This window comes from Microtus oregoni, unplaced genomic scaffold, assembly GCF_018167655.1.
Source record: "Microtus oregoni isolate MIOR12 unplaced genomic scaffold, Mior012 000003F_ref0000135, whole genome shotgun sequence".
In the NCBI taxonomy this organism is placed as follows: domain Eukaryota; kingdom Metazoa; phylum Chordata; class Mammalia; order Rodentia; family Cricetidae; genus Microtus; species Microtus oregoni.
In genome coordinates this window covers 66,535,263-66,596,210 of record NW_024543062.1, presented here as the reverse complement: position 1 = coordinate 66,596,210, position 60,948 = coordinate 66,535,263, and the positions used below count along the sequence as shown (strand labels likewise).

Genomic DNA, 60,948 nt, shown 5'->3' with positions numbered 1-60,948 from the left:
GATGTTCTAATAAGGTGCAGTAATGTCCTTTATATCAGAGGTGTTGAAGAAGAGGAAGACGTGGAAAGTGAGAATAGCATCTTTGGGTATATCCATATATGTGTATGCATTTCTATACAATAAAATTTGTTTTTTTTCAAAAAAATTTATTAAACCCACAGTTCTGTTTTCATAATTTCCATTTTACACTTGATGATTTGAGATGAAATTATGATGAAATAGAATTTCCCCACCATGGTTGGAATGTTACTTTATCAGCATTGTTCAGAAACAGTCATACACATATGCTTACAGGGAGTCTCAGGTGAGGGAGGTCTGACTTCAGGGACACCCAACAAACCAAGCCTGGCCACCGGACTCCAAAAGAAAATGGCAAGAGAGACAATGAAGAGACAGGGAAATTGATTCATTATGGTCCTATGTGGAAGCCAAGGGGTCAACATGTGGAGCTCTGTCTCTAGGAAATACTGACCATGGCCTTCAGGTGAGGTAGGGAAGATCTGGAGCCGGGAGCAAAAGTCTTGGCCAGTGTGGTGCCTGAGTCCTATCTCCAGCTGCCTCTGCAAGGCTCCTGGGAACCCTTATCACTTAAACAGCCTGTTTGGTCTCCAGCGTGAGATGAGATGATTTCTCCTGTCTTTGGGCAGGTACCTTGTCTCTTTCACGAGCTTAAGGGACCAGTCTTATCATGGGTTAATCTGCCTGCAAGGCTCCACTATTCCTGGAACCCAAATTGACTGCAGGAATGGTGCCATTTGGTGGCCTAGAATAGGATGTTGTAAAAGCCAGTACCATAATTATGATGTCCCTGCAAGTCTTGAAAGTGCCTCAGTTCTTCTTATCTTGGTGTCTTCATCCCTGAAGGTGAAGATTACCAGCTTCAGAAGAACACTCCTAAAATGATTGGCATGATTGGCGTGCTTACCTTTGGAGCTGAGGAACAGTCTGACCCAGTTTTAAGGTAGGACAGGAGGCAGAAGATGAAGGCAGAGAAACCAAGCTCTCTGCTGCTTTAAATCGCCCACTGGGCATCTGCACACCAAAGTGAAACAGCTTCTACTCAAAAAGGACTTAAAGAAGACTGAGTAACCATTTATTGGTTAGCCAGTAAGAAATCTGTCCAGTGTTTTAAGACGGCGTCCTGAAAGCCTCTCAGCTCCCTCCTCCCTTAACCTCACCTTTCTTACTATCCTCCTAAGAATACTTTCTTTGGGGGAAGAAAAGGGATGTTGAGACAGGGTGTGGCTATGTAGTCCTGACCTGACAGGCCTGACAACCATGCTGACCTTGAACTTGACTGTGCTGCCTCAGCCTTCTGAGTGCTGGCCTCACAGGTCAGAGCCTAGTCAAGCACACTTTATGTAAGACATTATTTCCACTTAGAAATTTTCTGCATACAATATACTTGTGCATTAAAGTGATAAATGACTCCAATTATGTAAAATGTCTTAAAAATTGTAACCTTTATCCACCACCTAGCTTCCTTTTCCCAGAGTGCTTTAAGCAAACACACTGTAAGTGCTCCCTATGGCCTAACTCATCCATCATAGTGGCGCCGTAGGCTGTACCACGCTTCTCCAGCTTCAGAACTTGCTCTGCTACCAGTTCCTGATTCCCACCAGCACTCAGGAGCATCTCTAACTCCAAGGTAAATATCCCCAGATCCAGAACGGGAGAAGGGTGTGCAGCGTTTCCTCTGTAACTATAACAGGCCTTCCCTGAGCAGATTCTCCACTTCCCTTAGCTGGGCGAGGGCTCGTCAATGACACATCAGTTCTCTCCGCCAGCAGTCAATTATTCCTATTGTGTTCTCAGAAGTTCTGATGAACTGCCCGGACCCCGAGCGGTGGTGCTCAGGACTGTTGGAGCATGCCGTCAGCCATGACAGATGGTTGGAGCTGGGGAACAGAGAGCAGAAAGCTGGAGGGTGGACTCGGACAGCAGCCAGAGGAGCTCAGACTCCTGTCAGCAGGGAGCAGCTGAAGCCTTCTGAGCAAGGAGACACCAGAGAAGGCGTTGGAGTCACCCTGTGAACACACTGTGCTGCTCTGGTTGGACAGACATGGAGAAGCAGAGCGGTCAGTTCGAACACCACTAGAATCATTTAGTTGGGGGCAGTGGAGTCCAGGGCTTCAGTAACAATGTGACAGTGTGGCCGTTCTGAAAGCAAACCAGACAGGACTTGGTGACTAAACTGATGTGGAGATCAGAGGGAAGGTGAGTCCCTGATGACGGCATGGTTTGAGCATGTCCCAGGGAGTGGTGGCACCCCCAGTAACAGGGATGTCAGGAAGAGAATCAGATTCCATGGAAGGAAGAGGGTGAATGTGGCTTCAGACATGCTGGAGGTGAGCCCCTAGGCTAAGGTGGTAAGTTGAAGATTTAGTCAGGGCACAAGTAGAAGGATGGGGTTGGAAACAGTGTGTACAACATGAGCATCCTCGTCTGAAACACTTCGGAACTTTAAGCTGACGTGACGCCACAAATGGAAAATTCTATACTTGACCTCCTGTGATGAATCTCAGTCAAAACATAAGTACTCTAAAGATATACAAGATCAAGTCGGGTAAGGCATGCATGAAACATAAATGAATTGGTGTCTCAACCTGGGCTCCATCCTCAAGAGAGCATGTATATGTGTAAATATCCAAAATCAAACAGTCTGAACCCCGGCAGGTAAGGGACACCCAAACACGGTGAATGCACCCCAAATCCAACGGCCTTTTCTATGCCCATCACCTAGTACTAGTGAGGAGCCCTTCTTGGCCAATCTGCTTCGTCTATATTTTATACTCTAAGAATTCTCTTTTTTTTTTTTTTTTTTTTTGGTTTTTCGAGACAGGGTTTCTCTATGGTTTTGGAGCCTGTCCTGGAACTAGCTCTTGTAGACCAGGCTGGTCTCGAAATATACTCTAAGAATTCTGAAGCAAGTTTGAGATGTGGATATAGGAAGGGAAACATGAACCACAGAAAAAGGAGATTTGAAAAGATTTCTGAGAATCATAAAGCAAACCTCATTTTACAGGCGAGGAAAGCTAAGAATTGGGAAAGTAATTAATTTATACTAGTTGAAAAACTTGGTGAAGTTCTATAATTGGAAGCTAATTATTCACAAGCAGTTTTACTAAGTTTCTTCTTCTAAGGTGGAAAGAGAAAAATAAAGACAGGTGAAATCGTCATAAACTCAAATTCACTTTAAAGGCTGCTTTTTGTCTCACTTCTTATTTGTGATCTGGTCCAAAAATACCACAAATACTGCATTTTATAAAATAACTCTTGGCACCAACAACTGAATTGGAGAAGTGTGTTTACTTAATTATCATTGGCTGGTTTTCACACTGTGACCTTGGGCCTCTGGGGTCACTGTAAGTGAGGCTGGGAGACAACAAAAGAGGGCTATCTGTGTGGAGTCGGTTTACTTCAGGTTGCCAGGAAAGTCACCTCGTGTGACTTGTTACCCCTGGCACCATACCTATGCTAACGGAGGAAATTTTGTGTAGTCTGTGGAAAACAGAAGGGGGGGGGATATAAAATATTCTAATAGGAACCCAGAACAGAGCCTCCCCCCCTCCCCGCACAGTGTTTGTCCCCACCAGAAACAATGAGGCCTCTTTGGAACACTTTGGAAGTTAGTAAGTTTAGCTTAACTTACTGCATTCCGTGGATAGTGTGGGTTGTAGGTGAAAGATATAGCGATCTTTTCTATAAGGTGTTCTGAAGCCACACATTAGAAAGGCCCTTCATCTTTCTGATTTGGGGAGTGCGCTTGGCTTCAGGAACACTAGTCGAATGATCTACAGCATCTGATAAAGAGGCTCCTGAGTAACTCACAGTCTAAAAGTCACTTACAGCTACGCTGTTTACAACGGAAAAGCTGTTTGCTTCAACTCTGCAATAAAACAACCAAGGAATCGGTTCTGCACCTTTGTCGGATAATTATTAGAAAAGAAATTGCTTCATATATGTTAGTTATTTCAGCTAATTCATATTTTGAGCAGTACAATAATTTTTACAAAACTATTGAAATATTTATAATGTTGTTCCTTCTTGCCATTTCTGAGCAAGATCTGTCCCTGTACACTCACTCTTCCTTCTTGTTTTGCTTGGCGTGTTCTTTCTTGCATGGAATAATGTCAGTAGATGGTAACTAAAAATACCTGCCCTACCCTGCCCTGGCTACTGATGGATTCTGAAAGAGGGGGGGTCATCGTCTTGAGCTGTGTCCCAATGCTGAGTTCACCAAGCTCCGACGGGTAGTTGCAAACCCACAACCCCACAGATGGCCTGGGTAAACTCAGTGGGACACAAAACAGACCTAAAGTTGAGACTGTGGGAAGGAGACTGGTAGGGAGGGGGTGAGGGTAAGAGTAACCAGAAAGCACTGTATGTGTGTATGTGTAAAGCTGTCACAGAACAACGTAACTAAAATAAATACCAGCAAAGCTCTGACCAGCTTCCTTTGTAAAGTTTAATGTTCTGGCCTATATAAGAAGAACCATAGCACTGCCGCACCTAAAGACAATGGAGTAAAAAAGGAGTAGAAGCTATGGAAAAATGGGAAGCAGAGGCCAAGATTTGAGATTTGGAACAGGAAGAGCTTCCAGGTCTCACTGTGAGGAGGACCAGCAGGGGATGCACCAACAGTGGGCTCCCTCTACAGGGACTCAGGACAGGGGAACTGCACCAACAGTGGGCTCCCCCTCCAGGGACTCAGGACAGGGAATGCACTAACATGGGCTCCCCCTCCAGGGACTCAGGACAGGGAATGCACTAACATGGGCTCCCCCTCCAGGGACTCAGGACAGGGAATGCACCAACAGTGGGCTCCCCCTCCAGGGACTCAGGACAGGGAATGCACCAACAGTGGGCTCCCCCTCCAGGGACTCAGGACAGGGGATGCACTAACATGGGCTCCCCCTCCAGGGACTCAGGCCCTGAATTCAGTTCTCATCTGGGATGTGAGCTCTTTTCCTCCTCCACTGCACCTCTTAGTTACCTCCACACAACAAAGTATTAAGCTTACAGCGGGTCCTAAGGAGATCAACAGCCAGCTGAAAGGCCGCTGGAACACAGCAGTGGGACAGAAGCAACTGAGTTTAAATTACCAGTGAAGTCACCTTACTACTTGTGGTATTGTTTGTTCAAATATATTTTCATCATTTGCTGTTGCTTTATTTGATTTTTAAAAAAGGGTCTCACTTTGTAGGCCAAGCTGGCCTTAAACTGGCAGTGATCCTCCTGCCTCAGACTGCTAATTCCTGGGATGACAGGCATGAATGAGCTACTTACTACACCTGACTTGCCGAGAAGGGTTGATTCAGAAAGCCATTTTACTTTTTTGGCTACCCCAATTTTCCTTAAAACAACTTTGAATCTAGTTTAAAACAAACAAACAAACAAACAAGCAAGCAAACACGACTCAGCTGTCCCACTGCCCAGAAATTATCGGCACTTAGCTCACTCTTTCAGCATCCTTGCTGTCGGTAGCTCTTGGGACTCTGAATCCTTGGCTTCCCAGGCTCCCTTGAGGTTATGCATACATACATATGCATACAGACACAGAGTCCAAGGGACGCACATTGGGTCAGGCACTCGTTTGTGACAGCTCAGGGAAAATGCTTTAGCTCAAAGTTCCACCTCAACGCCTGTATGACTACTCCTAAATTTCCCCAACAAAAGCTACTGGTTTTTAATGAAAAGAAAGCCAATGGCCCCAGAGGTTCATACATTCGACTGCTTGATCTCCTGTTGGTAGAACCATTTGGGGAGGAAGTTTTAAAAGTTGCTAACCAAGCCAAAGGGAAAGCAACTGGGAACAAAACTAGACATTTGTACTTCTTTTCAAAACACTTCGGAGTTTCAAGTTGTAATCATTCACTTTCTTCCTAACCATCCAACAAGGACTCAAGCCTCAGTGTGCTTCCAGTGCAGGAGAGGGTGCTGGGGAGGGAGGGTCCTGCCCTGACAGCAATAGCTCTGGGAACGACCTATTCAACAACAGAGAACGCTGGGCAGAGGACACAAACTGCATTTTTTTTTAAGCAATGATTATCTTCTGATTTTATTTCTAATAACAAAGTTGTGAATTGAAATAAATACACTAGGGGGCTGGAGGGATGGCTCAGTGGTTAAGAGCATTGCCTGCTCTTCCAAAGGTCCTGAGTTCAATTCCCGGCAACCACATGGTGGCTCACAACCATCTGGAATGAGGTCTGGTGCCCTCTTCTGGACTGCAGACATACACACAGACAGAATATTGCATACATAATAAATAAATAAATATTTTAAAAAAGAAATAAATACACTATTGCTGTACAAATTTTTTTTTGGCTGTTCTCCAACTTTATTTGAGATTCAGTAGGTTAGTTCTCATCCACATTGACTGTCTGTAGATTTTTGAATGTGGTAACAGGCACGTAAATTACCAATGTGTAGAGTTTGTTTGGTGAGTCCTCATCCTCAATACGTTCTCTGGACAAATGCACCCGGATACGATATGGAACATTCCTTATTCCTTTGGCCCAGACGGCTATATTGAGCCTGGTATCAATCCGCACATCTGGAGTCCCCATTTCCTTCATGGCAAATTTCCGGATTTCTTTGAGTGCCCTAGGAGCACGCTTCTTAAAGCCCACGCCATGGATGTGCTTGTGAATGTTGATGGTGTATTCTCGGGTCACCACCTCGTTGATGGCAGAACGGCCCTTCTTCTTCTCGCCACCCTTCTTTGCGGGAGCCATTCTGCCGGGCCCAAGCTGGAAAGGACGGGCGTGAGGGATTGTGGGAAGCTGCTGTACAAATTTTATTAAATTTAAAAAGATCTTAAAGATTCTTCTGTTCCTTGTAGTTTTTTTATTTTTTTAACCTTTTATCCCCCTAAGAAAAACTAACAATCCTGGCTGTCCTGGAACTCACGCAATAGACCAGACTGGCCTTGAGATCATAGAAATCTGCCTGCCTCCACCTCTGAATATTAGAATTAAAGTCGTGTGCGACCACTGTCCAGTTCCTTGTACATTTTTTGTTGTTGTTGTTGTTTTTTGAGACAGGGTTTCACTGTAGCTTTGAAGCCTGTCCTGGACCTAGCTCTTGTAGACCAGGCTGGCCTCAAACTCAAGAGATCCACCTGCCTCTGCCTCCTGAGTGCTGTGATTAGAGGCGTGCGCTACCGCCCGGCTTGTTCTTGCACATTTTTATTTACTCAATCATACAGCAGTTATTAGAAATTTTACTGATAATACATAGTAAAGCCTGCTGGAAGTGGCATACCAGGTTATTTTTGTGAATTGCTCCTTTCATGTTTCCTGATAATGTCCATGAGGTTAGCCCCCGTGACCAGGTTGCTCTGTGTCCGTGTGTCTTTCTGTTGCTCCTTTCTCTTCTGCTCATGAAGATAAGGGGAATTTAGCAGTTGTGGGGGGAGAATGGATCCCGTGGGCTTCACTCTTTTGGCAACATCCCAGAAGAGCCGTTTAGAGTTGTTATTGATAAAAGTAATTGCGGTTCCATCTTGACCGAGTCTCCCTACCCTGCCGACCTGAAACAAAGCAAAAAGACGCTTTCAGGTGTCACTTTTATTTCCAGAGAAATGAAGACTATCATTAAAGGTGTTTACACAGCTTACCATTCATTCAGGTGCATGTTTTCTTCTGTGGGAGTGCATGCATACGTGTGTGCGTGCGTGCATGTGTGTGTGTGTGCACATATGTGTGCACAAGTGTATGCTCGGTATTGCACCCAGCCTCAGGTGTGCCAAGCATTGAGCAGTACCCCTGGGCAACAATCCTAATGGTGCTCTCTGGACTGTATGTCTTAATGTATTTATGAAATCAAGATAGAGGGTTGATGGCAGCATATGTATTTTTTTGCTATGTTAATTTTAATGAAACAGCACAAGACTATTTGGTCTAGTTTTTGTGCCATGAAATGTTAGATTTAAGCTATTTCATTTTTACAGAGTTCTCAGTTTGACAGAATGGACACAAATTTGTGATTCAAATACTGAAATCTATAGCTGGCACAAAATCTTGTTTCTAAATACAAAATAAAAATATTCTGAGAAAGTTTTCAGAAGAGGGGAAACAGAGTCATTGTAAACTTCTGTTCATCAACTGAAATGTAAAATCTAAAGTCTATACTTAGAAATATTTAAGTGAGCCAGGTGTGGTGGCACATGCTTTGGATACCAGCACTCAGGAGGCAGAGGCAGGCAGATCTCTGTGAGCTTGCGGCTAGCCTGGTCTATATAGCAGCTCTAGGACAGCCAGGGATAGAGAGACCCTGTCATAAAAAACTAAAAAACAAAGAAATATTGAAGAGAACTGATGGTTCCTATAAAATGTAGCTTTAAGGTTACTAAAGACAAAAAAGCTCTGAAAAAGTGAAAAGGGCTGAAGGCCTCTAGGGAAGGAGACTGGCAAAGCGAGGAAGCAGACGCCGAGGTGTGTGTCAGCTCCCTGCTTTAGCTGATCTGATGAATTATATTGCTGGATTTTTTTTAATATGGATTGTTCAAATAAAATACAAACTGACATAGAAATAACTACAACCCACAAAAGAGGAGAAAGTATTAACAATCATGTATTTGATGCAAGTTTTCTAGAATATGCAAAAAATATTTAAGGCTTAATAATAATGATAACCTAATTTAAAGACTGAACAAAGGATGTGAACCTTACCAAAGAAGATATACAAATATATTTGTATTGAAAATACAAGTATTGAAAAGATATTCCTACAGCTACATTCACCATTGAGAAAACGCAACCCAAAGCCATAACAAAACACCATTTCATCCTTGCTAAGGGGGGCTATAATCAAGAAGGCGGGTTAGAATGTAGCTCAGTTGATAGAGTGCTTGCCTGGCAAGGAGGAGCCCTGGGTTAGATCCCCAGCAGGGCATAAACAGGGTGCAGTAATGTGTGTATGTAATTCTAGCAATAGGAAGTTCAAGGTTATCCTCAGTTACTTTGAGATTCAAGGTCAGCATGGAATATGAGAATTCATGAAACCTTGACTTTAAAATCATTCACTTACTTACTCAATCATCAATCAAGGAATAACAAGACTTGGCAGATGTAGAGAAACTGGAACTCACATATTGTTGAAGAATATGTAAAAGTTACTTTGAAAAACAGTCTGGTAGATCCTGAAAATGTTAAACACAAAGTCACCATTGAATCGGACAACTCTGATCCTAGGTTCTAGCCAAGAGGAATAAAAATGTGTGGCCAGAAAGACCTGTATATGAGTATTCACAGCAGGGCAGCTGATATTAACAGTAGCCAAAAATATAAAGTACAATTAGCGAATGGGCTCAGAAAGGTGGTGTATCATAATTGGAATATTTTTGGCGATAAAAGATAAAACAAAATTTAAATATACATGCTATAAAATGCGTAAATGTTGAAGACAGTAAGAAAAAAAGAAAAAAGTTATAGAAGACCACACATGACATGATTCTTTTTACACGAAATGACCACAAGAGTCAAATCTACAGAGGCAGAGCGGAGGGTGAGTGGTTGCTCAGGTGTGGGGGTGCCTGCTGGTGATATGGGGCGTCTGTTCTAGGGTGGTAGACATTTTCTAGACCTGACTGCAGTTATGTTTATACAACTGTACAGATACATACTTAACTGTTTGGATTCTCTCTAAATAAGTGGGTTGTACAGTTTCGGAACTGTATCTACTGATGATTACTATGAGAGACAGAGTGTAGCAGGGAGTGGGAGCATACCCCTGTAATCCCAGCTACTTGGGAGGCTGAGGCAAGAGAACCCTAAGTTTGAAGTTAGCTTGATCAACTTGAAAAGACACAATCTCAAAATTAAAGAGGGGGGGCAGGGATGGGGAATGTGGCTTAGTAGTTAAGTGTTTGCCCAGCATGCATGTAGCCCTCGGTCTAAAACTCCGCATAAAACAAAAACACCTCCAATACTTTCTAAACTCTAAGGTAGCTGATGCTATCTAATATCAAATTACTTTTCCCAGAAACTTTCTACCATTAAAAATAAAAACCGGCCACATGGGAATTCCTATTATACTTATCTTTGGCTTAGCAGTTCAACTCAAAAAAAAAAAATTTTTTTTTTTTTTAATCTAGATAGGGTCTTGCTATACTGCTCAGGTCATCCACAAACTTCTGGGCTCAAACAATCCTTCTGATCCAGCCTCTCCCATAGCTGCAAATACTGGTTTGACTACCGTGCCCATGGACAGAGGAACTCGGTGTATACTAGCTCTCATAAAAAGACAAGTACATGAGTGCTACTGCGGCATTCTTTAAAGCATAACAATCAATAGAGGGTTTGTTAACTCATAGTACATTCACACAGTGTATCATCTTGTAGCAGTCAAAATGGGACAAGCCAAGTAAGTTAGTGAAAACATTTAAAGAGCCTGGATATACCTATTAACATCTAAATGGTACTTATTATGTATCCAGATGAGAAAAGACATCTGAGATATATTTAATAAAGCAAGGCATGGAACAATAGTTATGATGTGGTCCAATTTACATGTATGTAATAAATTTGTGTACCTTATATGTATGTATGTTTATAATTTTTAAACTATTACCTGCCAAAACTCAAAGATAGAAGGAAATGGTAAAGAAGACCTGTTGCCAGGTGTGATGGTGCACTCTTTTAATACCAGCGTTCAGGAGGCAGCAGCAGGCAGATCTCTGTGAGGTCTGCGGCAGGCAGGGCTATGTAGAGATCCTGTCTCAAAACAAAAAAGAAGGCTTACTTCTCATTCTATGCCTTTTGTTATGTGTGATGCTTATGTGCTTTAAGAACTGAATGTGTGCTTTAAGAACTGAAATAATCTAAGACACAGACAGAGCTGGAAAAGCAGCCAGCTCTAGAGTTATCTAAACAGAGTTAAGAAACCTCACACATTCTCCAAGCCCAGAGGCCACCACTATGTTGTAGTGGGGATATGGAAAGCCAGAGTCAGCCTTGGGATGTCCTGAAAGGTTAAATGACGAATTAGCATATTCTAAGAGGCAAAGAAGCATCTCAATATTGTAACATTTTAGAGAGATTTCTATCTAAAATTATGAAACACTTGGAAGGAAACATTTCATTTGTTCTAACACTACCTCCTGAGGATATTTGATTCCCGATGAAGCCAAAGTAAAAGTCAAGCTGCACTGCAGTGTAGACACTGCAAAGTCAATGCGGCCATTGGGAGGTGAGCCCCAGAGCATCAGAGGAAGGCTGCGCTTGAGGGACTGTAAGTGATGCCGCAGAAGGAAGACGGGGCAGTCAGAGAGATAACAGCACTAAAGGCTCTGTTTCTGCCAGAAAGAGGGGCCATTGTTACTTCTGGCAGCAAAGGAAACCAATGAAACTTTAACAGGCGAAAGACTAGGACAAGTAAGGATATGAAGAGAAGACAAGATTCCTAAAACAAGCATTTTAGAGGATCACGTTTACTCTGGCCAGCACAGCAACTTAAAGCAATCTTTTAAACAAGTTTCTTTTCTAAATATAAAAGCTACCAGTGGACTTGATGAAGGGAAAAAAAGAAAGCATCAAAAATGAAGCAATAATTTGGTGCCTAAAATGTTTTCTAAAGATTTAATTTATGCACGTGTGTGTTTTGCCTCTTATGGCTTTGTATCATGTGCAGGCCCAGTGCCAGCAGAGCCAGAAGAGGAGCTACAGATGCTTGTGAGCTGCTCTGGGGGTGCTGGGAAGTGAACCAGGTCCCCTGCAAGAGCAACAAGTACCCTTAGCCACTGAGCTATCTCTCCTACCCTTAACATTAAAACAAATAAACAGAATTTTAGGTTTCTCACTTTTAGTTTTTAACATAGTTTAGGTATAAAGTTTTTAGAAACAAAATTTTGTTTCTAAGTGCACATGTACATGCACGGACACACACACATTTTTTTAATTTAAAAAAAATTTAAAATAATTTTATGTGTATGAACGAATGTTTTGTCTGTATGTACGTATGAACACTATGTGTATGTACCCAAGGAGGTCAGAAGAGGGTGTCAGCTCCCCTGGGACCACGGTTACATATGGTTGTTGACCACCATGTAGGCTCTGAGAACTGGCCAAGGGTCTTCTAGAGTAGACAGTGTTCTTAACTGCTGAGTTAACTCTCCAGTCCTAAGCATATATATATATATATATATATATATATATATATATATATATATATTTTTTTTTTTTTTTGGTTTTTTGAGACAGGGTTTCTCTGTGGTTTTGGAGCTCGAACTCACAGAGATCCGCCTGCCTCTGCCTCCCGAGTGCTGGGATTAAAGGCGTGCGCCACCACTGCCAGGCAGTATATACATTTTTGAAGACTAAAATTATGCAAAGTTTTATGTCCTGCTTTTTTAAAAAGTGTTTGCTCGACCTGACAATGCCTTATCCAATCAAACTCATCAACAAACTGGCAGGACAGGAAGCGCCTTACCTGATGAATATACTCATCCATGCTTGAAGGCATATCAAAATTCACAACCAGCTTGACGTTGACCAAGTCCAGTCCTCGACCCAGAACTCCTGTGCTCACCACCACCTCATAGTCTCCTTCCAGTAATCCCTTTCCAATAAATCAAAAAAGTTCATTATTCAGGCCAGGAGTGGTAAGGCATATCTATAATTTCAGCCCCCAGAAGACAGAGGCCAGTAGATCTCTGAGTTCAAGGCCAGCATGGTCTAGATAGAGTTCTAGGCCAGCTAGTGGTACATAATAAAATTCTGTGCAAAAAACAATAAACAGTAAAAAAAAATCATTATCTAGAACTTATTTTATATGGCTTTGTGTAATTCTGACGTTTTTAAATGCTCACCTCAGTATTTTGTTGTAGCAGCTTTTCAATAAACAGAAGTCTTACACTTGAAAACTGATTTACTTTAAACTCCCCCTAGCCTCTGTGGAATTTATTTTACTAATTTACTCAAGTGAATCTCTTCCTAAGGTGAGCTTCTGCTCTGTCCCAGACCAAACTGACCTGATTTCTGAAATAGTGAATTGTGAATTAGCTATCCATTTAGCACACACCCTCCAGAGAGCTGGCTTATTGCTCCCCACACAGAGAGGCCTGAGCAAGAGGAACAGTGAACTTCAGTCACTGCTTCCTCATGCTCCTCTCACTGCGCACACCTGCCTTAGAACCAGTTGGCAGTAGGTCGTCTCTTGAAAATGCAGCAAAATAGATTCTGAAGACGGAGAATACAGAGCGCTATGAGCCAACCTTCAGTATGTCTCTCCTTTCCATCTGAGACTTCTCTGAGTGGATGGACGTGCTGTTTAGACCTGTGATTTTCTGAACTGCTTCACTCAACAGATCTGCACCTAGTTTGCAGTCCACAAATACCAACACTGGAGGTTTAAAGAGCTTCTTATCCTGAGGAAACAAGACAAGAAATTAAATTCTTCATAGAGCATAATTTATGTGGAAAACTATGAAATCATTAGCAAGAGCTAACTATTGAAAGGTTTATAAATATTGCTAAAAAGAAATTATAATATTTTATAATATAAAATAAAAGCATATCTTCTAAATGGTCTCATTTAAGGATGCACAAACTCATCATTTCACTTTTCAACATTAATATTACAAATATATTTAAAAAATTTAAGGCCCATTACATAGTTCTAAACCCTGCTCACTAGTCAATGCAAGTTGTTTTTAACTTAATACCATATTTGTAAGTATTTTTTTCATATATCAGCCACTCTAACAAGTTTGCTTAAATTAGTTCAAAGATTCTCAAGGACAGAATAGACAAGAAACACATTGAAAAATATATATAATTTTTGAAAGTTAAAATATTAAAGGTATTTTATGTGTATGTGTATGTGTGCATGTGTATGTTTGAGAAAGGATCATATTCTGTAGTCTAGGCTCAATTTGAGTCTGGAGCTCAATTTGTAGCCCTAGTCTGGTATAGGAGTTCCTTGTTTGTGTGTTGCTGTCATTGGGTAATGAACAAAGAAACTGCCTTGGTCTAGTTGATAGAACAGAACTTAGGTAGGTGGAGTAGATAGAACTGAATGCTGGGAAGAAGGGCAGAGGGGCAGACGCCATGGATCTCCTGCCTGAGACAGACGCTGGATAGAATCATGCCGGTAAACCACAGTCACGTGGCAATACACAGATTAACAAAAGTGGGTTAAATTAAGATCTAAGAATTAGCCAATAAGAAGTTCGAGCTAATGGGCCAGGCAGTGTTTAAATGAATACCGTTTCTGTGTGATTATTTCGGGTGTAAGCTAGCCAGGCGACTGAGATGACAAGCAGCCCCACTCCTCCTGTTACACTAGCTAGTTTCAAATACAAGGCTATTCTGCCTCGGCCCTTCCAAATACTGGGATTATAGGCATGAATCACTATGCCCAACTCGTGAGAAATAATCTTCAAAATGAAATACTTTTTATAATAAGGAAAAGAAAACAGATTCTGAGTCAAAAGGGATGGCACAAACACTGAAAACTACAAACTCCACGAGCTGAAGGAGGATTATAAATTCCAAGCCAGCTTGGCCTATAAAGTGAGACCTCAAAAGCAAAATAAAATGTGTACCCTAACAAAGCAGCAACTAGGCATCTACACTACATATTTCCAGAATAAAAACTCTGAATTGGGCATGGTAGCAAATGCCTTTAACCCCAATACTAAGGAGAGGGAGGTGGGAGTGTTGTGAGCCTGGGCTACATGGTACCAGGCAAGTCAGGGATACATAGAAAAAGTCTGCCTCAAATGAACATCAGAAGCAAAATTCAATTTGATCCTTACAGAATTCTGATGCACATAAAAGGATTTACTATTAAATATAGGCACCAAAATTCTTCCAAAGCTACCCTTAAATATCACTCTGGAGCTGAGGAAATACAAACACAGGCCACAAACATGGCTGCCTGCTTAAATACTCACATTTAAGATTTCAAATAACTTCTTCTTTTTGCCTGGGTCTTCTACCCATAGGATGATCTGCCGCACGCTGGGGCAGGGCAGGTTCTTGTCCCCAGTGATAATCCTCACAGGGTTGTGCAGAAGCTGCTCTGCAAGCTGCTCTATGCTGCCTGGGATCGTGGCAGAAACCAAGATGGTCTGACAATCAGCAGGAGTGGTTTCCAAAACGTCAAGCACTTGCTGTTGAAAGCCCATCTTCAACATGGTGTCGGCCTAAAAGGAAGGCATTCTAAGTTCAGGCGTAGTCAGCGCTACAACCCAGAGCCACTCAGGATAAGACTGAATAATTAAGAACAGAAAAAAAAAAACCAGAAAAATACAGAAGTACAGTGCCAAAAGACCAACAGGGAAATGTTTATGCAAAATTATAAATTATATAACTTAATGATATGGATTATTAATAGCTACAAAAGAGACATTCTGTATACTTATCCATAAGGCACCTGTTAAATTATGGCAACATAGAACACTGTGTCATCCTGAAAAACAAAGAGAAAGCTCTTTGCTGGGCAATGAACGATTGCATGGAGAAAAGACGTGAACACTGTGAAATACAATACTGCTTATATGACACAACAGAATGGAAGTATATATAGTCAAGAAATTAATTAGGCTGGGGGAATGGTTTACACTGTAATCCAACCACTCAGGAGGCCAAGGCAAGAGGACTGAGTTCAAGAACAGACTGAACTATGGAGTGAAACCCTGAAATCTAAACTGCTACCGTGGAGAAGCCTAGAGAGCTGCTGTGTGTAAGGGGAAGGTCTGCTCACTGCACTTTGTCTTCCGGCGGTGAGAATCTAACCCAGGTCTGTGAGCGTGCTAGTGTCCCACTACTGAAGTGCATCTGTCAGCCTTGGACTTTGGAAATGGAGTCTTGGTAGGTAGGCTGGGCTGGCTTTGAATTCAGGATCTTTCTGAGATAGCTTCCCAAGTGTTAGGTTTATAGGCATGAGCCACCATGCCTATCAGGGCTCACTTTTTGCTTTTCAAAATTTTATTTCCTTCTAGCCATGGATATGTCCTATATAATAAAATTATTTTATTAAGAAAATTCATGTTGAGATAGCTATGGCTTATATGTTGGTATTTCTCCCCAATTCACACTGAAGCCTTCCCTACCACTGGTTGCCCATGATGTGCACTGGCTGTCCGCTGAAGTGCACTGGCTGTCCGCTGATGTGCACTGGCTGTGCGCTGAAGTGCACTGGCTGTGCGCTGATGTGCACTGGCTGTCCGCTGAAGTGCATTGGCTGTGCGCTGATGTGTACTGGCTGTGTGCTGATGTATACTGGCTGTGCGCTGAAGTGCACTGGCTGTGCGCTGATGTGCACTGGCTGTGCGCTGAAGTGCACTGGCTGTCCGCTGATGTGCACTGGCTGTCCGCTGAAGTGCATTGGCTGTGCGCTGATGTGTACTGGCTGTGCGCTGAAGTGCACTGGGTGTGCGCTGATGTGCACTGGGTGTGCGCTGATGTGCACTGGCTGTGCGCTGATGTGTACTGGCTGTCCGCTGATGTGCACTGGCTGTGCGCTGATGTGCACTGGCTGTCTTCTGTCTTCCCTCCAGAAGTGTCTCCATCAAATCTCAGTATATATTATACATCACCTTCCCAGAGAGCCTCTGGTTACCAATCTAAGAAAATACGTCCCTGCCATATTGCCATGGACAGGTACACTCGCCACAGCTCCACGGGGCAGAGCTTATCAGCATTCCTTTCCATACATCCACTAACCAACAGTATCTGGCATGATGAAAGTCCCTTTTGTAGTTATAGGGACATCCTTAATTCTAAGTACTAAATAAGACTTAATTTTGTAAAAGGCCACATGCCAGTATCCCAAACCTCTTAAAATCCAGGAATTACCTGGGGTGAGTTTTTCAAGATGCCCGGGCTGCTGAATCAGTCCCAGTGAGAAAGCCAGTCTAGATTGTAGTCATGGGCACACCACGCAGTTGTTTTTAAATGTTTGCCACTTCCTTTTATTTGGAGACATGGTTTCCTGGTATCCCAGGCTGGCTTTGGATTCACTAATTTTATGTGTTTGAGCATTTTCCTGGCAGGCAAGTCTGTGCTCCACGCATGTGCCTGGACTTGCAGAGGTCAGAAAAGGGTGTTGGATCCCCTGGAACTAGGACTAGAGCCACCAGGTGAGTGCTGGGAACTGAACTCCGGTCCTCTGTAAGAGTAGCAAGTGCTCTTAATTACTGAGCCATCTCTCTAGTGTCCTCAGACTGGCTTTGAACTCACCCTCTAGCATCTGCCTACTCAGTGCTGGGGTTACAGGCCAGCACATACTATCTGGACCCCAGGTGATTTTTATCATTAGGCCAAGTTGAACAGATCAATGCTTATCCACTGCAACACGGTGTAAATAAGACAGTACAGTCTGTGCATAGTCCCACAGAGCGGAGGAAGAAGGCCTCAACCCTCCTCCTGAGGGACAGGGAAGTTTCAGAGTCTCTCATTCTGAAGCAGTGAGGAAGGAACAGGATGGGGGTGGCGGAGAATTCTAGGCCAAAGGGAAGATCTGACAAGAGACCGGATGGTGACACTGAGCAGAGGTCATTGCAGGAAATGGCCTGAGTCCTGGCCCTCCCTCCTTGAGAGCCATCGCTTGCTCTCAGCTCCTGTCCCAGGCTACTGTGCTGACTCAGCTGCCAACGCCAACGCCAGGCCCTCCATCCTCTCTGCTCACTACTTCCCTTCAGCCTTCTCTTGGAGAAACCAGACGGCACACAGACTCCAATGCACGCTTCCTGCACGGAGAGAAACGTTTCCCTTCGTCTACTGTTCAGAGAAGGGCGAACTCAGACAGCGTAAGCAGGACCCGGCATTTACTCACTTACCCTTGGCTAAAATTAAAAGCACACTATAATTTATGGAGTCACTCTCCAGCTGCCTCCTTCCTTCCCACATGCAGTCTTCAGCAGGCTCATAAATGATGACTTTACGCGGCTCTCAGACTTAACCCTTCAGTCGCGGGGCCTCCACCCTGCCCCTTGACCCCTTCACTCCTTGGCTGGTTTGTGGATGGCTCGGTCTCTGAGTCCTTCTCCTTTAACGTCTCTTGTACTGAGCAGGGGAACGGCTTCCCTAAACCACCAGTTTTACCAGCTACACCCAACTCGTAATTTAGAGAGCCTCACTGTCTCCCACATCAAATCCAGAAGCTTCTGCCTCCCTTTCAGGGCCTCCATAATTTGACCCCACCCGAGCTGCCCCACCCTACTTCCTATTATTCCTCAGGAAGGGTTCTTCAAGCTGGTTGGTCTCCTTCCTCCCTCCACAAGACACTTGGGCTTTCTGAGTGCTGCTTATCTCTTCATGGCGATATCTCATCTGTCCTCTGGTTTTTAAATCTTCTCAGGAGCAGTCCAAATCCCATAACTATTTTTTAATTTTTTAAAAACAACCTTTTTTTAAAAAATTTTACATACAAATCCCAGTTCCTCCTCCCTTCCATCCTCCTAATCCTCCCATTCCCTTTACCTTCTCCCCACCCCCCCTTTCCACTCCTCAGAGAAGGCAGACCATTACTATATATATGCATATGTACACACACACACACACACACACACACACACACACACACACACACACGTATATATTGGATTTTCGAGACAGGATTTCTCTGTAGCTTTAGAGCCTGTCCTGGAACTCACTTTGTAGACCAGGCTGGCCTCAAACTCACAGAGATCCGCCTGCCTCTGCCTTCTGAGTGCTGGGATTAAAGGTATGCACACCCACCACCTGGCTCCATTACTATTAATAGTGCCAAAGCATTTACTCTCTTAATTCTACTCCTGACCTTAATTGCCCTAGACAATTAGCACATCATTTACATAATACAGTATTTATTTTATTGTAGTTTCCCCCACTAGTTCATGGTATTCAAGACAAATTCTAACCTTTACCTGTCCTGTGGAAACCCATCATATCCAATCATTTTTCTCTTCTTTAATACATTTTTTTTCAGGGGTGGAACAGATACAATCCAATACCTTGCAAATGCTAGGCAAGTACTTTACAATTCAATTATACTTACAATCCTTTTTTAAAGATGTCTAGTTTATGTGTTCTGTGTATGTATGAACATGTACATACATGCTTGGGCCTGGTGCCCACAGAAACTAGAAAGTGTCAGGTCCCATGGAACAGAGTTAGACAGCTGACAGCTATGGTGTAGGTGCTGGGAATCAAATCCAAATCTTCATAAGAGCAGCAGGTCCTCTTAATCATGGGGCCATATATCCTTCCCCAGTCCTTGGTGCTTTGGATCGGAGTATCTCTAGATAACTCAGGCTAGTCTTATAATTGAGATCCTCCTGTCTCTCCTTCTCTAGGTGAGTGCTGTGTTAACTGTGTGGATTTTTTCCCTTTTCTTTCTTTCCTTTTTTCTTTTTTCATTTGTGTGTGTGTGTGTGTGTGTGTGTGTGTGTGTGTGTGTGGTGTTCGTGTAGGTGTACCTGTATATTTACAGACATTTATGTCTGCATGAAGGCCAGGGGTTAACTTTGGTGCCATTCTTTAGGTACCCTTCACCTTGTTTTTTGAGCCAGGGTCTCCCAGTGGCCTGAAGCTTGTCAAGCAGGGTAGAGTGGCTGGCCCCTGAGACAGGGCTCTGCCTGTCTCCACCTCCCCAGTTCTAGGATTACGTGAGTGGTGTAGGAGGTCTTTCTGTCTATGCGTTGCTTTCATCGGTTAATAAAGGAACTGCTTTGGGCCTGTAGCAGAGTTAGAGGGGAATAGAGCTAGGCGGGGAAAACTAAATGGAATGCTGGAAGAAGAAGCAGAGAGACACCATGGCTCTGCCACTAGAGAAAGACATGCTGGAACTTTCTAGTAGGCCATGACCTCGTGGTGATACACAGATTAATAGAAATGGGTTAAATTAAGATGTAAGAGTTAGCTAATAAGAAATTAGAGCTAATGGGGGGGGCAAGCAGGTATTTAATTAATACAATTTCTGTGTGGTTATTTTGGTTCTGGGAAGCCAAGACAAACAAACGGGCCCTCCTCCTACAAACTGGCGCCTACACAAGAGTATACCACCACACTCAGCTTTCATTTATGTGGGTTCTAGAGTATCAAACTCAGGTCCTCACTGACTGAAAATCTCCTTGGCTCCACATCTGGGTTTCTGTTTATTTCTGCTTGATTATTTTGGTTTTCTTGAAGCACAGTCTAGCTATGTAGCTTAGATTGGCCTTGAATTTATGATCCTCCTGCCTTTGGCACTACAGTAGTGGATTGCAGGTGTGTGCCAGCATACCATGCTGGTTATTTTCATGTTGCTATGGTTGTACAGGTTAGTTTCAAAAGATCAGATTGGACCCCAAAGCCTACAATAGTGACCGTCTATTCTTTTATTTAAACTTAAAACTTTTTATGTGTATGAATGTTTTGCCTGCAAGTATGTCTGTGTATCATGTGAATGTCTGATACCCACAGAGGCCAGAAGAGTTCCCTTGGAACTGGAATTACAGACTGTTGTGAACAGCCACGTGGGTACTGGGAATTGAACTTGGGTCCTCTAGGAGAATGGTCAGTGCTCTTAACCACTGAACCATCTCTCCATCTACTATTTTAAAAAAAGTATTTGCTAATCATTGGCCTACACTGTTTATGCACTTTTTTAAAGGTAAAAATGCTATTTGTGTGTGTGTGTGTGTGTGTGTGTGTGTGCATGCATGTGTGTGGGTATGCTGTGTCTGTAGGTTACAGAACAACTTGCTGGAGTTTGTTCTCTCCTTCTGTCATGTAGGTTCTGGAGACTGAATTCAGACTGCCTGGCTTGGAAGCAAGCACCTCCACCTGCTGAGCCATCTTGCCAGCCCCTATTTGAGTATTTCTTTATCTCAATAGACAGGATACTGTTTTGACCTTTATTTCAAGTGAATGTCTTTTTTTCTCAAAATTTCAGTATCACGTAGGTTTGAAACAGTGAAAATGTTTCTGCAATCCCACGTACATATCCAGAGTTGGTTAATCTGTACCTATACAACACTTCTGTACTGACTTCTGCCAAACAACCTGTATGGTTTACCAGCTCATTTTCCTTCTGAGCTACAAAGCAACCACACCTCTTCAATGCTGGGGCGCGTGGGCAGGAGCCTCACATGACAGCCACTCTATACATATTGCTAAGTGGACACTTTTTCTGCACTGTGATGTGCCATGATTTCTTGCAGGCCCCAGCAATCCTTGTTTACTGCAGAAAATTAAAATGCTGTGGAAAAATAAGAGAACGAGCACCCCCTAACTCCACCCAAAGGCCGCCCAGGAAAACGCTGACTTAGCAGACCTTTCAAAGGATCCAACTACATTGTTTTTCATTTCTTCTAGACATCTTAGTCTATGAGACATTACCAGCATTGCTCATCTTCACTGCTACTCTATAAGACTACCCAAGTGGTAAAAAAAAAAAAGTTCAAACTCTGGTCTTGAGGGTCTTGGCTACATCATCTTTACACACCTGAGGGACAAGGGCGCAGCAGGATGTGCTCATGGTCAGAGGCTGGCACTGCACTTTATCACTGCTGCATAACACCCACCCTCTGCTGTCACTGCGGAGGGAGACCATGAAAAAAATGGAGGGTGTCCATTTCTCATGCTTGTCTGCATGTTATATGATTTAATCAATGGAATAATAATGGTAATAATAATAATACAGGTATGGCAGGATGATTCAATGGGCAAAGGCACTTGCACCAACAGTGATGACCTGAGCTCAACCCCTAGAAACTCAAAATGGAAGGAAGGAACCAACTTCCAAAAGCTGTCCCCTGACTTCCACACAGGTGTCAAGGCATGCATGCTCCCATGAGCATAGTCATGCACACACACAATAATAATAATAAATACAATTAAATACAAAAATATAGAGCTGACAAGATGATTCAGTGGCAAAGGTGCTTGCTGTCAACCCTCTAAACCTGATTAGATTTCTGGCACCCATAGGTGAGAGAGAACAACTTAAACAAGTTGTCTCTAATCTTTACACTCACATTATGGCAAGTGCATGAGTACATATACACAATATATACACACACACACACGAGTACATACACAATACATATACACACACGAGTACATATACACTATATATACACACACACAAGTACATATACACTATATATACACACATACACGAGTACATATACACAATATATACACACACACGAGTACATATACACAATATATACACGCATACACGAGTACATATACACAATACATATACACACACGAGTACATATACACTATATATACACACATGAGTACATATACACTATATATACACACACACGAGTACATATACACAATATATACATACAAGTACATATACACAATATATATACACACACACGAGTACATATACACTATATATACACACGAGTACATAAACACTATATATACACACACACGAGTACATATATACTATATACAAACAAGTACATATACACAATATATATACACACGAGTACATATACACTATATATATACACACACACGAGTACATATACACAATATATATACACACGAGTACATGTACACAATATATACACACACGAGTACATATACACAATATATACACACACACGAGTACATATACACAGTATATATACACACACGAGTACATATACACAATATATACACATACAAGTACATATACACTATATATACACACACATGAGTACATATACACAATATATATACACACACACGAGTACATATACACTATATATACACACAAAAGTACATTTACACAATATATATACACACACAAGTACATATACACTATATATATACACACAAGTACATATACACAATATATATACACACACGAGTACATATACACAATATATACACACACAAGTACGTATACACAATATATATACACACACGAGTACATAAACACTATATATACACACACACGAGTACATATACACTATATACAAACAAGTACATATACACAATATATATACACACACGAGTACATATACACAATATATATACACACACGAGTACATATACACAATATATACACACACGCGAGTACATATACACAATATATACACACACACGAGTACATATACACAATATATACACACACACGAGTACATATACACAATATATATACACACACGAGTACATATACACAATATATACACACACGAGTATGTATACACAATATATATACACACACAAGTACATGTACATAATATATACACACACACACGAGTACATATACACAATATATACACACACACACGAGTACATATACACTATATATATACACACACGAGTACATATACACTATATATATACACACACGAGTACATATACACAAAAGTACATGTGCACAATATATATACACAAACATGAGTATATATATATATATACAACATATATACATACACATAAGTACATACACACACTACACACACACACACACATATATAATAAAATAATGCCCCTACTTCATTTTATACTTCATAAGTATAAAATGGTTTGCTAACAACAACAAACATTTCCCAATGACTATACCAATGCCCATATAGAAAAAGAACCACTATTCAAATAGCCACTATCAGCTACTTCTACAGTTCCTGTAAATAATTATTTTCCATGATTTTTTTTTAAATGTCGGGAAGCATAAAATTATTTTAAAAACCTGTCATTGTGAGACTGGAGTGGTAATTCAGTGGTTGAGTGGTTGTGTAGCATGCAGAAGGTTCTAGGGTCAATGTCCAGTACAGCAAAATGAAACAAAATACAAAAAGCCCAAAACCTTATCATGGAGATTATAGTACCCACTGAGTTTGAGTGTCCAGCACTAGGAAAAGGTAGCTTTGGCTTAACTGAGTCATGCCTTAGTTTAGTTGCAATGTACATAAGAGTCAGCATAAGACCCAGTAGAATAAATTTTTACAAGTTCCTAATTTTTTTTTCATTCAGAGAATGTTCTGAATATACAATGACATTACATAGCTACAATATACTTTTAAAATAAATTATATAAAATCAAATGATTGTTTTAAACATGTATGTGTAGTGTATGTATGCTTGCAGGCGCACACACAAACATGTCCATATATGCATGTGAAGGTTTAGAGATCAATAGTCATGTCTTTCTCAATCACTTTCCACCTCATCTTACACACACACACACACACACACACACACACACACACACACACACAGTTACTACTTTTCTATGTATGTGTATTTGCATGATTGTGTGACAGAGTGCACGTCAGGAGGTCAGAGAACAGCCTTGTGCTAGGTCCTCACTTCCACCTTGCTTGAGCCGAGGTCTCTCTTACTATTTGTTACTGCTAGTGCACACGGCTCTTCCAGGGCTTCTAGAGATCCGAACTCATCATCAGGCTTGACTGGCAAATGCCCTTACCCCCTGGGCCATCTTCCCAGACCCTCACCTTAGTCTTGGAGACAGAGTCCCTCAGTGAGCCCAGAGGTCAGGACCCTTGTCTGCCCTCCTCACGCTGCTGTTTTACACATGCACCTCCATGCCCAGACTTCACGTGAGTGCTGAGGACTTGAACTCAGGTCCTCACGCTGACACAGCACACACTAACCACAGAGCCAATGCTCCAACCTCATCAATAGGTTTTAAACATTACTACTTACTTCGTCTACTACCACAATTTTTATGGCACCAAGTGATATGGAGTTCTGTTTTATTATATCCAGAAGTCGTCCGGGGGTTGCTATGATAACCTGAATAAAAGAGCAGAGGCAAATTTAAAATTAGATAATATTCATTCATTCCCTCAATCTTTGTTGCTTTCTTTTGGAACAGGGTCTCACTATGTACTCCCGGCTTGCCTCCACCTTCTGAGTAGTGGGGTTACAGGCACACACTACCACACCTGGCCTTTCATTCTATTTTTTACTGGGTAGCTACTTTATACAAGACACTGCGTAAAGTACCACAATGAATAAGTCATACACTGTTTCTGCTCTCAGAAAATAGTCATCTACAGGAAGAAACAAATAAAAATGCTATTGTGATACATAGACAATAAATGGAGAAGTCTGTCCAGGTCATAAAACATAAAGATGAGTCTAAAGGACCAATGGGAGGAAGGTGAGTACTTCAAAAACAACAACCAAAGTACACCTACATAGTTCCCCTGAAGTGGGTGTCTACAAAGGGCTCCTTGGAGAAAGGCAAGATTCCAGCACTGGCCAGGGAAAAAATAAGGCAGCCAGGGACCTCCTTAAGTAGACAGTAAGTACTCAGAGATAATGGAAAAATGACCTAAAGCCACAAAAACCAGCTCCAGGTACTTCTACCATTCAAATTAGGGCCAAACCAAATCACAATAAGAGACTACACCTTTAGACAAAACAGGAATCCTGATACCATATCAATGAATACTAGACATCATGTATCTCAAAGCACTTCTCCCAAAATATTTACTAAATACAAAAGGAAAAAATAAACTTTACAGTTTAAAGACAAGTTAATCTTCTGCAAGGCAGTGGCACGTGAAGTGTTTCCCTAGTGAGGTGATCTGAAAGAAAATGGCAAGGCCTTGTTGGCTCAGGTATGGTCTCATTGGTGAAAGTGTGTTACTGTGGAGGCAGGGTTTGAGGTCTCATATGTGCTCGAGATATCGTCCAGTGTCTCAGTTTACTTCCTGTTGCCTGCAAGTTGTGGGACTCTCAGCTCCTTCTCCAGCACCATGTCTGCCTGCACACCGCCATGTCCCACCTTGATGATAATGGATTGAATGTCTGAAAAAGCAAGCCACCCCCCATTAAAGGCTTTCCGTACATAAGAGCTGCCATGGTCATGGTGTCTCTTCACAGCAATAAAAACCCTAACTAAGACACCTAGCATGCATGAGACCTGAAGTTCCACCCCAGTTCCTCAAGGAAGAAAAAGAAGTAAAAGCTGTCAAAAAGGGTGCAATGGGGCTGGAGAGATGGCTTAGAGGTTGAGAGCGTTGCCTGCTCTTCCGGGGGTCCTGGGTTCGGTTCCCAGCGGCTGCGTGGTGGCTCGCAACCGTCTGTGATGGGGTCTGGTGCCCTCTTCTGGCCTGCAGGCATGCACACAGACAGGGTATTGTATACATAATAAATAAATAAATTTAAAAAAAAAACTTTAAAAAAGGGTGCAATGAAAAGAACAACGTATATTTCTCTCTGAAGTGGTTTGTCAGCTGGGCACGGTGGAGCACACCTGTAACCTCAGCCCTTCAGATGCAGGAGGACTGCTGTAAGTCTGAGACTAGGAGACAGATGCGGGGCGGGGCTGGCTCAGCAGGCAAGAGCACTTGCTGTACAAGCACAAGGACCTGAGTGAAAGGCCTCAGCACCCACACAAGCTGGACACAGCTGTGCGTGTGCCTGTGAGCCCAGCACTCCGGAATTTCAGCTTCAGTAAGAGAGCCTGTCTCAAGGGAATGACTCAGGAAGTGAAAGAGCATGAGAACCAGTGTCCTCCTCTGGCCTCTACAAGTGCACAGGAGTACATACCCGCACACACGTGCACATACATCACAATACACACCACACACATAGAAAAATGTAAAAAGAACAAACTGAAAGGATGGCTCAATGGCTAGAAGCACTAGCTGTTCCCAGCACCCACCTGGTGGCTCACAACCATCTGTGACTCCAGCTCCTCTACACTAGGTACTCACACGGTGCAAATACATACAAGGAGGTAAAACATGCATATACATAAAAAACTAAAGTACAATAAGAAAAATCAGAGCAACAACAACAAAAACAAGTGACTTGTAAATCTTAGAAGTGTCAAAATCATGAAAAAAAAAAAACAAACCCAAATGTAAAGACCGCAGCAAACTGAAGAGGACAGATATATGCTGTCTTAGTGTCTTCCCCCATTGCTGTAATAAATACCCTAACAGAGCAGCTTAAGGGTAAAGGTTTGTTCTGGGTCACAGTGCAAAGGTGCAATCCACTTGTGGCAAGGACACTCACAATCAGAGAGCAGGGAACAATAACTGCGTGCTCGTGCAAAGCTTCATTTTCAGTTTTCTACAGTCCAGGAGCCCCTACCAGGGAATGCTGAACTACAATTGAGATGGGTCTTCCCACACTGGTCACTGTAATTGACATAGTCCCCCAGGGGCATGTCCAAAGGCCATCTCTCAGGTGACCCAAGATCCTGTCAAGTTGACAACACCTACCATGACACACACCATCCAAATATATCATACAATCCTGTACCTATTTATTTATTTATTTATTTATTTATTTATTTATGGATTTTTCGAGACAGGGTTTCTCCGTAGCTTTTGGTTCCTGTCCTGGAACTAGCTCTTGTAGACCAGGCTGGCCTCGAACTCACAGAGATCCACCTGCCTCTGCCTCCCGAGTGCTGGGATTAAAGGTGTGCACCACCACCTCCCGGCTCTATTTATTTTTTAATGCTTATTTTTTGAGACAGGCTTTTACTCTGTAGCCCAGGCTAGCCGTGAACGTTCAATCTTCTTGACTCCAAAGCCATAGTGCTAGAATTAGAGGTGCTGTCATTACGTCAGCTTGAGTGGATTCTTATGCTAGGGGATCAGGTATAGGGTATGGTGTGTGTGTGCACGCATGTGTGCATGTGTGTATGTGTGTGCACGTGTGTGTGTGTGTGTGTGTGTGTGTAAGTGACAGAATTATAAAAACGTGAGTGGGCTCCACAGTGTAGATGACATGTTAATTTCTGATCTATTCTAATATGTCAGTGTTAACTTCCTGAATCTGTAATTGCACTATGGACATGCAGAGTAATGACCTTGGTTAGAGGAATCACATTCTGAAATATATAAAACCGACAAAACACCAAGTCAGAAGTGCACTTCCAAGAATCCTGGGAGAAAGAACTTTCTTATATTGTACTGGTTTCTTTTGTTCAAGTTGGTTTTTTAAAAATGTGTGAAAACACTGCATCCAGCCGTGTAAATGACTGAATATTGCGAACTATAGTTTACCCCCAATGTATAACTATTTTGCTTTTTGAGAATGAACTGCAGGCAGCATGATGGAGCAAGCTCAAACTCAGAAGGCTGGGGTGGATGAGCTTAAGCTGGAAGCCAGCAAGCATACAACAACTTGTCTTGGAAAGCCAAAAGAAGGCCAGGCGGTGATGGTGCATGCTTTTAGTCCCAGCACTCGAGAGGCAGAGACAGGCAGATCTCAGCAAGTTCGAGGCTAGCCTGGTCTACAGAGCGAGTTCCAGGACAGGCTCCAAAGCTATAGAGAAACCCTGTCTCAAATTGCACACATGTTTACATGCATCATAATGTTTCAAAGCTGTGAAATAAAAATAGATTGGATGCTTATATGAGACTCTAGCAAGTTCTACTAACCCAATGTGGTGTTCATAAAGTGTTCTTATGTTAATGGTTTGCCTTATAAACAAATATTGCTGCTGAACTTACAATTTTTCACTAGCAAAATACCACCTTTCTCTGTATATATAGTGGAGGTTTATGAAGAAAATCAATGACCCAATTCTCCTGTAGTAGGAGCTGCGGGGCTGCATTCCGCCACCCAGCTCCGGCTACCTGCTAGCTTATGCCCCAAAATAATTACACAGACACTGTATTCTTTTAAACACTGCTTGGCCCATTATATCTAGCCTCTTCTCGGCTAACTCTCGCACCTGTACTAGCCTATTTCTAATAATGTGTATAGCACCCAAGGTACACTTACCGGGAAGATTCTAGCCTACGTCCATCCTGGGTCAGAGCTGAATCGATTGCGTCTGCCCGGGAGAGGGGATCATGGCCTCTCAGCTCACTTCCTCTTCCTCCCAGCATTCAGTTCTGTTTACTCCTCCCACCTATGTTTTAACCTATGAGGGCCAGCCAAGCAGTTTCTTTATTTTTTTAACCAATGACCTTCCTCCATCATTCTCCACTAACTGCCAATCAAAAATGTCTTACAAGTGTATTTGACATGCTTTAAATCTCTCAGACATATCTGATGAGATGTCTGAAAAGTGTAACAGGTATTAATACAGAGGTTTTTTAATGTTGCAGCATTTTCAAACCTGTTGGTAAGTACCCCTTGTCCCTTCTCCACACAGGGCTCTCTGACAACTGTTTAATGATGGAGGAGGGTCATCTGTCTATGTGTTACTTTCATTGTTAATAAAGAAACTGCCTTGGCCCTTTGATAGGACAGAAAATTAGGTAGGCGAAGTAAACAGAATAGAATGCTGGGAGGAAGAAGACAATGAGGTAGATGACATGAAGCAAGTTGCCAGGTCAGACGCGATGAAGCTCCAGCCCAAGATGGATGTAGGCCAGAATCTTCCCGGTAAGCCACCACCTTGTGGTGCTACTCACATTAATAGAAATGGTTTAATCAAATGTGAGAGTTAGCCAGTAAGAGGCTAGAGCTAATGGGCCAAGCAGTGTTTAAAAGAATACAATTTGTGTGTTGTTATTTTGGGTGTAAAGCTAGCCGTGCAGGAGCCGAGCAGGACGAAAAGCAGGCCAGCTCGCCTAGTCACTACAGTTTCTCCCTTGGGATGTTCAGAACAGTAGGGGACCCTGGGACAATGTCTGCACCTAGGCTATAGTCCACCCTTTGCCAACCTTGCCTTAAGCTGAATCGACAAGGATGTACAGCCATTCTAACTCAAGAAGACCAGAGCTCACCAAAGCCACGCCCGCCTCTGTGACACTGTCAGCAAGCTCCCAGCTGCTAGATCACATTACTTCCCCTATCAGAAAACAGCTCCCACACAGCAGCACGGTGAAGGGGGTAGCAGAGTCAGATAAACTAAGGTCCCAGTTTGGGAAATTATTATTTATTAGCTAGGAATATTTAATTAAATCCCACCTTCCGAGATCTGCCTTCCCAATCATGTAAGATGGGATAAACAGACCTACCTTCTGAGCAAACGTGGTTACAAGATGAAGTATATGAGTCTACACAACAGAGCTTAGTATTCGAGCACTCAGGAAGCTGCAGTCCACTCTCTTCCCACATGAAATGAACCTTTTATTTAAATTTTTTTGAGACAAAGCCTCACTCTGCAGCTGTGTGCTGGCCTAGAACTCACTATGTTGCTCAGGCTGACTACAAACTCTCAGCAATACTCCTGCTTCAACTTCCAGGGCTGGTATTACAGATGAATCACTACAGCTGGCTATAAAACTGACTTGAGGAAAAAAAGACCTAGTTGGCAAAAACCTAAAAGCTACCTAAAATCACATCCTCAAGGAGAATCATGCACACGCACACACACATACACACACACACACGTTCCTCGATTGCTTACAAAACTGTCAGAGGCCTTCTTCCAACAGGTGCTTACCTTCACCTGCTGGCGTAAGCGATGGAGCTGTGGGGGCAAAGGCAGGCCCCCCACGAGAAGCACCGTCTTCATGCGTGGCAGACCACTCATGAGTTCCTTGGCTTGCTTCTCTATCTGGATGGCCAGTTCTCTCGTTGGTGTAAGAATGAGTGCCGATGGAGTTTTGTCCTGAAAGAGCAGAACAACAACTTGGAAAGCCAGATGACGAACCCCTGCTGCTGTGAACTACGCCCTTCACAGTGACACCACCAGCCCCGGATATGAGCCTTTTGCTCACCCCATGTACAGTTTGCCTCCAAAATTGATCAGAAATTGAACCCATTTCTTACATGACTGAGATAAACAATCGAAACTCAAAAGTGGGCAAGGCAGGAAAGGTCTCCTCTTTCGAGGAGGAATCCCACAGTCACATGAAGACCCACCCACACTTGGCACCGTATTTTGATTCTCCACTCTCGTGCATTTACATCTTTACATCTTTTTTCTTTTTTCTTTTTTTCTTTGCCAAAGAACTTGAGTCTATGTATGGGCGCGTGAGGGACATCCACACCCTATCCTCTCCCTTAGCTCTCTTCATCACCCATGTTTGAGCTGCACTTTGGGCCTCTGGTACCTCCCCTTGTGCCATCCTCTACTGCTTTCTTCTCTTTCCTCTCCATCTACCCTCCTTACTCTTTTTGCCCCATGCACAGCCCACAAGCCCCCAGGACAGGCTAAGCATCCTCAGCCCAGAAGTCTGAAACCAAAATGCATTTTAAATACCAAGACTTTGGAGCATTGACATGGTCCAAAGTTTCAGATCCTGGGAGCAGTGGGGATGGCTCAGTGGTTAAGAGCACTGGCTGACCCTGCAGAGGACCCAGGTTTAGTGCCCAGCACTCCCAGGGCAGCTCACTACCACTACAACTCCAGTTACGGGAGCGCCAACATCCTCTTCTGGCAAGGTACACAGACGTGATCCTCTGTCACATAGAGAGGAAAGCACCCAGACACGTAAATAAAATTATAATTTAAAAAAAAAAGTTTCAGATTCTGGAGCACTTTGTATTTTGGATTTCTGAACTAGAGATGCTCAACCAGTAAAGTCTATGCAAATATTCTAAAGCTGGAAGAACTCCCAAATCTTAAATATCTCTGGTTCCAAACCATTTCAGATGACACTTGGCAAGGACTAGGAAAACAAATCTGCGGAGCTTGTGAAATTGTGCGTGAGAATGCTTTATGCACTACAAACTAACAAAGAAGCTAGTATTTCTTGTTCTGTTTTGCTTGAGACATGGTCTTACTCCAAAGCCTAGGCTGTCAGGAACCCAGTTCTCCTGCCTCAGCACTGGGATACAGGCTTGTGCCACCAGGCCCAGCAGTACTAGTTAAAGATGAGCCATGGTCACAACTAAGAGTGTACCAGCACTTTAACACACAATGCCAGTTTCTCTAAAACCCAAGCGGCTTAGCTGACATAAACCGCAGCTCATCCATCTGGTAAGCAGGGTTTTCCCTCCAGATCAAAACTTTGTTCTTTTATAGAAAACCTGCTAAAAATAAAAATGCTTTGTAAGGAAATTAATTTTTAGGCCTTCCAGGAAGAGAGCTTTGGTTCAACACAATAAAAAGAATATTTTTTGAAATTATGCCTGGCATATGAAACAGAAGCAAAACCACCATCTCAGCGCATCAGTGACTTATATAGGCGCTGAGATGCAGCTTGCAAATTTATTAATTATGATGAAACTTGGTAAATACCGTGTCTGTTTGTGAGAATACATGTCAGGTCTGTACATTACCTCGAATAAAGCTCGCATGATAATAGGAAGGAGGAAAGCAGCTGTTTTTCCTGAGCCGGTGTCTGCGCTGGCCAGAATGTCTCTTCCCAGAAGCCCTATAGGGATCATCTGCATCTGGATGGGAGTTGGCACCTCGTAGCCCGACTGCTTCAAGTTCTGATTTAAGGTCTCAGGGAAGCCACAGTGCTCAAAGTCAATAATGGGTCTGGCAACTTCTTGTCCTTGAACCGAGATTCCCAGCTGCTGTTTGAGTGTTTCAATCTGGTCCTCTCTCAGGGTCCCAATAAATGGGTGCTCTCTATAGACATAAAAGGCACCCAGTGGGGTCTCGGGCTCGGAGGCAGCTCTCTGCGGGCTGCTGGCCTTCAGCGACTGCTCCTCTCCCTTGACCTGCAGCAGATGTTTCGCTTTGCACTCCAAGCTGCACACATCCTCGTCAGTCTTATCACAGATGTACTCCCCGTAGCGACCACAGACAACACACACGGGCTCCCCAGGCTCCGGCCAGCGCTGGCTTTTGGAAAATGACTTCACAGGCTCTTCGGAAGGAACGCTGTCCTTCGCACCTTGTTCAGGTTCTACCAAACAAGCCTCAGCCAACTGGCCAGAGGGCCTGGGTGAGGGGCTTGAGGCACTGCCGGGCCTGTCAGCAGCGACAGCTTCTTTGGTAACTGAAGCGTGAACTGGAATGGCTCCGGCGCTGTCCAGCTGAACGTCTTCCGCTTCTGGCTTACTTTTCTTACCTACACAGCCTTTGAGGTCATCATTAGAATTCCTCTTGATTTTCAGTGATCTTGGAACAAACATTCTTTAATAGTCTGCTGAGGAAATTACACCAATAGATATATTTTACCCTCAGTTAAGTTCATGTTAGTACTTCATGATGTGCCGGCGAGTTTTACTACAAGCAATAGTGAAGACATCATGTCACTACTTATGCCAACTTTTTTCCTCTGGGATCGGGGATAGGGTCCTTCTACACACACACACACACACACACACACACACACACACACGACCCTGCTGTGCATAACACCTATTTCTGTTTACTGATCAATTGTGCTTTCAAGAATCGGACATCATAGACATTCTACAGCATTTTCACAATGGAAAATTAGAATCTTAAATTAGATTAGAATCTTAAAAATCAAAACTACGGACCAAAGAGGAAAAAAAGGCTATTATGTTTACCTAAGTAACAGAGTGCTCATTCTGTGTATTGCTGCTTTTTCTAATCTTCACAACCAAGGAAAGTAAGCCAATGCAACCTTAACTTCACACACATATATATACATACATGTAGTTTATATTACATATATAAGCATAATAAATACATGTATACACACATACATGTATATGATTGGAGATGTACTTTAGTAGTAGAGCGCTCTGTTAGCACATGAGGGCCTGAGTTTCACATTCCAAAGAAAACACTAATATTCACACACACACACACACACAGATGAAGACTCTCAGGCACCTAAGGATTAAGTATATTTATTAAAAAAAAAAAAAAACTATTTCTAAGTGTTAGAAACCAAGTATTCCTACTCTGAAGAACATTAAAAATGTTTTTACAAATTATTCAGTGGGGAAAGAATGTTTAGCCTTATTTTGGGAATAAGAAATATGATGATAATTTTCTCAAAAGAAAAAAAACAAACTTAAGAAATCGCTAGATCCCATTTTCTATTAAAAAACAAAAAACATGGCCCCCAAACCGCCTAGACTAGAGACTCTGGCCGGGCCACCAGGAAGGGGTGGGGCCGCCGAGAGCCAGGAGCCCCCTCCTCCCGCTCTCGGCAACGCCCGCACCCGGCGCGTTCCCGCCCTCCCCATCCGCCCGCGGGCCCGCGCTCCGGGCGCGCGCACGTAGGAGGACCCCGGGGAGCGGCGCGGTTCTGCCGGCTGCTGCCTCGCGCCGAGGTTACGGAGCACAGGAGCGGGATCCGGAGGCCCGAGTTGTCAGGGCGGCGCACGCTCACCCGCGCGGACCCGGCCGAGTCCGTTCTCGCTCAGGCCGCTCCTTTCCAGGCGCTGAACCGAACTTCCGGCCGACTGGCCCGCGCAGCTCCGCGTCCCCGGCGGGGGGAGGGGGGGTGATCTGAGGGCCCGACGCGTGCGCGCGGCAGGAGGCGGGGCTCCGGCGGGCCACGCCCTCGCCGTGACGCGACTGCGGGCGGGCGTGCGGGCGTGCGGGCGGAGGGGAGGGCGGGGGAATCCTTTTGGAAGAGTGTACGCCAGGGTGTAGGCTGGTGGGAAAGCAGAACTGCCAGGAAGGGCGGGGACCGCCACGCTCAGAAAGTGGGAACTTTGAGTGGGCCAGAAAACCCTCTTCTCCCGTCAGGCTGAAAATAACTCCAGAATCCGAGCAACGTGATATGGCGTAGTTGATATGCCAAATATTCACCGCCACAGCACTCCGCCCCGCCCTGTGCAAAACTAAACCAAAAAGGAAGAAAAAAAAAAAAAACCTTCAAAGTCTGTTCCTAGTTCCAGTGGGTGGTGGCCTTTGCGCTGCCAACGCTGCCAACTTCTGGAACAGCCGGACAAGTCCCAGGACGCTTGCGCTTCTCTTGGGGTGGGGAGGAAATAGGAGAGGGAAGCTGGGAAATTGAGGTAATGGGTGTCAAGTTAGGTTTTGTTCGTTTTTTAAAATATATTTTGATCTAATATTTGATGCATACAAAAACTAAATTTAGCAGTTAAGTGTGAACATACTAACAAAACAAAAATCCTACTTTACGTTGCCGTTAGTAAATTAAATGCTAAAACGTTTGTTTCTGTCTCTCTGGGAGTCTGCTGCTTGCTTTGGCCTGATTGTGTGTGTGTGTGTGTGTGTGTGTGTGTGTGTGTGTGTGTGTATGTGTACGCGTGCGTGCGTGCGTGCGTGTACGCGTGCGTGCACGCGCGCGCGCAGCTTGTCTTTTTCTTTAGATTTATTTTGGCTGACAATGTTTCATTTCCACTTAGAGATTTCTAAAAATAATATATGCCATATATATGTATATAGCCTTCCAATATTTGCTTTTATTAACTTTTTTCCTATGATTCGCTGAAGTTGCTAAGTGTGCTAGTAACAGTTTACTTTACTGACCAGACAAATGGGCTATCATTCCTGTCAGGAATGTATTCGGTTCCATAGCAGATGTGAATATGAAAACACTTTACATCCTTTGTCTATAAGAACACACTAAACGTTGTGTTTTTCTGTGTTTGAGGGTTACAAACTTACAGTAACTCTTACTTGAGTTAGGTGACTTGTAATTTGCCTTTTCCCATTATAAATACTCACTTTTGAACTTAATGTCTGTTCATAATTTCATTTTTTTCTTACTTTGGTCTCTTAAGACAGGGTCTCATGTCTGACGTCAGACATGATCTTCCTGCCTCCACCTTCCAAGTGCTGGGCTTGTGCCACTGTTGCCAGCTTGTGTCTTTGTCCTTAAATGCTTCCTCCTTCAGAAGCAGGCGGATCTCTGTGAGTTCAAGACCAGCCTGGTCTACAAGAGCTAGTTCCAGGACAGGCTCCAAAACCACAGAGAAACCCTGTCTCGAAAAACCAAAAAAAATAAAAATAAAAAGCTTCCTCCTTCTCCAATCATATAAACCCTTGCCCCACAAAGCCAGGCTTTGCCCTGGAAATCATAAACAAGATGCTCCCAAATACTGTTGTTTACCTCCAAGAGAGAAGCCCATTTGCTCTTAGAGGTACATTGTAGGGTGGGAGAATTTAGAGGTGTTCGGCTTTCAATTTTTAATTTTTAAAAGTGTATTTGTTACTTGTAGATGGAGGTCAGAGGACAGCTTTAGGAAGCCCATTCTCTCTCCACCTTGGGGAGGTGGTATTTCTTGTTTCTGCCACACTGGGCAGTCCAGGCTAGCCGACCAGTGAGCTAGGCAGGTCTCCTGCGACTCCATGTCTCCATCCCGCTGTAGGAATCCTAGGATTACAGACGAATGCTACAACCAGTTTTTTAAATGCCTTCTGCACTTCAAACTCAGGGGTCAGATTTATGGCGCAAGTGATTTTCACCCTCTGAACTATCGCCCGGGCTGGGAGGTGCTCAGTTTCACAAGACGGTTCTGCAATATTTCCAAAGTGGTTGGACCAGTCTCTATTACTCTTACGTTCCTTTTGATAGCCTACCAAAAATAAATAACTATCACATTATTTTAATATGCACTTCCTAATTACTGATAAGGTTGAACTTTTATAAATACTGTTTTTTCATTCATAGTTCTTCATCTCAGCATTTACAACTTGACACGTATATTATTTATACCAATCTTTCGTCAACTATATACATCGCAAATATGTTTGTTCTGTTTGTATCATGTGTTTTCTGTTTTATACTAGCATCTCACTTTGTTGAAATACGGAGCGGCGGGCTGTGTCCCGCCACCCGGCTAGCTTTACCCGAAATAATTACATGGAAACTGTATTCTTTTAAACACTGCCTGACCCATTAGTTTCAGTTTCTTATTGGCTAGCTTTTACATATTGATCTAACCCATTTCTATTAATCTGTGTAGCCCAAGAGCTGGCTTACCAGGAATGATCTTAACCTGCGTCTGTCTGGAGTGGGAGAATCATGGCGACTCCCTGAATCAGCTTCTTTCTCCCAGCATTCCGTTCTGTTTACTCCGCCTACCTAAGGGTTGGCCTATCAAATGGGTCTAGGCAGTTTCTTTATTAATAAGAAATCACTCCCACATCATCACTTTATGTTAAATCTGGCTTATATGAACATTTAACTATATAAAAATACATCTACATGTGTCTATATAGATTTTTGTAAGATCACCCATCAAAAAAAGCAACCGTAGTTTTCATTAGAAACTAATCATTTTGTTTTCGTTTTGCAGTTGTCCGTTTTGTTGTGTGCATTTTGAAATATGCATCCTGAAGGAGTTTTACATGTGCCTTTTAAAATTTAAGTTTATTTCAACAGGTATATAAAAACAGAAATTTAGGGCTCAGAAGTTAAGAACACTGACTGCTCTTCCAGGGTTCCTGAGTTCAATTCCCAGCAACCACATAGTGGCTCACAACTATCTATAATGAATGAGATCTGGTGCCCCTTTTCTGTGTGCAGGCAGAACACTGTATACATAATAAATAAGTAAATAAATCTTTAAAAAATTCTACATATGTATGGGATACTGTTTTCATTTTTTAAAAAAATATACATATATAAAAGAAATCTAAATGAAGTCACCAGAAACTGGGTTGACAATGCTTCAACTCAATGTCTTTTGCCACCAAGTGAAACCTCAAGTGCCAGGGATGAGCTACATCTAGTTGAGTCATTGGCCAAAGAAGCCCCATGGGAACCCCCAAACATCTCAGGCTGTTGCTGAGGCTGTTAGTTGTTCCCCACAAACTGATGGAAAGGCCCTATTGCTGAAGACAGTGTTAACATTCCTCACTGAACACACAGAAGTCAAATTGGTGCCTAACCAGAGCTTTCACTCCTACCGACTAGTGTTCCTGGTTCTGGAAGGTACTCTGCCACTGTCAGGGGAGAAAGGTAGCGATCAACCCAGTTACAAACCCTGCGCTTTTACCATGGTGACCTGTCTGCATGGCATGCTGGTGCAATAGTGACACAAACGTGGGAGTAACCAACCACTCTGGTTGGATTTAAGACCCACTGCATGAGATGGAACTCATAGCTGACACTGCTCAGGTGGCCGAGAACCTGAGGCTAGCTAGGCCATGGGTCTAGTGGAAACCAAATGTGATGTGGGAGTGATTTCTTATTAATAAAGAAACTGCCTAGACCCATTTGATAGGCCAACCCTTAGGTAGGCGGAGTAAACAGAACGGAATGCTGGGAGAAAGAAGCTGAGTCAGGGAGTCGCCATGGTTCTCCCACTCCAGACAGACGCAGGTTAAGATCATTCCTGGTAAGCCAGCTCGTGGGCTACACAGATTAATAGAAATGGGTTAGATCAATATGTAAAAGCTAGCCAATAAGAAACTGAAACTAATGGGTCAGGCAGTGTTTAAAAGAATACAGTTTCCGTGTAATTATTTTGGGTAAAGCTAGCCGGGTGGCGGGACACAGCCCGCCGCTCCGTACTTCAACACAAATGCTATCCTGCTAGAGGAGCATAGCAACGAAATGACTCCTAATGACACTCTGCTATAGCCATAGAGCAGTGCTCCACTCAGCCAGCATCAGAGACGCTTGCTCTTGCAGTAGAGGGGAACTAACACACAGACTCCCAACTGGACCATGTGAAGAGAGAGAGATTTTGGAACACTCAGTCCTACACAATAGGGTATCTTCATAAAAGCTCTTCTCTTGGGGGCTCAGGGAGCTGGGGGAAAAGGAGGCAAAAAGATTGTAAGAGCCAGAGATGACAACAAGAAGGCAGCATGACTCATTCTCTTCTCTCTCTCTCTCTCTCTCTCTCTCTCTCTCTCTGTCTCTCTCTCTCTCTCTCTTTGTCTCTCTCTCTCGCATGCATACATGCACACGCATGCGTGCATGTGCGCGCGTGCACACACACACATACATACATACACACACACACACACACACACACACAAACTCCTAGAGACTGCGGCAGCGTGCTCAGGGCCTGCAGAGAAAGCTAGGTGGGCCCCAGCACTGAGAGAAGCACACATAGGTATGAGCTCCCACCCCTCACTAAGGCGTTATCTCCAACTGACATCTGCTTGCAAAGAAAAAATAATTTTCTCCAATGGATTCTAACAGGGTATATAAACCATACTTATGGGTATGTCTCATGTCTGGCAGCAGATGGCCAACTCAAAAAGCAAACTCAATGGTATTTTTGGAGACATGTTTTCTCATATTTCTTTGTTTCTGCTTTTTTTTTCTTACTGGTCTTTTGCTTGTATATTACAATTTCTGATTTTGTGTTATTATGGGTTTTGTTTGTTTGTGTGTGTTTCATGTGTTTTTTTCTTTCTTTCTTCCTTTCTTTTTTTAATTCTGGTTTCTTGTTTGCCAGTTTGTTTTCTAGAGAGAGAGAGAGAGAGAGAGAGAGAGAGGCATGGAGTTGAATGGGTGGTGAGGTGAGGAGGACCTGGAAGAATTGAGAGAGAAGAAACCATGATCACAATATGTTGTATGAAAAAATATTTTCAACAAAAATAAAATAAAAGGCTTATTTTACATTTGTTTATAGGTGTTTTACTTACATATGTGTCTGTGTACCACATGTGTGCAGTGTCCACAGAGGTCAGAAGGAGATTTTGGATCCCCATAGAACTGGAGTTAGAGATGGCTGTGAGCTGCCATGTGGGTGCTGGGAATAGAACCTGGGTCCTCTGGAAGAGCAGCCTGTGCTCTTAATTACTGAGCCATCTTTCCAGCCCCTATGTTTTCAACTTCTAAAGTTGACTTCAAAAAGAATCGGACTCATGAAAAGCTTTGGCTACTACAGCATTCATGTGCACTCAGTATGTGCTCCTCACAGCCTGTGTATTTGGAGCAAGGACTTTTCTGCTGAACAATTAGAGAGTGAGTTATAGCATGCACAAGTGAGGGCAGAGCCATTCTTTCATGAATTAGATAATCTAACATTGAAATAACCCTATGACTATTATCCAGTCTTTACTTTAAAATTTCCAGTTGAAGTTCAAGGCAGGATCTCATTTCCTCGCTCAGACTGGCCTGAAACTCCAAGCTCTGGGATTCCAGCCTGTGCCCCCACACCAGGCTCTCTTCTTACTCTCTTTATGGGGTCTTTTGATGAATACAAACTATCAAGTTTAATATAATTATGTTGGCCGATCTCTTCTACAGCTAGCAACTTTGATGTCCAAAATGCCTTGAGGAACCTAAAGCTAGAGAGGTTTCTTTCTTAGTAATTTTGGGAAAGTTTTAGTTTTCTCTCTTATATTTAAATTGTGGGTCCACGTTGGAATTAGTTTGTATTTGCTATGAAGTAAGAATATATTCTTGGTTTTCCAAATGGCCAACTAGTTGTCTGGATAGTATTAACTGACTAGTATCCTTTCTCAAATGATTGTCATTGCATCTGGGATGTATCAATCAATGCTTCAAAATGCACGGGTATGTTTCAGGGCTCATTATTCTCCTCCAAGCCATCTCTCCTATCACCAGTACTACCCTGCCTTATTATTATAGCATTACAGGTTTTGCTGGCTGGTGGAACACGTTACCCCACTTCGGCACTCTCTAAAAGTGTCTTAATTATCCATAATTGTTCTTCAGTAAAGACGTTAGAACCAGCTTGTCTTTTTTCAATGTCTTGATACGATGATGTTTGGAAACATCATTTCTACATAATGATGAATGTAGAAGAATTCATAGCTGGACACGATGGCCCACTCCTATAATCCTAGCACTCGGGAGGGTAGAGCGGAGAATTTGAGGCCAATCTGTGGAGGAGGAGGGAGAAGCAGACCTTAATTGGACAAATCTCTTAAATCTTTTTGAGTATCCAGCTTCAGATTGGTTCATTGGTTTGCCTCAAGTCCATCAGTAGTCAAAAATAGACCAGTCACGCTTCATAAAAATGGTAGATTTGTCCTAGCCTTTTAGTTTTATAAACTTGAAGGCCATTTGTTTTAGATCAATATTTGTAAACTTTCATATATTTTAGGACTTTAGATTTGAATGCATTCATTCACCAGAGTCCATTCATCATACCTCCTGCCATGTTCCATACCCAAGCAGGAGAAAGGATTTTTATCACTCTGCTGCATGCCCGGCTGACTTTATAAAGCAGAAGCTCACCTTCCAGGGCAGTTCAGTTCCTCACTGAAAGCGTTCTTCCTACCCAGGAATCAGGAAATTTTACATACATTGTCATGTTTCATTTTTAGAATAATACCATAAAGTAGAAATTTTATCCCCATGGTACCAATGAAGAAACAGGTAAAGGTACTTACACAACTTTTTCATGGTCACGCAGGTGGTGACATCTCAAGATTTTAATCCCAGATTTGCGTCCTAAATTCTTCAGACTACAATGTTACACACATTAGCTTTTGTTACCTTGACACAAACTAGAGTCACTAGGGAAGAGCTAGCCTCAACTGAGAAACTGCCCACGCCAGATTGGCTTGTAGGCTGTCTGTGGAGGCACTGTCCTTGTTAGTGATTGATGTGGGTGGGGGGCCTAGTCCACTGTGGGTGGTCCTAGCCTGGAAGCAAGCGAGAGAACAATGGTCTTTGCTTCCGTCCCTTCTCCAGGTTCCTGCTTCAGTTCTTCTCCGGCTTTCCTCAGTGATGGACGGAGCATAGAAGTATAAGTCAAGCAAACCCTTTCCTCCCCAACCTAGTTTGGTCATGGTTTTATGACAGCGACAGAGGGCAAGCTAGGAACCCCCCTGCGAGTTCCTCCTGTTATAGTTCCACAAGCACATCCCATGACTGTTAATCAAAGGACATGGTTCTAACCACCATTCTTAGGGTTCCTAGCATATCCCAACCCCTTTGAAACCTTGCAAACATCCAAACCCAACCTCAGAAACACTCATGCCTACGTGTTCCCCCGCCCTCCCCTTCCCTTGGTTTTCCCACGGAAGCTTTTAGCCTGTGCCCCGATTGCTCATATTTGTAATGTGATCTCAGAGGCCAGGGTGGGGTGATTTATTATAATGTGCTGTCTGGTGAGCAGATATTTCTGCATGTAAGCTGGGCAAAGCCAGGTTAATATTTAATATACAACCCACTTTTCAGGACTACTACGTCAAACCTTGGGACCACTCCAGTCTTAGACTCTGTGTCTACTCCTTTAATTCTCTTTAATAGGAGGCTCCTGTTGGAATTTCCTCACAGATCTCACCAGAGAGCAGTCTGATTCAGCTAAGTGTCAATTTTTGTTTTCTTCACAGAAAGTCTTTACTGAAATGGTTCATGATGGTCATTTAATTGTCGGGTTGTGCGAGACGTTACTTGTAATAGACCACGTGGAAATCACAGATAGTATTACTAATGCTGTCTTCATATGCATTATGCTTTATGGCAAGGAGGGACAGGAAAATACTCAGGAATGACTCAATCAGTTATGGACAGCCTCTGCACCCATCCTCAGAGTTTGCCTTAAGCTGAATCTTAGAACAGGAAATGCTACACTAATCCGAGCTGACCTGTGTGTTACTCTCGTGTTCTGCAGAGACATGTGCAGAAATAACAATGGTTAGCATTCTTTCATGTCAGGGATCTTCTGTCTCATACCTATTCGCTGAGAGCTACTCCGTACTCCTTCCCTATGCAAGCTTGGAACGCCCGTATGAAGTTACAACAAGCCAGGCAGGAAAGCATGATTGATGGCCTTGGACCTGTCTGAATTTCTCCCACTTGTTTCTTCACGATGAATCAGACCAGGAATTGGCGGTCTCTATGAGTTATAGTCTTTAAGACTTGTTTCTGATACATAGATTTCAGATGTTATAAGTTGAATTATAGACTCATTCAGTAGATTCATGGCATCTACCATGAACCAGACCTGGTATATATAATAATGAAATTATATATATATATATATATATTAATAATGAAATTATATATATAATAATGAAATTATATATATAATAATAATGAAAAAGCAAGTCATAACAATATCTGACCTCATCAACCTTGGAGTAGAGGAGAGGAGATACAATCACACAGCAAGGGGGATGCTAGAGGGGATACAGGACACCATGGACACATAGGATGGTACTATGGATAGACATGAGAGATCATGGAAAGCTTTCAGAGAAAATGGCATCGAAAGATTGGATGTAGATGTAAACAAAACAGAAAAGAGAGAGTGGCAGATGGCATATCCAAGGATCGGTTTCAGTCGTCTAGTTCAAGGTATGTTTCATTAACAAATGATTGGAAATGTTAGTGACAGGTAACAGGAAACATTTATTTGCCATTCACGCCACAATACAAAGAAAGGAGTATGAGGGATGTTAAACATAAGAAGTTATTGAGGAGTAAATCAGAGGTAGGGAATCTAGGCCGAAAGTCAAGGCAGTCTAGAGAAGATGGACTGAACCAAAGTAGTTCAGACCCCAGTCAAATCCCAGAGAAGGGGGCAGAATCAAGAGATAGAAAGAAAACAGAATCTCTCTCTGCCTATACTCATATTTATGAAAACCACAAAGCATAACATGATGATTAAAGCTCTCTCTTTTTCGTTGTTGTTTTTGACAAAGGATCGCTCTGTGTAACTGGAACTCACTATGTAAACCAGGCTGGCCTCCAACCCAGAGCCTCCCCAGGCTTTGCCTCATGAATACTAGAATTAAAAGTATGCATCACTATGCCCAACTTGATTTAAAAAACTTACACAGATAAACTTAATACTTACAATGGCATGACTGATATTAAATATAATAACAGATTTGTCTTCATACGAATCTCACTGGTCTCACTGGTCAATATTATTCTTTACAACCTCGACTTTACTCCAACAGGTCTGAGGAGTTAACTCCCCAGCATCCTCCAGGTTGCAGGTCTATTCATGCCCCCTTTGACAGCAGAAATTTCTGAGATGACAAATCAGGAAATGCCCAATTAAGCTTAGGTCTATTTTATAGCTCCACTTCCAGCCAACATCATAGATTTTGCAAAGATGTCATTTGATGGTTAGGAGAAATGGACTGGTAATGAGCTATAAAGTCTACTTTTGTAAACTTTAGCAAAAGGGAGGCCACAGGCTGGGTCTACTAGATTTTACACAGCAAGGCCATTGACCCCTGAAGGCACCATTGCCTCCATGGCCATCTGCACACTTAGAACCCTACTACTAAAATATGTTGATTTTCCATAGATAAAGACTCTATGTCAGGTTTTTATTCTCAATATAAGCACATGGCTGGGGCACTAAACTTTTTAAAAATTTTTAAAAACTCAAAGAACTATTATATTTAAAAATGAAAAGAGAGGATCTTAGATCTATGGTGGCTCTAAGTTCCTCAGCAGTGAATAGAGAGAACCAATTCATATTCTCTGTAAAGTTCTCGGGATCATCCCATAGCCCTGCATATCCTAGGAAACCATCCTACCACTGAGCCACAGCCCTGGCTCTCAAATATTCTTTTATATGGAAACACTTCTTCATCTGGCCTTCCTTGTCTAACTGGAGCATCGTGTTCTTTGCAGCACATGGAGGAGGAGTCACGGCTTCCTCCATTTTCTTTACAATCGCCTCATTTGTTTCCTATAGCTCTTTTATATTTTAGGATTACTCTTTTCTATTTTATTTTAACAAGATGTGAAATAAAATCTACAAAAACAATGTATGTTCTGAAAAGTTTACTTTTATTCTTGTTCCTTCTTCTTTATTCTTTCCCTTTCCACAGATTGCTGACAACCTTTTTAATACAATTAAACCTTTTTGTCTCATTTTGATTTCAAATATATAAGAATATTTATGTGTATGTATAAATATATATGTCCCCATCTTGCATATACACAGGAGCACTTGACTGCCATTTTCCCTCCACCTTTTTTCAGTTAGCAGCACATTCTGGTTATCACAGCAGGGTATAGAATTATTTTCCATTCTTCTTCCTCATCTGCTAGATGTCTGTCACACAGCCCCGGTCTTTTCTCCCAAATTAGCTGATTTTTGGCTACTGCAGAGCTGCAGTGTGGAGTCATCCAGCAAGCTTTCACAGCACGAGCAAATTTTACTAAATCCATTACCTAACAGGAGCCGTCATTCTATGTAACACTTAGAAACAAAATCACCCTGGCAGTCAACTGAGTTGACACTGGTTGTAAGACAAATCCCAAGTCAGAGACTGAAAATGTTTCTGCTTAAGCTAACCTTTTAAAATTGAAGACATTAGAATCCCTTCGAAAACCATAAAAACCCAAGAGAAAGGTAAAACATGAAAGAGGGGACTTTTTCTTCTTTTGGTCCCACCCTCAGCCCCTGACACTTAAATAAATATTTGTTAAATAAATTCTGAAGTTTGAAGTTTAACAAACTTGCTTGAGGGTAGACAATCATTACTGGCAGAGCCTGGATTTGAACCAGGAAATCGCTGCTACCCTCTGCACCACACATTCAGAACCATTTGCTGAAAACACCCTCAACAAGCCCATTGCTGTTCTCAGGACAACTGTATTTCCACTTGCCCTTGCTGCATTCTAACACAGGTCTCTTCCCCAACTCCCTCACTCCACAGAGAAGCTAGTCTCACGACTCCAGCAGGACACCACCTCACAGGCACCATCTCAGCTTAGCCACACAGATCCCCCTTTGCTGTGGCCCCCACCATGCTTACACACCTGGTCACACACAGATCCCCCCCTGCTGTGGCTCCCCACCACACTCACACACCTGGCCACACACAGATCTCCCTATGCTGTGACACTACCCCTCCCCCTGCCACCCTGACCAAACACACTAAGGAAAGACAGGTCCTTTCTGTCTGCCTGCTAGGGCTGATTCCTCCACGGGGTTTGGGATTCAGTTCTTCCTACTGTTCTAGAACCCTCACACTAGCACTGATCAGCTCTGCCCTGTATTCTCAAACTGCCCTTCTCTGTCAGGTAGGGTAGCTTGGCCTCAATAAGAAGAACCCCAATTCATTGTAGCCTTTTCTCTCTTGTACAACTCTTTACATTTTACTTTGTCATTGTAGCAAAATTAAACGGTACAGACTGCCCTCGTTGGCCTTTACCTCAGCTGCTCTTTCCCTAGGCACTTTTACCAGCTTTGTTGTTGTTGTTGTTGGGTTTGTGTGGGGGGGCATGTGCGTGTGTGTGTGTGTGTGTGTGTGTTGTATACATATATTGTTTTCCGAGATAGGCTTTCTCTATGTAACAGTTCTGGCTGTCCTGGAACTTGCTTTGTAGACCAGACTGGCTTTGAACTCACAGAGATCCGCTTGCCTCTGCCTCCCACCCAAGTGCTGGGATTAAAGGCATGTGCCACCACTAGCTGTCCAGAAGTGGTTTTTAAAGTCTTTGAAAGATTCTTTACTTACACATTTGGACAATATGGGAACTATTAAAGACAACAGGGACCTATAAAGCTGGAGAGTTGGCTCAGCAGGTAAGAACACTTGCTGCTCTTCCAGAGAATCTGAGTTTGGATCCCAGCACCCACACTGGGTGGCCCACAACTACCTGTAACTCTAACTACAGAGGAATGCAACACCTTTTCTGGCCTATGCAGGCCTTTTTTTTTTTTTCCTCAAAGATGACAGACACTCACTTAGACACATAGACAGGCACATTTAAAAACTCTTAAAAAGAACTCCAGCCGGGCGGTGGTGGCGCACGCCTTTAATCCCAGCACTCGGGAGGCAGAGGCAGGTGGATCTCTGTGAGTTCGAGACCAGCCTGGTCTACAAGAGCTAGTTCCAGGACAGGCTCCAAAACCACAGAGAAACCCTGTCTCGAAAAACCAAAAAAAAAAAAAAAAAAAAAGAAAAAAAGAAAAGAACTCCAAATCTGATTGAGGGCATATGTAGAAAGAAGAGGGGATCTGGGGGACCTCTGCACTCTAGCATAAGAGACAGACAAGAAGAGGAGTCGGCAAAGGGTTTGAGAATAGTTTTCATGGAACATGGAAAACCCAGAGATTCTTTTTCCCAGTGAATCAAGGGAAGAAAGCACTGGAAGATGAAAGACTGTCTCAGACGGGCAGAAATCTGCAACATGGAAGCTGTCAGCAACTTGGACCTGAAGAAACTCAGGGGACACAGACCAAGGAGAAAACAGGTCAAAGGTGAAGTTAGCTATTATGGACAACTCAAGAAGTTTTGTTAGTGAGGGGGGCAGAGACGTTGACTGAGGCTGCAGAGACGGAAGCAAACAAGGTGACTTTCCTCTCTCTTTTAAGATAAGTGCTCTTAAGACATTGTTTACCAGCAGCAATACGCCACTATAAAGCCATCAAGATGCACAGTCTTAAAGATGTAAGATCTGCCTCGTGTCTCAGTGTCTCAGACATAGGCAGCAACACTGGCCTTCCGAATGACAGGGTATTTGATCTACAGAGCTAGGCAGCTCCTAAAGGGTGCACACAAAGGTAGATTGTAGTTTGGGTGGCCTTTGCTTTTAGTTTTCAGTTTGTGGGGTCAAAAACCAGTAGGCAAGTGTGGGACTGTAAACTGGGGTTGGGTGGCATAACCAAACGGTTTGGAAAATTAGAAGACATGAAATAATTTTCATTTAGGCACAGGAACAAGAATACTCGAAGAAATCTACTAAGATTGCCAAGTGTGCTAGGCTCTCGCTTGAGATTGGGTAAGAGTGGCTGAGCAAGATTCAGCAACTCTATCTCAGGCCTGAGTGGGCAGAGCGGCCACGGCTGGAGCCTCACCTATCTGCCAGCCACGCATGCTGCAGGGACGCTCAGGGAGAGAGAGAACAACTAGGTTCTGGTGTTTGCAAGGGAATAGTTCAAACACTTTCCTGGACTTCTAGCTGAGAAAACTGGGGGATGAGGACATGGGTCAAGGACTGTAATTAGGAACAAGGTTTAGTCTGTGGACAGGCATTCTTTTTTCCTTATTTTGTTCTAAAATAATGTTTTAATAATTTAGTTTATTTTAAATTTGCACGTGTGTGTGCACATGTGTCTATCAAGTGAGTGCCTGTGCCCAAGGAGACTAGAGGGGTCAGATACAGGCTGTTGTAAACCTCTCTAAGGGGCTTCTGGGAACCTAACTCGAAGTCCTCTGTAAGAGTAGTACACACTTTCAATGGCTAAACCCTTCCTCCAGTACTTAATTTATTATTTGATTTTAAATTTTATTTGAGTGTGTGTGTGTGTGTGTGTGTGTGTGTGTGTGTGTGTGTGTGCCATGTGTGTGAAGTGCCCTTGGTGGCTGGAAGAGTGCACTGCATCCCCCGGAACTGAAGTTACAGGCAGTTAGCTATGACCGTCTCAGACTTGAAACTGAAACTTGAAACTGAACTCCCATCTTGTGGAAGAGCAGCGTGTGCTCTTAACTGCTGAGCCATCTCCCCAGGTCCCAACAGACATTCTTCAGAAAGTCGGGAACTAATGGACCAGGAATTCTGAAGAAGGGGCACCGGAGGGAGGGGCAGCGGTCCGAGTGAGATCTAGGAAGTCAAGTCGGAGCCTCAGAAGTGTTCAGTGATTTTCAGGACAAAGCTGAAAATATGAGCATGGCCTTGGTAGTGTGTAGAGTTAGATTCCCATGGGGAAGCAAGGTTCTGAGAGGTCAGGATGTCAGGTAGACTAGCTCCATGAACACGGAAGGAAGAAAGAGGGAGAAAGGGTGAGCTAAGAGAAGGAAAGCTGCGTGTCAGAGGGCCTGAGGACCATGTGCACCATCCCTTAGCAGAAGCCTGAGTTTTAGATTCCAATTTCTGAGGGGAGAGTATTTTCAAAAGAGAAGATGGCCACAGCATGCAAGAGAAAGGAGAGCTAAGAGGGTTTCCACCAGGCCGGTCCTTGGCATGAAAGTTTGATCATGAACTCTGAGCACGTTCTACTCTTAACCCAGGAGCACGCAAGCCAGCGTTTTCTCTCTGGAAGGTGGAAGACTGAGTGTCCACAAGGAGCAGAAGAGCAGTTCTTGGTCTCCAACAGTCTCTATACGTATGGAAAACCCTGCTCCTGCCAAGGGTGCCTACGGAGTACATCAGAGTCTCAGCTAGGGGTTCTGACCCCCAAAGTCAGAGTCACTTAAAAAAGTAAGATCATGGGACCCAAGATGACTCAGTGGGTAAAGTGCCATCTGCCTGAGGACCTGAGTTCCACGTTTGGAACCCACAGTGTGGTCGGCACACACACATCTGCACTCCCCTTCCCCCCAGCCAACAAATAAATTCTTTAAAAGATTACCTTCTCAACAAAGAAAAGAACCAACTAATAATCACTGAATTCCACAATGCTAATAATAACAACGATGACAAAACAGCAATAATACTGGCCGACCTTCATCGGGTACTCTCTAATCATCATATCTCACGACATCATGAGGAACCTGGTAAATACTCAGTTTAAGTAAGACTGTGAGAACTTTTGAACTTGGCTAGACTAGAAGTATGATGGAGTCTGTACCAACTGCTTCAAAGGATGAAGATACGGGGTGGGAATATAGCTCAGCAGGAGCGTGCTGTGCCTATCATGTGATAAGGGTTTGGGCTTAATTCTTAGCATCATTAAAATCTATTGTGGAAGGACCAGGACAATCTGTGGGAGTCAGCTCTTTCCTTCTACCATGTGGGCTCCAAGGATAGAACTCAGGTCATGAGGCTTGGTGGTGCCATCAGATGGTGGTGAGCCATCTCACCAGCCTTGGAGATGGATGGCTATTGCTACAAATAGAGGTAATGGAGGGCTGTCTTTTATATTACTTGAAAGTAATGGTATTCTAACACAGCTTAAATATTCCACAATAGGGGATTAAAGTGGTCGTTAAACATCTCCATAGAGGAATACAATGTAAGCCATGACAATTGGTCATCATGCTAAGTGAAAATAAGTCAGATCAAGAAGACAAGTATTGCCTGTTTTCTCTCTTACTGTACCCTAGATTTAAGAAAGAAGAATTGCAAGAAAGAAGGAAAGGGGACTATTTGAGAAGAGGTAAGACATCAGTGAGAGATGAGACAAGAGAGGGTAATGGGAGGTGAATGTATTTTATGTTCATATATGAAAATGTCATAATAAAGCTACTCATTTCTTTTATTGATGAATTTTGTTAACCGTAGTTACAGAAGACTAGATGGAGGGGAGAAGGATAGAATGTGAAGTCCAGAAATAAGCTCATATTTATAGTCTGTTGGTTTCCTACAAAGGTGCCAAAACAGTTCAGTGGGGTAAATAATGTGTTTAAAAAGCACAAAGTACTGGAGTGACTGGGTACTCACCTGAAAAAGAACACCACAATCCCTAATGTACAAAATCAATTCAGAATGGATGACAAACCCCCCTAGGAGGAAAGAGGAGATTAATCTCCACTACCTTGGATTAGGCGACACCTACTCAAAGACCTCATGGAAAGGATGGAGCAGCAGTAAAAACAGATGCATGGACTGCAGCAGACTCGAGGCACTTGTGCCTTGAGTCCCACCACCGAGACAGAGAATGATGACTCAGAATAAGGGAGATCGTTTGCGATTCATATTTGTGCAAAAAAATTGTACCCATAATATAAAAAAGCCCAACAACAAAAAAAAATATGACCTAAATTTTAAAAGGGCAAAGAATGAGGGTAAACATTTCTCCCTAGGAGACTTACAGGTGGCTAATGAACACAGGAAAAAGCGCTCAACATGTCCAGTCAGTAGGGAAATGCAAATCAAAACCAAAATGAGAGGCTACTTCAGTTGCACTGGGATAGACTTTCTCTCCACTTCCCCTCCGCAGGTAATAACAAGTGTTGATAAGTTACAGAGAACTAGAATTGTCACACACTGCTGCGTGCCATGCAAAAGGACACAGCCATTTTTGCAAGATAAGCTAGCACGGTCTCAAACTAGTAAACAACATCACCCTGAGACTCAGAAATGGTAGCCCTGGATTCCAGAAGACAGTTGGCTATGGTAGGACATGCCTATCACGCCAGCATCTGGGACAAGGAGGCTGGAGAATCAGGAGGTCAAGCCTTAGTTATATGCTAAGTTTGAGGCCACCCTGACCTGAAACCATTCAAAAGTCAAACAAAATCACTTCTTAACAGCACCTTTTCTTGACTCAGGAAACAGCCACAAGCCAACATTCACAATAACAGGAAAATGAAAATGTGTTAAATGGATACACTGAATTGCAGCAATAAAAAATCAAATGCACGCAGTGTGTGGATAAGTTTTAAACTCACTCAGCTGAGTCAGAGAAACCTGCTCTTCATAATGAAATATTTTGTTCAGATTTATATGACAAGATCAGAATAGGAAAATTGATAGAAAGTAGATTAGGTAGAGCTCAGGGCTGGGTAAGAAGGGATGGGTGCTAAGGGAAATGAGGAATGATTACAAATGGGTTTCTTTTAGGGTGGTAACATGGTCTCAAATCAGATGCAATGATTATACAACTCAGGAAAAAATCAAAATATATTGAAACTGTGCCTTTAAAATATGTAATACGCATCATGGGTCTCAACGACATCAACAGAACAAATTCTGCATAGTGGGCTTGTGGTAGCTTTTCTTTCGCTCTTTGTCCTTGTCATCCACAATCAAAACATATCTCTAGTTGCAGGGGATAAAAAAAACAAAATAAAGGTATTGGTCTCAGTGCTTAACCTTCACAGGATAATCTCTGAGAGTTCATTGTGAGCGGTCCTGGGTTAAAGTGGTTATCCCTTCAGGAGCCTGCTACCGGGGCTGGAGCCAGGGCTCAGCAGTTAAAAGCACCGGTTGCTCTTTCAGAAGGCTCTGGTTTGAGTCCCAGAACCTATGGGGTGGCATACAACAATCTGTGACTACAGCTCCAGGGGATCTGACACTGTCTCCTGGCCGAGGGCACTGCACACAGGCGGTGGGTGTGCAGACGTACATGCAGGCAAACCACTCACATGTATAAAATTAAATTAATGGTTTTTTTTTTTTTGAAAAAAAGAGCACACTGCTTTCTCCTTCCCTCTTCCCAAGTCACTGCTCTCTTCTGTAAAATCAAGAGAGCTTATTTTTCTCTTAAAATAATGAACCCGTGGGTGTTGTTTCTTCTCCGCTGCGGTGATTCACTCTGGCTGAGTCTTTGCCGCGTCTGACTTTCCATTGTTTGCTGCAGCACCGAGCCTCCCGCACTTTGCAAGATCTCGCTTGGATGGTAACACATTGGATGCCTTTCTCAAGCGGAGTTTACTGCTTTAATCTAACAGAGCGGCTGTGTTCTAGCTCCCTTCGTTACCTTGACAAGTTCATCATTTGGTTATAATCCCCTAACAGTTGTTTTTACAATGAAACAATCAGTTCATTGCAAAAAAACAAAAAACAAAAAACTTCAATGTCAATTTGAGAGTATCATATGCTGTAGAATTGCAATGTTTGAATTAAGATAGTTTATATACAGGGGCTGGAGATGGTTCTGAGGTTCCGAGCACCAGCTGCTCTCTCAGAGGACCCAGGTTTGATTCCCAGCACGCACATGGTGACTCTCTGTGGGCACCAGGCAAGCATATGGCACACAGACCCAATGCAAGCAAAATATTCATAAAAATATAAAAAGAAATTTAAAGAAAAATGTAAGATAGACTATATTCAGTCAAAAAATATACAGAAAAGTATACCAAATCAGGAATTTTCTCTTCATTACGGGATGCATAAATATATGTGTGGTGATTTGAATGACAATGATGCCCACAGGTTCATATGCTTGCTTACATGGTCCCAGTTGGTAGAACTGTTTGGAAAGGATGCTGTGGCTCCTCAGTGGAGGAAGTGTCCCACTGGGGCTGGGCTTTAAGATTTCAAATATCCACAGCATTACCAGTTAGATTATGTGTTCTCCCACATGCTTCCGTCTAAATAGTAAGCTCTCAGCTACTGCTCCCGAACCATGGCAGCCTGCCTGTTGCCATCCTCCCCGTTGTAATAGTCATGGGCTTTAAGCCCCAGGAACCATAACCCAAGTAAACTCTCCCTTCTCTGAGTGTCCGTGGTCACAGTGTCTCTTTACAGCAATAGAAAAGCAACCAAGGCAGTATCAGGCGATTGCTTCGTTCCGGGTGGGTAATCAATCGCAATCAGATGAGGACCACATCTGAGGCAGTGGTTCTCAGCCGTCTAGTGCTGTGACCCTTTAATACAGTTCCTCATGTTGTGGTCACCCCCAACCAGAACATTATTATCGCTGCGACTTCATAACTGCATTTTTGTTACTGTTATGATCGTAAGATAAACACCTGATATGCAGGATAGCTGATATGTGACCCCTGTAAAAGGGTCATTCGACTCTCCCGAAGGGACCTCAACCCACAGGTTGAGAACCATAGATCTAAGGTAATCACTGTTCATTTAGACATGCTCAGAAGGCAATAGGACTTAAACGGAGGCGCACACAATCTATGCATATAATACTAACTATCAAACTACCTTAGACACATACTAAAATTAAAACTGCAGAGGATGCAGCCCTCTAAAAACTGAGACAATCAATGGGGAAAAAACTTGAAGAAATTGAAAGTTTTAGAGCTACTCTGTCATCGCCACATAAAGCAAGCAGGCTGTCCTTAAGGACACAACTCCCACCAGAAAGTCTATCACTAAGAGTTTCTGCCTGTTGTTCTTGAAGTCAGTGTCACGACCAACAGCAGGAATTCTGTGGAAGTGCGTGGGAAACCAGAGGAAGGAAACTGCCTTCAGTTTTGCACCAATGGCTGATTCCATTTGAAACATGACCTGTGCTTAAAAGAGGAAAGTTTAGAAAAACTGGCATCCTCTTAGGTCCTTCTTTAAGTTTTCCATATGTGACCTGTCCCAGAGTTGTTGTGTTTTCATAAATTAAGTACTATTTATTTATTCAGCATATTATTATTGTGGGTTTAAGGCCTCATCTGTTAGAGATATAAAGTGAGTATAAACATGAAAGTATTTGTATTATATATGTGTTAAATACTCTGGTTTAAAAAAGCAGTGATACAGGGATGGCAGATGGATAATATGGCAGACCAGAGTATTTTAATGCCCTTGTCATCTACATAAAAAACTAATGAGAGATTTTATGTCCCTGTACGAGGTGCCTGGTGTAATGTGCCGGAGCGTTGAGGGACACTGCTATCAGTTTATGATGGGGAGTCACCTGCACTGGGGAAGGGGTGCTGGGAGTGGGCGGGGAGAGCCAGAAGGAATTCATTGGAGTCAGAGTCTCCTACAACTCAGGGAGATCAACGATATCCATTTTGTCAGCATTAGTGCATCATGAAAGAGTGAGTGGAGGGGGAGCAGTTCCTGCTCTGCAAGGCTGGAAAGCGAAGAAGGGAGGCCTTATGTGGTGAGGAAGGCAAACCTACATCTGGGCTGTAAACTGCTGCCGGAAGTGCCAGAAGCCATGTGACTCCTCCCCCCCTTATCCACAAGGACCATGTTTCAAGACCCATAGTGGATGCCCACACCGCAGAGGACTGAACTCATGTATGCTAGGTTTTCCCTACACATGCATACCTACAGTATGGCTTGATGAATAAAGTGAGCTCAGTAAGAGATACCAACAAGCAATTAAAATAGCGTGGACTATTATAAAGGTTATATAAACTCCCCCCCTTATAATTTGCCCAATTAAACTCATTGAATCACCAGGGCCAGAAGAAGACAAGAAAATGAGGGCAACTAGCTGGGAAGAGGAGGGAATTAGAAGGAGTAGGAGGGTGAGTAACAAGAGGCTACAGAGGGTGAATATGATCAAAACAGGTAATAACAAAATATGTACAAAAATGTCAGAATGAAACCTGTCATTGTGTACAATTAATATGTCAATAAATACCTATACCAAAAATAAGTAAATACATTATTTTATGAAAAATGAAAATAAAACAAGATGTATTCTGAGCATTGCAATAATCTGAATTTGATGCCATTTCTCTGTTATCCCAGCATGGGAAGTGAAAGCAGAAATATCAGTGTTCAAGGTCCTCCTCAGCTACATAAGGAAGCCAAGGCAAGCCTTAGACCCTGTTTCAATAAACAAAAACAAAAGTATCCTTAAAAATAGTTTAAATTATGTATCTCTGTGTGTACATATGCGTATGTGAGTGCTGAAGTCCGCAGAGGCCAAGGCTTCCTCCTCCTGGAGCTGAGCGACAGGCAGGGTGCGCCACCTGACAGAGGTCCCGGGAGCCAAACTCAGGCCCTCTGCAAGAGCAATACTTGCTTTTGACCTCTAAGTCACCTCTCTAGGTCCCAGACAAAAATACGCTAATTCTTCACTGCACCATAGATATATTTTTAGACTGTACCTGACTTCAGGGAACTCCAACCATGAAATCCAACAGGAATGAATAATGGCCCACGTTCACTTCCAGAGCCAAGGATGTACGTGTGTTCCCTTCATTGTCTTGAAGATTATTTTTAAGCAAAGGCTGTGTTGTGCGGGGGTTCCCCTTGCAGGGGTGCTCTCACGCTAAAATACAAGACACAGTGTTTTCGCCCCTGTGTTAAAATACAGTAGTTGCTTTGGGAGATCAATGATCCTCTACGACTTTACACAGTCCTTCCCTAAGACTGCCTGCCCCTTACCCCAATGCCTCACCTATTCTGACATAAAGTCTTTGAGGAGGGATTTGAATTCAGATTGATTTCTTTGTTTTTGGGTCACTGGCACCTTGGCAGCAACTGACACACTAACCTCTTGGAATTACTTGCCAGGATTTACCCATCTAGCTATTTACCAACACAGAGATGGAGATCTGTTTTTAAGTCAAGGCAATTGCTGGATGTTGGGGTAAAGAAAACCATTCTCCCGCACCATTTGTGAGTGCTCTTTCGACAGGAACATAACTGCAGGGAGTTTCTGGCCCTCATTACTCTTTCTCCTAAACAACCTTGTTCCTACACCCAGAATTAAATACCTTTATGAACTGGGTCATACACAAGCTGGTACTGCAAGTCTGGCAAGCCTGTTTCTTTAGAAGGTTCTAGATAGGAGTTCCCTCTAGATTATTCCTAAAGCAATATCTCAAGGAGGGAGGCAATAAGATGACTTTAGATCTTGATTAGAGTTTTACAAATCTTGAGTATGCTACATTTCCTGAGTCAAAGTTTACTCTGAATATGGCATCTATGTCTTCACCTCGTTTGCTTTCTTTAGTAGGAGAATGTCAAACTTTCTGTCTATATTTCTCTAAATTTATACTTCTTAATGTTGCTATTAAAATATTCAGTGTTCAGTTTACCTTTCTATTACTGTCAAAATCACCATGGTAGTTGGCAGTAAGATGTGAAACAGGCTTTCTCTCATATGGAGAAACTAAATGTCATCAATGATAATACTGCTTGATCTTATTATGTATACTTTTTTATTTATTTATTAAAGATTTCTGCCTCCTCCCCGCCACCACCTCCCATTTCCCTCCCCCTCCCCCGATCAAGTCCCCCTCCCTCGTCAGCTCAAAGAGCAATCAGGGTTCCCTGACGTGTGGGAAGTCCAAGGACCACCCACCTCCATCCAGGTCTAGTAAGGTGAGCATCCAAACTGCCTAGGCTCCTGCTTGATCTTATATGTAGGTAGATTCCACAATTACTGGAGAAGATGAAGAAGAGAAGGAAAAGAAGGAATGTCCATAGTTAATTCAGGAAAAATGCTAGAAAACTAACTTAACAAGTGAAAAACCAAGATGCAACTGTCTCTCTCCTGTACAAACTGGTCTAGCTAAAAACTACCCCAGGCATGATGGGTTTAGGATACCGCAGTGCTGCTTGCTCTAATGACTTTAATGGGTGTGAGCAGAGACCATCAGCAACAGCCAGAAGCATCAGGTGGAAATCTGAGTGAGAACTTGGCAGCTTCCCACTCAGCACAGCAGGGCCTGCCTCTGCCCACCCATCCATCACAGTACACAGAACGAGCCAGGCAGGTAGCTTATGCTTCCTGATGTGGACAAAACAGGGAGCTTTTGTTTTGATTTATTTTGTCTTTCTCCACGTGTTCTAAAGTGATAGACAGCTTAGAAAACCAACTATTTTGTGTAGTTTAAACGGTTTATTTATCTATTATTTGTGTGTGTGTGTGTGTGTGTGTGTGTGTGTGTGTGTGCGCACCACAGCAAACGTGTGGAAGTCAGAGAACAACTTGCAGGAATCCGTTTTATTTCTCCACCTTATTTTGAGTCAGAGTCTGTACACTTTTGGCCAGCTGGCCTGCAAGCTTCTGGGTGGTTCTCCTCTTTCCATCTTCCATCTCACTAGCACGAGTGCTGGGATTACACAGCACGTCCATTTAACAAATCATTAGGGTTTGTGACCTTCCTCGCTGTGGACGCTTGCCCACATTTACAGGGCCTAACATGGGTTCCCTCCTGTGGAGCGGGCCTCACTTCCAATCAGAAAATGGTTGCCTAACCCCATAGCAGAGTTGTACTATTGCACCAGAGTGCTTGTCTGACCTGAGTAAGCAGAAACGTAGCACACAGAGTCTGTGGCTGGGTAACTTTTGATGACCATTTTTCCCAAGCGGCTTGCATAGCGCCTTGCATCATGGTGAGGGCTACTGAGCATCCAGTTCAGTTCCAGCTGATATCTTTATATCCTAGCAATGAAAGCATGTGATTTCTTCAACAACAGGGTCTCAGTATTGGTGGGCAATCAGGTTAAATGAAAAACTATATAACAAAGTTGTTTTTTTTTTTTTTTTCAAGACAGGGTTTCACTGTAGCTTTGGTGCCTGTCCTGGAACTAGCTCTTGTAGACCAGGCTGGCCTCAAACTCACAGAGATCCGTCTATCTTTGTCTCCCGAGTGCTGGGATTAAAGGTGTGCACCACCACCACCTGGCATAATAATTTTTGCTCATGATCTAATTTCTTTATATACCTAAGTGAATTTAGCATTATTGCATAGCAAGGAAGTAGAGTGTGGTTTCTAGGCTGCACTTTCTGAAGTTGAAGCACAAATAAGATTTCAGGCTTCAAAACCTAGTTTAAGTAGTCTTCCTCAGGCTGGTGAAACGGCTCAGCAGGGAAAGGCACTCACTGCACGAGGACTTGAGTTCAGTTCTTAGAACACGTGTGAAATCGGGTGGAGAGAACAGGCTCTGCAGAGTTGTCTTCTGACCTCCAACACACACTGCGGCACGTATGTCCCACACACATTTATACACACATACACATATGCATACACATATCTCACACACACTCTTAATAATAACACATTAAATTTGCAAAGCATCCTTTAGCCTACACATTACTAAATATCTAATATTACCTTAGATTCAAGAGTTAAAATTTCAGTGACTGTCTGAGCTTCCTCTCTGCTGCTGTGATAAAATGCTCAGTCCAAATCAATTTAGGAGGTTTACAAATCCAGGTCACAATCACTCTTTGCCTTCTCTGGTCTCTGGGGGCATCAGGTTAGCACACAGTACACAGACAGACAGACAGATATGCAGGCAAGCAGTGAATATGCGCAAAGTAAAAATAAACAAACCTTAAATATTTTATAACGAATTCAGCTTAGATGAAGCAGATTTACAAATGAGTCTACACAAGCCTTAGTCTGTTTCCTTCTACTGGCTTCTCTGAGAACAAACTCTCCTTCCACATGGACCCTAGATTCTCATCCTGTGGTCAAGAGCACAAGAGCACTCTTTCTTGCCACTTAGAGGACGTAAATAATTCAGAGTAATATAATCTCCAGTACAACACAGAATGAATCGAGCTCCCTCCACATCCCTTCAGCTATAGCTTCAAAAGAGCACATTGAGGGACAATGTTGTTTGTTTTGTGACATCTTACTCGGTAGTTCAGACTGGCCAGAGAGTCACTATGTAGCTCAGGTTAGCTATTGTACACAGTAAGCTTCGTGCTTCAGCTTTCCAAGTTCTGGGCTTACAGGTGTGAGCTACCATGCCCAGGTGACATGGTTTTTTGAAAAATATCCTAGTTTTCCCAATAATGTCAAAATAACAACAGCAGCAACAAAATCATCTGTAGTTAGTGTTTTTTGTTTGGAAAAGCCCCCCCAAAAGCAACGGCACAGTGGCTCTGGTGTTCCAAGATCCCCACAGTTGGTCACTGTGTAAGAAGCAGAGTCCTTCTGACATCTGTCTTCTCAGGGATGGTGGCCCCAGAATGTCCTAGAAACAAGGACCTCTCTCTTTTTGAAGACCAGCAGACAAAAGAATTCCATTTCCGCATAGGGGTAAATTGTGGCGCACACCAGTCTCACAAGAAAGTTATCAAATATGTCTCCTTCATATTCACTCCGAAATGCCTCTGCCTGTGTTCAGTCAGTGCAAATGGGAGTGGCCGGTGACGATTACCCATGTGAGAGCACTTCACAAGCCGAGACCTGAGACCTCCTTCCCTGCCTTTGAATGCTCTGTCTATAACCAGACTTTACTTGGTTGCTGTTTTCCACATTTGTTGATTTTCTTTTTATAAAAAAAAGATCCACATCTTGTTGCATATCCCAGGCTGTCCTCAAATGCTCCACCCTGCTGCTGCAGCCTCCCAAGTGCTGGAGAGACATCATGGCACAACACCTGGTTGATTTCTAAATGTTGGTGTTCCTTAAGTCTAAGTGAATTCACATTTCCTTTTGATTTTCGTCACATAAGGTTAGTTATTTGTTTTGTTTTGTTTTTTTTGGATTTTTCAAGACAGGGTTTCTCCGTAGCTTTTGGTTCCTGTCCTGGAACTAGCTCTGTAGACCAGGCTGGCCTCGAACTCACAGAGATCCACCAGCCTCTGCCTCCCGAGTGCTGGGATTAAAGGCGTGCGCCACCACCGCCCGGCAAGGTTAGTTATTATTTCCAATTAAGTTCATGCCCCTCCTCTTCCCCTTCCCTGGCCATCTTGCCTACCACAGTGCTTTCTTTCCTACCTGACTGGCAAAGCCTTATGTATCTAAAGTGTGCTGTCTGATTACAGCTGAATGCCATATGTCTTGTTTTCTGCTGTCATTCTTTCTCAGTCAGATTGCAGCATTACCAGTGACTGCTATATTTTCATCAGCTTACACACAAATGATGTTGCTTATATTAAAAAAAAAAAGCAATTAGCCAAGCAATGGTGGCACTTTAACCCAGCACTCATGGGAGGCAGAGGCAGGCAGATCTCTGTGAGTTCCAGAACAGAGAGAAACCCTCTGTGTATATATATATATTAAAAAAAAAGGAAAAAGCAAAAAAAAAAACCATAAAGTAATTAAAAACGGATATGATGCTGCCTTAGCATTTTTATTGCTGCAATGTGTAGTGAGCCGGACAGGATCGCCATTACAAGATGGCGCCGACATCCTGTCTTGTTGGAAATAAACAACTCCATATTTGGCTATGGCTTTGAGAGCTGCGCGTGTCCCCGCTTCCCGCATGCATGGTGGATGAGGATCCTTGAGCCTATCCCGATGCGGTCTGGTGTCAGCTGTTGGTGGCAGCCAATCACAGGGCGACCCGTGTGCCAATTCCCTATTTAAGCGGCTGCCTATGTGCCCCCGGTCCCTTCGCTTCCTGCTGCCTCTCCCTTCGCTCTGTGCCCCTCTGCTCCCTGTTCCTCGTTTTCCCGCCCTCTCGTTCCCTGCTCCCCATCACTCAAGGGCACTCCAGTAAAAGCATGATCTGAGTGGAATCCTGATGTGGTGGTCGTTCTTCGTCGCCGGACGAGAAGTCCGCCACAGCAATGAAACACCTTGACCAAAAAGCAAGTTTGGGAGGAAAGGGTTTATTTACCCTACACTGTCATTGAGCATCATCTATGGAAGTCAGGACCGGAACTCACACAGGGCAGGAGCCTGGAGGCAGGAGCTGATGCAGAGGCCATGGAAGGGTGCTGCTTGCTGGCTTGTTCCCTATGTCTTGCTTGCTCAGCCTGCTTTCTTACAGAACCCAGGACCACCTGCCGGGGGATGGCACCACCCATAATGGCCTGGGCCTTCTCACATCAGTCACTAAGAAGATGCCCTGGAGGCTTGCCCACAGCCCCATCGGATGGAGGCATTTCTCATAGAGCCTCCCTCCTTTGAAAACGAGCTTGTGTCAAGATGACTAAATCATTGGCCAGTACAGTTGTTTGCAGCAATGAGCAGATTTTCCAGTCCAGCACCTAATTTGTGTACAAATGTAATTATATTCATTGTACATGTATGAGTTTGTGTGGTGCGTGAGAGGATACTTGGTATTATTAAAATGCCAATGTTCATTGATCGTCTCTATTTTATCATGTTAAAAAAAAAAAACAGTCTTAAAAATAAAGCAGTTCGGGTTGGTGAGCTGACTCAGCACCTAGAGGCTTGTCCGGCCTGATGACCTGAGTTTGAGCCACATAACCTCCATAGTGGAAGGAGAGACCTGCTTTCTGTGAATTG

The 60,948-nt window shown here is 43.1% G+C and overlaps 2 protein-coding genes across 5 annotated transcripts; both read right to left on the bottom strand.

Annotated features, from left to right (window-relative positions):
- Nucleotides 1–6,333: 6,333 nt before the first annotated feature.
- On the bottom strand, nt 6,334–6,750 carry LOC121444091 (60S ribosomal protein L31-like). Its single transcript, XM_041645850.1, has one exon. The coding sequence runs from the start codon at nt 6,738–6,740 to the stop codon at nt 6,363–6,365; it is 378 nt and encodes a 125-aa protein (XP_041501784.1). The 5' UTR covers nt 6,741–6,750; the 3' UTR covers nt 6,334–6,362.
- A 523-nt stretch (nt 6,751–7,273) lies between these two features.
- Nucleotides 7,274–34,132, bottom strand: Ddx59 (DEAD-box helicase 59). Of its 4 annotated transcripts, none has more exons than XM_041648392.1 (8): nt 34,034–34,132; nt 32,049–32,869; nt 30,265–30,432; nt 24,597–24,686; nt 14,903–15,154; nt 13,220–13,372; nt 12,436–12,564; nt 7,274–7,537 (listed from the first exon to the last, which is right to left on the bottom strand). In XM_041648392.1, the coding sequence occupies exons 2-8, from the start codon at nt 32,853–32,855 to the stop codon at nt 7,274–7,276; spliced, it is 1,863 nt and encodes a 620-aa protein (XP_041504326.1). In that variant the 5' UTR covers nt 32,856–32,869; nt 34,034–34,132. The 4 variants fall into 4 exon arrangements, with proteins under 4 accessions (XP_041504326.1, XP_041504324.1, XP_041504323.1 ...); XM_041648390.1 differs by having other exon boundaries at nt 32,049–32,866; XM_041648389.1 differs by having other exon boundaries at nt 32,049–32,949; nt 34,034–34,053.
- Nucleotides 34,133–60,948: the final 26,816 nt, after the last annotated feature.

Coding starts and splice junctions, on each gene's coding strand:
- LOC121444091 (XM_041645850.1), bottom strand. CDS start 6,740: ATGGCTCCCGCAAAGAAGGGTGGCGAGAAGAAGAAGGGCCGTTCTGCC.
- Ddx59 (XM_041648392.1), bottom strand. CDS start 32,855: ATGTTTGTTCCAAGATCACTGAAAATCAAGAGGAATTCTAATGATGAC. Junction 13,373..14,902: donor AGTTATTTGAAATCTTAAAT/GTGAGTATTTAA, acceptor TTGTTTCCTCAG/GATAAGAAGCTCTTTAAACC. Junction 12,565..13,219: donor AAAGGAGAGACATACTGAAG/GTTGGCTCATAG, acceptor TTTATTGGAAAG/GGATTACTGGAAGGAGACTA.